General features: G+C 45.1%; 1 long non-coding RNA gene across 1 annotated transcript; it reads left to right on the top strand.

Annotated features, from left to right (window-relative positions):
- The first annotated feature begins 10,583 nt into the window (after positions 1-10,583).
- Positions 10,584-42,718, top strand: LOC132529718 (uncharacterized). The gene is made up of 5 exons (XR_009543555.1): positions 10,584-10,821; positions 11,331-11,509; positions 28,693-28,966; positions 36,776-36,846; positions 42,601-42,718. It is a non-coding gene; the product is annotated as an uncharacterized LOC132529718 (long non-coding RNA).
- The last annotated feature ends 24,200 nt before the right edge of the window (positions 42,719-66,918 follow it).

Raw genomic sequence — 66,918 nt, 5'->3', positions numbered from 1 at the left:
TGGATGGAATGTCCTAAAAATATCAGTTAAGTCCATCTTGTTTAATGTGTCATTTAAAGCTTGTGTTTCCTTATTTATTTTCATTTTGGATGATCTGTCCGTTGGTGAAAGTGGGGTGTTATAGTCCAGGTGTTAAAGTCCCCTACTATGAATGTGTTACTGTCGATTTCCCCTTTTATGGCTGTTAGTATTTGCCTTATGTATTGAGGTGCTCCTATGTTGGGTGCATAAATATTTACAATTGTTATATCTTCTTCTTGGATTGATCCCTTGATCATTATGTAGTGTCCTTCTTTGTCTCTTGTAATAGTCTTTATTTTAAAGTCTATTTCATCTGATATGAGAATTGCTACTCCAGCTTTGATTTCTATTTGCATGGAATATCTTTTTCCATCCCCTCACTTTCAGTCTGTATGTGTCCCTAGGTGTGAAGTGGGTCTCTTGTAGACAGCATATATATGGGTCTTGCTTTTGTATCCATTCAGCCAATCTGTGTCTTTTGGTGGGAGCATTTAATCGATTTACATTTAAGGTAATTATCGATATGTATGTTCTTATTCCCATTTTCTTAATTGTTTTGGGTTTGTTATTGTAGGTCTTTTCCTTCTCTTGTGTTTCCTGCCTAGAGAAGTTCCTTTAGCATTTGTTTTAAAGCTGGTTTGGTGGTGCTGAACTCTCTCAGCTTTTGCTTATCTGTAAAGGTTTTAATTTCTCCATCAAATCTGAATGAGATCCTTGCTGGGTAGAGTAATCTTGGTTGTAGGTTTTTCTCCTTCATCACTTTAAATATGTCATGCCACTCTCTTCTGGTTTGCAGAGTTTCTGCTGAAAGATCAGCTGTTAACCTTATGGGGATTCCCTTGTGTGTTATTTGTTGTTTTTCCCTTGCTGCTTTTAATATGTTTTCTTTGTATTTAATTTTTGATAGTTTGATTAATATGTGTCTTGGCATGTTTCTCCTTGGATTTATCCTGTATGGGACTCTCTGTGCTTCCTGGACTTGATTAACTATTTCCTTTCCCATATTAAGGAAGTTTTCAACTATAATCTCTTCAAATATTTTCTCAGCCCCTTTCTTTTTCTCTTCTTCTTCTGGGACCCCTATAATTCGAATGTTGGTGCGTTGAATGTTGGCCCAGAGGTCTCTGAGACTGTCCTCAGTTCTTTTCATTCTTTTTTCTTTATTCTGCTCTGCAGTAGTTATTTCCACTATTTTATCTTGCAGGTCACTTATCCGTTCTTCTGCCTCAGCTATTCTGCTATTGATCCCTTCTAGAGTATTTTTAATTTCATTTATTGTGTTGTTCATCGTTGCTTGTTTCATCTTTAGTTCTTCTAGGTCCTTGTTAAATGTTTCTTGCATTTTGTCTATTCTATTTCCAAGATTTTGGATCATCTTTACTATCATTATTCTGAATTCTTTTTCAGGTAGACTGCCTATTTCCTCTTCATTTGTTAGGTCTGGTGGGTTTTTATCTTGCTCCTTCATCTACTGTGTGTTTTTCTGTCTTCTCACTTTGCGTATCTTACTGTATTTGGGGTCTCCTTTTTGCAGGCTGCAGGTTCGTAGTTCCTGTTGTTTTTGATGTCTGTCCCCAGTGGCTAAGGTTGGTTCAGTGGGTTGTGTAGGCTTCCTGGTGGAGGGGACTAGTGCCTGTGTTCTGGTGGATGAGGCTGGATCTTGTCTTTCTGGTGGGCAGGTCCACGTCTGGTGGTGTGTTTTGGGGTGTCTGTGGCCTTATAATGATTTTAGGCAGCCTCTCTGCTAATGGGTGGGGTTGTGTTCCTGTCTTGGTAGTTGTTTGGCAACTACCAAACAACTGTAGCTTGCTGGTCGTTGTCCAGCACTGTAGCTTGCTGGTCGTTGAGTGAAGCTGGGTGTTGGTGATGAGATGGAGATCTCTCTGAGATTTTCGCCATTTGATATTACGTGGAGCTGGGAGGTCTCTTGTGGACCAGTGTCCTGAAGTTGGCTCTCCCACGTCAGAGGCACAGCACTGACTCCTGGCTGCAGCACCAAGAGCCTTTCATCCACACGGCTCTGAATAAAAGGGAGGAAAAGAAGAAAGAAAGAAAGAAAGAGAGAGAGGGAGGGAGGGAGGGAGGGAGGGAGGAAGGAAGGAAGGAAGGAAGGAAGGAGGAAAGAAAGAAAGAAGATAAAATAAAACAAGGTAAGATAAAATAAAATAAAGTTATTAAAATAAAAAATAATTATTAAGAAAAAAAGGGGGCTTCCCTGGTGGCGCAGTGGTTGAGAGTCCGCCTGCCGATGCAGGAGACACGGTTTCGTGCCCCGGTCCGGGAAGATCCCACATGCCGCGGAGCGGCTGGGCCCGTGAGCCATGGCCGCTGAGCCTGCGCGTCCGGAGCCTGTGCTCCGCAACGGGAGAGGGCCACAACAGTGAGAGGCCCGCGTACCGCAAAAAAAAAAAAAAAGAAAAAAGAAAAAAAGGGCTTCCCTGGTGGCGCAGTGGGTGAGAGTCCGCCTGCCGATGCAGGGGACACGGGTTCGTGCCCCCAGTCCAGGAGGATCCCACATGCCGCGGAGTGGCTGGGCCCGTGAGCCATGGCCGCTGAGTCTGCGTGTCCGGAGCCTGTGCTCCGCAACGGGAGAGGCCACAACAGTGAGAGGCCCGCATACCACAAAAAAAAAAAAAAAAAAAATTTAAGTCAAAACAAAACAAACAAACAAAAACGGACGGACAGAACCCTAGGACAAATGGTGAAAGCAAAGCTATACAGACAAAATCTCACACAGAAGCATACACATACACACTCACAAAAAGAGGAAAAGGGGGAAAAATCATAAATCTTGCTCTCAAAGTCCACCTCCTCAATTTGGGATGATTCGTTGTCTATTCAGGTATTCCACAGATGCAGGGTACATCAAGTTGATCGTGGAGATTTAATCTGCTGCTCCTGAGGCTGCTGGGAGAGATTTCCCTTTCTCTTCTTTGTTCGCACAGCTCTGGGGGCTCAGCTTTGGATTTGGCCCCGCCTCTGCGTGTAGGTCACCTGAGGGCATCTGTTCTTCTCTCAGACAGGACGGGGTTAAAGGAGCCGCTGACTCGGGGGCTCTGGCTCACTCAGGCCGTGGGGAGGGAGGGGCACGGAGTGCGGGGCGAGCCTGCGGCGGCAGAGGCCAGCATGACGTTGCACCAGCCTGAGGCGCGCCATGCGTTCTCCCGGGGAAGTTGTCCCTGGATCCCGGGACCCTGGCAGTGGCGGGCTGCACAGGCTCCCGGGAAGGGAGGTGTGGATAGTGACTTGTGCTTGCACACGGGCTTCTTGGTGGCGGCAGCAGCAGCCTTAGCTTCTCACGCCCATATCTGGGGTCCGCACTGATAGCCGCGGCTCGGGCCCGTCTCTGGAGCTCCTTTAAGCGGCGCTCTTTATCCCCTCTCCTCGCGCACCAGGAAACAAAGAAGCAAGAAAAAGTGTCTTGCCTCTTCGGCACTTCCAGACTTTTCCCCAGACTACCTCCCAGCTAACCGTGGTGCACTAACCCCTTCAGGCTGTGTTCACGCCGCCAGTCCTGTTCACTTGTTTGAGACTCTGAAACCAGTGTTAACGATTTGCCAGGTACTGACTAGCACCTCTGACTAGCAAGTTAGCACCAGGGGGGAGGAGTGGAGTGTGGGAGTTACTTGTAATAATTACTGTTGAATCTATCATTTGGTTGAGTTCCAGAGTGGAGTCACAATCAACTGTGCAAGCAAAGTCATTCCAAAATCCTCATGACTTTACTTACATTTTTCTAACCCAATGACAAGGACTGTAGTCCCCAGCTCCTGTGCTCTCTCTTCAGAGACCTTGGAAAAACTCCTAACTACCTTCCTAATTCTATTCTCTTTCCCCTTCCTTCTATCAGACTTTTATGAGGTATATTGACACACTTTCCCAATAAAGTCTACCTTGCTTCTCCCATCTAATTCACTCCTCTTTGCCCATTATAGAATAATTTTCTTTGCCCAAGAAAATCATTTTGTCTGCGCAGACTCTTTCTTTGGAGGGCTGGAGCCAGGAGCAGGGGAGGAAGTGAAAATTCACTGGCAGAACTAGAGTCCACTGGAGTGCACAGGGGTTTTGTGTACAGCCTGGGAACATTCACATCCCACTGCATTACAAAATGCAAACTTGACATGTGACAGGGAAATCTGCCCAAAGTCAGCTGCTGCATGCTGTGGCAGGCAGTTGGCAGCCAATCCAATATCCATTCCTTCACCCCTTTTCCTTGCAAATGCAGCCCTGATTTGATTTAACAAAGACACCAGATTCAGATGATGAAACGTGATTAGTCTAAACCAGTCGTGATCTCCTACTCCCTTTCACAGGCTAATTGATTTACCAATCTCGTTTGCAATTGGTGGTAGCCACCGGATCTGGTTTGACCAAGGACGCTATGGTAGGCGGAATAACGACCTCAGAAAGATGCCCTCATCCTTATCCTTGGAAACTGAGACTATGTTACACAGTAAAGGGGACTTAAGGTTGTAGAGGGAATTAAGTTTACTAATCAGCTGACCTTTACATAGGGAGAATATCCTGGATTATCCAGGTGGGCCCAATATAACCACAAGTGTCCTTTAACATGGAAGGAGGAAGCAGAAGAGTCAGTGTCAGTGTGATGCAGCATGAGAAAGGCTCAGCCAGGCATTGCTGGATTTGGAGATGGAAGGGGGCCATGAGCCAAGGAATGTGGGCAGCTTTTAGAAGCTGGAAAAGTCAAGCTTCTCCCCTAGAGCCTGCAGAAGGAATGCAGTCCTGCTGACACCTTGATTTTAGCCCAGTGAAACCCATTTCAAACTTCTGGTCTCCAGAACTGGAAGATAAATAAATATATGTTGTTTTAAGCCACTAAATTTGTGGTAATTTATTACAGCAGTGTTACGAAACTAATACAGACACGTAAGAGAAACTCTACTGGGGGGTTACTGCAGAAACTTTTGCTTTTCTGATTAAAAAACCAAAAAACGTGGCTGGTTCCATCCTTTCCTCTACTCTTTCTGCCTTGAAAATAGACATGATAGCAAGGGCTGTGGCAGCCCTCTTGTGACTATTAGGTCACAGCAAGAGAATGAAAAGCCACGTGTCAATGATAGCTGAGAGATAAGAAAAAACAAACCTGGTTTGTTGATTACATTGTTGAATTACCAAAATAATCCAAGAACATAACTCCTTGTTATGTGAGAATGATATATCATTTAAGCCCTGTTAGTTGGGTCTTCTGTTACTTACACAGTCCATCAAAATTTTTATTGTAGCAGAAAATGGGCATGAATCAAAAAGAAAAAAGGAAGTGCCATTTCCTGAGCACCTACTGTCTGTTAGGCATTATGGAAAGCACTTATTTGATCTCATGTGACTTAAGTGGAGGGGAGACAAGGATATGGAGCCCATTCCCAGCCCCAAGGCTTTAGGAAAAGCTAATCAGGCCCCAGATCTCAGCCCCTCCTTGGACAGCCTGATCCCTACCTTTGGAGTTTGGAGAGGAAGTGCGGGCTTCCAGCAACTCTCACACCTGAGGAAGCAGCCAGACTTCCCCGGGCAGGTGCTGAAATGTGGACTCCTGCCACCTGACCTCAGCTTGAGCTGTAGACTGATTTCTGAGGGACTCCCTGAACCCCCTGAAAATTTAGAGGAGTGGAGCTAGCATGTCTCCCTGACCTTCTCCAAAGCCTGGGGAGCAGGGAGGGAGAGTCTTGCTCCCTCCAGGCTGGGCAGAGAGCTGCGGTTCAGGACAGGGTTATGATGATGGTGACATAGGGCTGGCTGCAGCTCCTAAGGCTGCTTCCTCAGATGTCGAGGGGAGCCCGTTCCCACCTGTGTCGCTTCCTGGAGGGGGCAGGCAGCTGCCCGCAGTGAGACTGCCCCAGCATTAATGCCGGCCAGCAGCGCCCTTGATGATAACAAAGCAGTCGCTCTCCCTGGAGCCCCTGGCAGCTGTGGGTCACAGCAAAGTAAGTAAATAGAGCCCCAGTGCCCCTTCCTGCCAGGCGGGGTGGGAGCGGGACAGAGATCAGACAACAAACCCGACATCCATTTATTTAATACTGTGCTGCTGTGCTTTATAAGAAATGTATATTTGTTGTTCGTCCCCATTTCTGGCACAAAGCTCCTAAAACCCTTGGAATTTCCTGTGAAGAGAGAGATATGGGGTGACTTTGAACCCACACCCGTGGATGGCACTGGTTGCCAGAACTAATCACTTTCAGTCCTATCCCCCGACCTTGGGGGGAGGGAGAGGGGCTGGAGGCTGAATCAGTTGACCTTGGCCAATGATTTCATCAATCATGCCTATGTAATGAAGCTTCCAAAGAAACCCAGAAGGATGGGGTTTGGGGAGCTCCCTGCTTAGTGAACACATGGACATACAGGGAGACTGTCCAGCTTGGAGGGCGTGGAAGCTCTGTACCCTCCCCCATACCCTGCCCTATGCATCGCTTCCGTCTGACTGTTCCTGAGTTGTATCCTTTTATAACAAACAGGTTATATAGTGAGTAAAATCTTCTCTGAGTTCTGTGAGCTGCTCTAGCAAATTAATTGAACCCAAAGAGGGGGTCATTGAAACCTGCAATCTATAGCCAGTCAGTCAGAAACACGGGTGACAACCTGGACTTGTGAAATGGCATCTGAAGTGTGTGTGTGGTGAGGTGGGGGGGACAGTCTTATAGGACCGAGCCCTTAACCTGTGGAATCTGATGCTATCGCTGGGTAGACGGTGTCAGAATTGAATTCGACCGTAGGACGCCCAGCTGGTGTGGGAGATTTGCTTGGATGTGTGGGGACACCCCCCTCCCCCCACCAACACACACATTGAAAATTGGTGGCTAGAACCTTTAATTGGTGATCAGAAGTGGGATCAGAGTCAGACCACTTTAAATGCTCTTGTTGAGGCCCTGCTGTGTGCCAAGTATTGAATTACAAAGAAGGATGAAAAAAGTCCTGGCCTTGAGACCCACACAACCTTGTGGAGAAATCGTGGATGAGAACGACTCCAGCTGGGCTGAAGGTGCACAGTGCCACGAGGGAGGCACAAAGATCATAAGATGGCTTCAACTGAGAGGCCCTGGAGGGCTTCCTGGAGGAGGTGCTATGAAGAGGAGGCCACAGGAAAGCCACTCCAGGTGGAAAGGATTGGCATAAGGAGAGGAAACATGAAGTGTGGGAACCGAAGTGCAGCCTGACTGAGGCACAAGGCCCAGGTAGGGTGGTAGCCGATTGTTAGGCTGAGGAGATGGCTTGGGGCCGGCTGAGTGCCTGGAACCCTGTGTGACAAGCCATGGAGGGCCGTTAACAGGGAAATAACCTGAGTGTGTTTGGGGGAATTGAACCTGGCTGAAGGAATTGAAGAGGGGGAGAGATCTGAGAGCCATTCCACGAGATAGGAACCCCTAGCAATATTCCAGGCAGGTAAGGAGAGTGCAAACAACAGTAGGGCAAAGGGCAGGGTGGAAGATGAGGGCCGATGCCAGCCCTAAGGTGCCCACCCTGCCCATCAGATTCTCTGGTCCCAAGTACAACCGAAAGAGCTCATTTTGCTGCACAGAAAAGCATACCTTTGTTCATCACCAAGCAGCGCTTTCTTTGATAAAGCAAACCGAAGTTTAACGTTCTTGAAAGTTAAAGCTAAAGCTACATAAAATATAAACGAAAGAATTCTGTCATTTAAAAAATAGATAATTTTGTTTTAAACAAACCTAGAATGATCTTCACTAGGATTGAGCATTGAATGCGGGGGCAGGGGAGACATAGGGTCGTGTTCCCCCACCCCTCTCTGCTTCAAGCCCAGGGGTTCCTGAGCCCTCTCTTCAGAGAGAGACACCCCACACCAAGCTGGGGAGGTGTCCTTACCCCTGCCCACGTGGGCATGGGCTCAGCTCTGACACAACCCCCCTCACAGGGCCATCAGTGGAAACACATCCTCTGATGAGGGGGCAGTGCTCTAGGGACCCTGGGCAGCACCGGGTTGGTGTCATCACCTCTGAGACGCCTCCAGCAGGTGCTGTGGTGCATTCACACAGCCTTTGTGCCCTTGGACGGTGAAGCTGAGCTTCTGCAGACATCTCTTGTTGAGCTAAATGTCCCAGGGTTACCCAGCCCAAGCTCCCACTGCTTGCCACACAACAGCCCAATAAATCGAGAGATGAGCTGTTGGGTCCTCAGAATAGCAACTTACTTGGAAAGCCAGCAGACTGAGAAGCTGGTGGACTAGGGTCCCAAAGAACCATCTCCCCAAGTTAGAATTCAGGCTTCTTTTATACTAAAAGGGGAAAGGGGAAAGTCCTGGTTCTGGCCAGACTCGGAGGGGATGTGTTAATTTCTTCCTTCCTGCATCCATTCACAGGTGAGCCTGGTCAGGATGTTTCCCTGTGAGCTAAACAAAGGTATTTTAACTTAATGCTCATTACCTGGGAGGCAGGGTTCCCAGAGATGAGCCATTATGTATAATTTAAGCTTATAGGCAACATCCCTTTAGTGATGAACTTGTACTAGAGTACAAAGTTTCTTCCCTATTACACTCCCATTTAAAATGTACAACTAAATGGTTTTCAGTATATTCACAGATTTGCACAACCACTACCTCAATCAGCTTTAGAACATTTCATCACCCAGATTGAAACTCTGTACCCACTCTGTACCCATTCCTCCCTCCCTCCAACTATAGGCAACCAATCTACTCTCTGTCTCCGTAGATCTATTCTGAACATTTCATATAAATGAAATGGCACAACATCTGGACTTTTGTGACTGGCTTCTTTCAGGTAACAATGTTCTAAAGGTGCATCCGCGTTGTAGCACGTGTTGGTACCCCAGGCCCTCTATGCCTAATGATATTCCACTGTGTGGACTCATCACGTCTTCTTTGTCCGCTCACCTGTTGATGGACACTTGGGTTGCTTCCACTTTTCAGCAATTGCGAACAGTGCTGCTGTGAACATTTGTGTACAAGTTTTTTAAGCAAAGATGTAAAGGAGATGAAGGAATTAACCTCACACAACTGGTAAAGGCCCTAAGTCGGGAGCCTGCGTGGTGTGTGTGAGGAAAAGCGAGGAGGCCTCTGTGAGGAAGAGACAGAGGGAGACGAGAGCGGAGAGGAATGGGTGGTGAGTCACGCGAGGCGTTGGGAGCCATTGTAAGGGCATGAGTAATGTGAGGACCATTGGATAGTGTTGAACAGGGAAACACATGAGCTGACGTCTGACACTCTGTTTTAGGTCAGCGTGTTCTCTGAGGTCATGGGGAGGATGAGAAGACGTGGGATAGGGCTTCCCTGGTGGCGCAGTGGTTGAGAGTCCGCCTGCCAATGCCGGGGACGCGAGTTCGTGCCCCGGTCCGGGAAGATCCCACATGCCGCGGAGCGGCTGGGCCCGTGAGCCACGGCCGCTGAGCCTGTGCGTCCGGAGCCTGTGCTCCGCAACGGGAGAGGCCACAGCAGTGAGAGGCCCGCGTACCGCAAAAAAAAAAAAGAAGACGTGGGATAGGGTGGAAGAGAGAGGGGAGGAAAGTGTGGAAAGTCCCTAAGGAGCCAGGAACACCCAGTGAGCAGAGGGGACAGGCCATGATGCCCCAGGCCCAGGAGGTGCAGCCTGGTTGATGCTGGGAGGCGCTCAAGGCAAGACTGGGCAGGACTGAGTGGGCCAGGCTTCCACACTCCCGTCGTCCCCCGATGAACGCTGATGCATCTTTATCCAGAGCGTTCCTCTGAGAAGCACATCCTCTGACATCCTGAGGAGGGCAGGTGACGGGAGGTGGGCAGCTACTGTCACTTGATCAGGAGTCCCACACCCTGTGACATCTGCTCTCCCTCCCCCAGCTGCCACCCCCATCCTCAGCTCTCAGTAACTTGGCTTTCACCCCAGGGACTCTACGGAAGTTCTTTTGATCACCAGAGCTCTTTGAAACGGCCCAAACGTTTCCTCTTTCAGTCCACCCTGTAGAGCTTTTCTCCCAAAGGATGCAAGTACTCAGGCACCAGCAGCATCGACCTCGACCAGGAGCAGGTTGGAAATGCAGAATTCCAGGCCCAGCCCCACGGAAGCAATCCGCCCCTTAGCAAGATGCCTGGGTTTGAGAAGGACAGTTTTATCTGCCCATGTTGAGGGGGACAGCTCTTTCCTCCACTTTGCCAAATTAAGGAGTGAGGGCTGCTGTCCTTTTCCAGGACTTCGTCCCCCAGGGCTCAGTGACTGTCGAGCAATGGGCGCAGTTAAAGTCAAAACCCTGGGTTCTCCCTCTCTGGTCAGCTTTTGCATCCCCAAGCTGCAGAGAGTAGAGCCTGGGTCTCTCTGTGCCTAAATGATTGGGTAGAATAAGTGCTGCCGTCCAAGGGAGAGAAATTGAAGTGCTGTTGCTGGATACTCAGCGGACACTGAATCAGGGCACTGTGCCTTTAAGAAAGATGAAAGCACATCTCGCGGGTGGAGCCTGGCCCAATTATCCAGGTCCTGGGAAGTTGTTAGGGCCTGCCTTTGCTGAGACCAGGCCTTGGCGGTTCTGGTTTGCAGTTCTCGCAGCCCCGGCCCTGCGTCCCTACTTCCCTGCTGCCACACGACTGAGCTTTGGCACCGGTGAGCCTCCATCCCACCGCCCACCCACGAGCTCGCTGTGCCGCCGTCTTTCCAAGCCTTGTGTTGACAGCTATCATTTTCAAACTCCTCTTCAGGCCTTTCTTCCTCCTTTCAAGTTCAGGCTCTTCCGTGGTTAAAATCATCTTCTCTACATTTTCCCTTTCCTTCCTCTCAGCCTGTGCTGGGGGCGGGGAGCAGGCAAAAGTAAGGAAGAAGGCTGATTTTCCAGGCTGAACTTCAGAGGGTGAAGGTGAGGCCACCCAGTCTGCTGGCTGAGCAGGTGTTTCGAATCGTGTGTGTGTGCGTGTGCGTGTGCGTGTGTGCGCGTGTGCGTGTGTGTGTGTCCTCTGAGCTGGAATCAGTGACTCTGGAGAGAGGCTCCAGGTGTCCCATGCCTCCAGCCCTTACCTGGTATTCCAGGTACACACAGTAGGTACTCGACAATAATGGGCAAAGATTAAGAAATGCAGAGTAATGGCAGGAGAACTGGTCTGGGAAATTAAGACACTTGGATTCTATCTCCAATTCCACCTGTAGCTTTTTCAAAGCTCCTTGACCTCCCCAGGCATGCACTTTCTATAAAAGAGGCCAATAATTCCATCCTCACCTCCTCTGGCTACTGTGAGACCAATTAGATGACTGAGGAGATATTTTCTTCCAAGGACCAGAGAACAGAACCAGGTGGGTGGAAGTCACAAGGGGGCAGATTTTAGGTCAAAATCAAGAAGAAATTTCCATTAACCAAAGTCCCTTCTATAGGCCACGTAATCAAGCAGAGAGCCTTCTGTTCTGGGAACCACGCAAGACAGACAGGTGGACCAGCTGACTGAAGTCCTGCCTGAGGGGGGCTGAACCCTGGGCTGTAAGGTCCCTTTGAAATGCGAGCGGCTACATTTTGGTGGATATCAAAGGACTTTGGGAAGCATCTACGTGAGGCTGTAAGTACGTTGGCTGTTCTGCGCATTTCCCAGAAGCCAGGCCGGGTTCAGGGACGGGAGATGGGCCCCAAAAGCCAGGGGAGAGCCAACTGACCACCTGGGCTCTGGCGTCACAGAGTGACTTTGCCATTGCGGGCAGCACCTGGAGTCCAGAGCTTCTGCGTCTGGCAGGTGCACCGACAGAGAGCACAGGCACTTTCTGCTCAGGTCCCCGCAGTGGGCGGACTCTAGTGGGAACCGGCTCTCAGGACCTCTAGAGCCCAGGCTTCTCTGGCTGGGCCGCACGCTTCCAAGGGAGGAGGCCGATGGTGAGACTGGCCCCTCAAGGAGATGCGAGCGCTCAGACAGGGAGGCCAGGTGTCCTCCACCGTGAAATCAGACCCTGCAAATCTGGTGCAAGCGGGGCCTCCCCGGGAGACAAGCCCACCCTTCTTTCCTGGTGGTTCTTAGCTATAAACTCTGATCAAAGGAAAAGTTATCTTTCACATCTTTCAAAGCCTACCCCTCTGCTCCAAGACTGAGAATCAGACCCTCTCCTTCCACTCCGTAAAGGTCCTTTTGGGAGGATTCTCTCCCATTCCACAAGAATTGACTCAGGGTGGCTGGACAGACAGCTCCTGCCATCAGCGCCCCTGCAGGAGCCTGGTCCTCTTCTCCCCAGCATACACTTCTCCCCACCGTACGCACCCTCCGGTCTCTGCTGCCCACCCTTCATGCAAGGGAGATTTTCTTCTGTAACTTGGGGAGGGTAAAATATTTTTGGTAGGGGAAAGGCCGGAGGAGATAAAGGGGTTATTTGACATCCCTCCTTTTGGCTGGTCCTGTGTGAGCTGTTGTATCGCCCAATTTGGCAGTGGGGGTTAGGTAGGGAGGACAAAGTTGGAGCTGAAGGAGACCGTTGAGGAACCCTTGCACACAAGTACAGCTGCTCTGGGGCTCAAGAGAAGATGTGCAGCTGGGGGTCAGAGGGCCCTCCCCTACTCCCCTGCTTGAAACCCAGCCTGCTCTGGCGCCCCGGGGACTAGACGTGTTGGGAACATCTGAGACAGCCCCAGGTGTCGATGTGCCCATGGTGGATGCCAGCCACTGGGGGGGACTGAGCAGGGGAGGAAGCAGAGATGCCAGGCAGCACAGAGAGAAATTTGGACCCCTTGGGTGGTAAGAGAGGAGAGAGAAAAAGTGCTGCTCTGAGAAGAAGCTTTGCAGTTAGGGAAGGAGAGTAACCAGAGTGGAACACGTGTTTGGTTAACTGTGTTTATGTAGGAGAGACAGAAACGTGATTATAGACTGAAGAGGAGAAGCTCACAGAAAAGCCGAAGTTGAATCATTAGGAGAAAGATAATTAATGGATCAAAGACACAGTGAGGGCGGGGAAGGGATCTTGGAGGCAGAAGGGATTTTCCTTAAACAGGACAAGGGAGGACGAAGGTAGGAAGGAGGTAGAGACCCAGTGGGTAACCTTCACCCCACCCCTGAAATGGAAGGGGAAGGTCCCTCACAGCACCCTCTGCAGGCGAGGGGCTCGAGGAAGCGGAAGGCCTGAAGTGGCCGCAGGGGGGCTGGGGAGGTGCTGCACAGGACCTGGGGGCCTCAGGGCTGGAAGATGTGCCGAAGCCACCACAGCCAGCTGTGAGCCTCGGCGGGGAACCCCTAGAGGGGACAACTAGCGAAATGGCCCAAGAGTCACCAGGAGGGACTGCTGAGTGTAGACATTCACCGCCCCGCCCCCCACCCATGGGGGGGCTGGCCTGAAAACCCCAGGGGCCCACTTCTGGCTCTGTTCCCATGATGCCATAATGATGGGATATTGGGCGAACCTGGAGACTCTTGGGGTTTCCTCTGTCTGGTTGGTGGAGCCAGTGGAAACTCATCGCCTGGCTTAGGAGTTGATGAAGGAGGGGAAAGCTGGCTAAAGACTTGCTGTAGCTCTTGGGAAGAGCAGAGTACGCTATTAATGGTACCACCCGATGCCCCAGAGAGCAGATATTGAAGGCAAAGCAAATCTCACAAGGCCCATCGAATTATTTCCCTGGGATGCAGTGTCTAGTGGCAAATGATGAAGGATCGGTGCTCGGGATATCGGGAGCCCAGCCTGACTGCCTCAGAAAACTGGGGGACTTCGCTTAGGTCATTGGCCTCCGTTTCCTCGTCTCCTTGGGGGTGTATTTGTGGTCACATCATCGGGTGAGGGAGCAACTTCATAGGAGTTGGGTCTTAGCAAATCTGAGAGCAGAAAGAGAGTCAAGAATCGGTCAGGTTCGCATCTCTTCTCCCCCCAACCCCCCCGAATCGGCGCAGACATCCCACAGATTTAGGAACAGGATCCGAGTGAACTGGTCCATCCAGGGCCCTCTGTCCCCCACCCCACCCCCACTCCCCAACCCTGCTGCCGTCATCAGACACAGGCAGCAGAGGTGGGGAGTCTGTCCACCCCTTGTCACATGCTGTAGTCGCTGCACCAGCTTCTTTGCTGCTGATCCCAACCTGGCTCTCCAACCGGCTCCGTGACCAGCACAGCTCGGGCTGTGCTCACCAGTTTGGCGTCTGAACCCAGAACACCACCAGAGCAGCCCCAGCTCCCTGGCGGCAGGTGGCTTGTTTTCTGCCCCTGCAGGGATCTGAGATTGATTTAGCCTGTTTCCGTGGCAGCGCTGGTTGCAGTTGCAGCATCTGCTTCCCCACGAGGCTGGGTGAGTCACGGCCGCCCACGCCAACCCGTGGCACAGCACAGTCCTGCCGGGAGCATGGATAAATCAGCAGGAGGTTGCCGGAGCGCTTTGCAGTGCCTGGTGGCTTCCTGCCCTGGGTCTCAGGCCCAGTACAAATAGCGTACTGGGCATAGGGCCATGGACTGGGCTTACCCACCCAGAAAACTGGCAGTCTCTGCCCACGAGAGCTGTTAGATCAGCTTTGACTGAATTCAGAGTGGTTTTATCTTGGCTCCAGTAGCTGCAAGGCCTTATGGGAGAGAAATGCAGGTTTTCAGACTCCAAATCCAGTGCTCTTTTTCACTACCCAACGATCAGCTCTCAAACTTGTCTTTCTCTGGCTACCTCAGCACCCAGGTTCCTTCTGGCTCTCATCCCAGGACCTTCCTTTGTGACACCCATCAGCCCTCCCCTCTGGACAACAGTCCTCAAATTGGATTCTTTCCCAGGCCTTCTCCTCCCTGAAACGTATCTTTTCTTCATCCTTTCCTTTCTACTGAACTGGGTAATCTGGAAGAAAAAAAAAAAAAAGAGTTCCTTCTGTATCATTAAGGCTAATAGCAGGTTATAGGGCTAATCTCAAAGGTATTGCTTTTATCCTTGACTTTGAGAGGCAGGACGTCCACCTAAGACAATGGTTTCTCAAAATATATTCCCTGGACCAGCATCAGCATCACTGGGGAGCTGGTTAGAAATGCAAATTCCCAGGCCCCACCCCAGAGTACTGCATCACAAGCTCTGGGAATGAGGGTTGACAGTCTGTGTTTGAACAAGCGCTCCAGGTGATTCGAATACACTCCAGAGTTTGAGAACCCCTGGTCTAAGGAAGTGGGTCTGCGGCAGTGGGGATGGAGCGTTTTGGTCCTTACCTCTGGCTGTGGTCGCCACACAGCTGCAAGTGTCTCTGTTTTGTGTGAGCCCCACTGGGGGGCTTGGGTAGGCAAAGACCCCAACTGCTCCAATTCTGGGGGCCTGGAGTTTTCCTCAATTACGTCCTTCCTCCAGATTGTTTCCATCAATGGAAAGAAACTGGTGTGCTTTTTTCTATGTGGAAAAGGCAGCATTACCTTACCTACCACAGAGAGGGCCTTGGGGGTAGAAGGAAACCCACCTATTGAAAATGAACAATCCAGCCATTGTGTCCGGGGCCTAGGTCCCACAGAGCACACTTCCTAAGAGCTGAGGAATTCCAGCAGAGGGAAAAGGCACTGATAATACGTATTAATCAATGTCCATTCCTCTTCCACCTCTCAGTTCTTTTTTTTTTTTAACATTTACCGATCACCTCTGTGCTTGGTCCAGTAAACGGCCCCATGACCCAACTCACAAGAGAGTGAGAGCATCAGTCAGAATAGATCAGTCTATGCCAGGGTATCAAACAGCCCCACTGTCTCAGTGGTTTAACATAACAGGCTTCTTTTATAAATGCTTCTTAGCCAATGAGGGACTGCTCTGCTCTGCTCCACAGAATCTCTCAGGGGCTCAGGGTGATAGAACCCATCATCTTATAGCTGCCTTGGTCACCGCAGCAGGAAAAGAAACAGCTGGAGGGGGTCAGGCACTGCCCACGCACCCCGCCTCGCCAGCCCAGAAGGTGAATCCTGGCGCTTCTGCTGGCATTACACTGGGCAGATTCAGTCACAGGGGCCAGGACGTGTGTGCAGAAAGACAAACGGATACAGTCACACGTTAAAAGCCGTCACCACATTGGGGAAGACCCCTCATTTAATCCTCTTTTGCTCTCTAACAAACCTTTACAGCATCAGGCATCAGGCCAGACCCTGGGAATGTGGTGACACCAGGGCTGCTGCCCTGCACAGCCTGAGGGACATCACTCCTACTGTGTTCTGTATGAATCTGCCCCCTGCAGTTGTGTGATGCAGGAGCTCTGCCTCTGTTTTTCTGGGTCTGTTCTATTTTATCATGAATATCCATTTTCCCCAGCAGAAGAAACACTCTCAAAGGGCAGGGATGGTACCTGAGTAGCTCAGCACTATCATCTTAGAGTTTAGCACGGTGCCTGGTGGACTCAGTCAATGCTGGTTAAGTGGGTGCTTGAAAATGAATAATTCTTGACTGCGTTTCCCACGGATCCCAGCCTTCAGGGAGCTTATAATCGGCCGAGTCAAGAGCTATACAAACAATTAACTGAAATATCAAAAAAAAAATCTCATGCCAGAGAGAGCAAAATACATGTCACATAAAAATCTGGGCTACGTGGCTTGGAGCACAGAAAAGCACAGGGTCACTTTGACCCAGGTGGGCTCAAGGAAGCTATCCTTGTTCTGTCGGTGAAGCACTCAGGTCCAAAGAGGTTGATGGCCCTGTCTGACACGGGGTGAGCTGCAAAGCTGTGGAAGGACCCTGTTGTATCCCTTGGTCTGGTGTTATTTTCTTCTCCCCACACTATTAACTAACAAATCGCTATATTTGCAGAGCAGTTCACAGTTTTCTGACAGCTTTCCTGTGCAGCTAAGACCTAAAATACCCCCAGGCGCCCAGCCTGAGAATTTGGTTAGTTTTTGGTGCTGCGTTCACTTCCCGTAGGGGATGTGGGATGTGTCTTTTGTTGTGAGGCTGGAACGTCTAGTTCTCCCTGCCTGGTTCTACCTCACAGCACTTTCCCCCCCACCTGCCCCACTCCCCAGCTGCCCAGGACAGCCTCGCAGAGCAGGTAGCATTTCCAAAAGGCATCTGCAGAAAGGATGCCTACCTTCCCCCGCAGGCAGGAACGCGACCCATTATTTTGAGCTCGCAAGGGAACACAATGACATAAGCTTCCCATCTGCCTCCCCAAACACTTTTGAAACGATTCCATCTCAAGTCCGTTAATTTTATGGGGACTCTAAAGACAGGGCAAAGTTAGCATTTATCATCTGGAATCTCCATCATTCAGGCTTTGTCACTCTGTGTCCTTTTCTCTCTCACCTGCCTTCCTTCCCCTCCTACAAACCTCTCCCTGACTCGGGCCCAGCCAGGGCTCCATTCAGTCTAACAAACATTTCTTGAGTGCCAACTCTGTACAAGGCCCATGCTGGGTGTTGGAGATTCAAGGACGAGTAGGACAAAGTCAGAAGCTCAGGGAGCTTTGCTGTCAGTGGGTTTGGCCCAATCGCGACACCTTCCTAAGATACCTGCTTTCATCCTGTCCCCCCTTCTACCCTCTCCCTTTCACAGAACATGTGTCCTCCTTAGATTCTTCTGTGTGCCAAGCAGTGAGCTAAGGGTTTGCATGCCTTCTTTCATTTAAGTTTTCAAATCAGGCAGATTCTATTATGTCCATTTTCCAGATAAGGACATTAAAGCTTAAGAGGTTATATAAATTGTCCAAGCTCACACAGCTAAGAAAGGGCCCAGCTGGGATCCCTCCCAGAGGGACTGCCTTCAAGACCCACCTTCTTCCTTCTTCCATTGTAGCCACCAAAACTCGGCAGTTGGCTATCTACACTCAGAACAAAAAGAACAAAGAAATATCTAGGGCTTTAGCACTCTCTCTACCACCCCTTCCTTTTGACATTTAGGGTTTTCTTGTTGTTGTTTCTAAGTCTAGTGATTCTTTCTAAGACCAGGAACTTGGAGCTCATTGTCTCAGATTCCTGGAGTTTTAAAAACTGGATGTTTTAAACATTTCTTCACCCTCTAGAGGGTAGGAGAAACCTTTTCTGACACCACCACGTGAGCACTGGTTTGGTCTCTGTCTCAGAAGTCATCTCCAGGAGTCCTGGAAACAGCCTGGATGCTGGGCTGTCTTTTCACATCCTCGGAGAGGGGGTTTCAATGGTCCAAGAAGGGGTTCACACTGTCAGTCTACTGAAAAGCTTCATTCACCACCCTCTTTCATCCTTTGATCCCCTTGGAAGAGCAGGAGATGACACAGACCCCCATGGAGGTTTCTGAAGGGTCCCATCAGGAAAATGGACAGCACTGGAGGGCCGTCTGTTGGTTGTCGTGTGATTTGCATGTTGCGTGTAGTTTTCAAGCATTCCCCCAAACTAGCCAAATGTCTATGGCAGGATCCACAGTATGATTTTGTTATTCTTATTCCGGTGTTTGAAGCTGTCAAGTCTTGATTTTTGTTTTTAATTGGGGTATAGTTGTTTTACAATGTTGTGTTAGTTTCTACTGCACAGCAAAGTGAATCAGTCATATGTATACATATATCCCCTCTTTTTTGAATTTCCTTCCCATTTAGGTCACTACAGAGCACTAAGTAATGTTCCCTGTGCTATACAGCAGGTTCTCATTAGTTATCTATTTTATACATATTAGTGTATATATGTCGATCCCAGTCTCCCAGTTCATCCCGCCCTCCCTTTCCCCGCTTGGTGTCCATACGTTTGTTCTCTATGTCTGTGTCTCTATTTCTGCTTTGAACCACTTTTTTTTTTTTTTTTTTTTTTTGGCGGTACACGGGCCTCTCACTGTTGTGGCCTCTCCCGTTGCGGATCACAGGCTCCGGATGCACAGGCTCAGCGGCCATGGCTCACGGGCCCAGCCGCTCTGCGGCATGTGGGATCCTCCTGGACTGGGGCACGCATCCGCCCCCGGCATTGGCAGGCGGACTCTCAACCACTGCGCCACCAGGGAAGCCCTCTATTTCTATTTTGGAAACAGGTTCATCTGTACCATTTTTCTAGATTCCACATATATGCATTAATATAAGATATTTGTTTTTCTCTTTCCGACTTACTGCACTCTGTGTAAGAGCCTCTGGGTCCATCCACGTCTCTACAAATGACCCAATAGCGTTCCTTTTTATGGCTGAGTAATATTCCATTGTGTATATGTACCACATTTTCTTTATCCATTCATCTGTTGATGGACATTGAGGTTGCTTCCATGACCTGGCTATTGTAAACAGTGCTACAATGAACATCAGGGTGCATGTGTCTTTTTGAATTATGGTTTTCTCAGGGTATATGCCCAGTAGTGGAATTGCTGGGTCATATGGTAGTTCTATTTGTAGTTTTTTAAGGAACCTTCATACTGTTCTCTGTAGTAGCTGTATGCATTTACATTCCCACCAACAGTACAAGAGGGTTCCCTTTTTTCCACACCCTCCCCAGCATTTATTGTTTGTAGATTTTTTTATTATTATTAATTTATTTTATTTTTGGCTGCGTTGGGTCTTTGTTGCTGCGCTTGGGCTCTTCTCTAGTTGCGGAGAGCAGGGGCTACTCTTCATTGTAGTGTGTGGGCTTCTCATTGCAGTGGCTCTCTTGTTGTGGAGCACAGGCTCTAGGCTTGCAGGATTCAGTAGTTGTGGCATGCAGGATCAGTAGTTGTGGCTCACAGGCTCTAGAGTGCAGGCTCAGTAGTTGTGGCACACGGACTTAGTTGCTCTGCGGCATGTGGGATCTTCCCGGACCAGGGCTCGAATCTGTGTCCCCTGCATTGGCAGGCGGATTCTTAACCACTTTGCCACCAGGGAGGCCCTGTTTGTAGATTTTTTGATGATGGCCATTCTGACTGTTGTGAAGTGATACGTCATTTGCATTTCTCTAGCAATTAGCGATGTTGAGCATCTTTTCATGTGCCCCTTGGCCATCTGTATGTCTTCTTTGGAGAAATGTCTATTTAGGTCTTCTGCCCATTTTTTGATTGGGTTGCTTGTTTTTTTTTGATATCAAGCTACAAGAGCTGTTTGTATATTTTGGAGATTAATCCCTTGTCCATTGCTTCATTTGCAAATATTTTCTCCCATTCTGAAGGCTGTCTTTTCATCTTGTTTATGGTTTCCTTTGCTGTGCAGAAGCTTTTAAGTTTCATTAGGTCCCATTTGTTTCCATTACTCTAGGAGATGGATCAAAAAAGATTTCTTTTTTGTACTCCCCCTCACCCAGCCACTCCAGCCTATACAAATTCCCTATGCCTCTGTGTGGAGAGGCAAGGAAAGCAGGAAAAATGTAAGAACTCCCTGGATGGTCTTTCGGGGCCACCTGCCCTCCCCGACAGTTTTGGCGCCAAATGCCTCCAGGAACACTGACTCAGTCTCATATCGCATCACCCCCACCAAAGCCTGCAAAACCCTCACACTGAGCTCGGTCTTGAAAGCAGCCTTGGATAGGTAGTGATCAAGACTCAGTTAACTGCAGCGGGAAGGGGGCAGATGTGGAGCTGAAAGTATGGCCGCTGGGGATCCAGGAAAAGGCAAGAGGTCATGTGTTGACATAAGGAAAGTCTCTCAGCAGATAGTGAAGCTGGGGACATACATCCAGGTTCAGAATAAGGACCTCTGCCCCAAGAAGTCCAGTCCTAGAAAGACTGAGTCACTGGGGCAGGTTACAAAAGTGGGGACTCACATGGTGCAGAGGGAAGAACCATAATTAGTTTCAACAATCTGGGTGGGGATTTGTTTTCTCATCCTCACTCACTTTTATAACTGGGGCTTAATATCCGAGTCACAGAAGCAACAAGAGTAACTCAGTGCTGAGTGGCGGGACGTTGAAGTTGAGCTACTGAAATCTCTCCAGCTAAAGGCAGGCATACTGAACACATGTTTTTGCCTGTCCTGCTCCTCCCCAGCCCCCCCCACCCTCTGATAGCACATGATCCACATCGTTACCTTCCCTGCACGGCTACTACAGAATCATCAGCTCTTTTATGTGACATACCCCTCCCCCTATGGCCCCAGTTGACTGGTCCAAGGGCAACATCTGACCAGGGTGACTAACCAGGGCCCTTCCCAGAGATGTTTAAACTTGGGATCCAACTCATTGAGACACCTTCTCCGTGTGACTCTCGCCCACCCTGCCAGTGCTCAGCATGTGTCCCCTCTTTCTTACTCTCTGGTTCTGACTTCATATGACATATCTCCTGTAATGGATTCTCTATCCATGGACCAGCGCGTTCTCCAAATGGTTAACGTGCCATTGGAAGTCTGACGTTCCTGCTTCTTTTCCATGTATGCCTTGCTCTAAAGCCAGAAATCAAGAATGATTTAGTCATTTTCTTCCTTGGGTTTCACACAGCTTCTTTCAGGGCAGTCAAAAGATTCTGACTTCATTTTGAAGTCAGAGGATTCCTTTCAACACTACAGCTCTCTGGGCAACCTCCGGAATCTTTCCTGGTATTCAGAGCTTCTGAGTGGCCCTTTTTATACCGGATACCTGAGTCAAACCTTAGCTAATTTCAGTTAAACTCCTCAAGCTGAGAGTTAGGTGAACTTAGTAAGCTGTCTTTTTAAAGAAACAGACTGATTCTGATATAGAATCATATTTAGTTATTTTTGTGCTATCCACTTATTTCATCTAGTAGATTGTAAACTTTTGGAGGAGACTTAAGTGTTAAATACCTTTGTATCCCTTGGCTCACAACCATACACTTATTAAATATTCAATAAATACAAGTTTAATACCTAACTGAATTATTCAATCACATTCTTATGTTAAATATAAAATTAATGCTTTAAGTATCATTAATCAAATAGATAATCCCACTAGGATACATTTTAAGGTATACTGTTATATATTAGAATGGTTTTATTTATTTTTTTATTAAAGTATAGTTGATTTACAAGTTGTGTTAGTTTCTGGTGTACAGCAAAGTCATTCAGTTACACATACATATATACATATTCTTTTTCATATTCTTTTCCATTATGGCTTATTACAGTATTGAATATAGTTCCCTGTGCTATACAATAGGACCTTGTTGTTTATCTGTTTTATATATAGTAGTTTGTATCTGCTAATCCTAAACTCCTAATTTATCCCACTCTTACGCCCTTTCCCCTTTAGTAACCATAAGTTTGTTTTCTATGTCTGTGAGTCTTTCTGTTTCGTAAATAAGATCATTTGTGTCATATTTTAGATTCAACATGTGATATATGGTATTTGTCTTTTTCTTTCTGACTTATTTCACTTAGTAGGATAATCTCTAGGTCCATCCGTGTTGCTGCAAATGGCATTATTTCATTATTTTTTATGGCTGAGTAATATTCCTTTGTATATGTTTACCACATCTTCTTTACCCATTTATCTGTCGATGGACACTTAGGTTGTCTCCATGTCTTGGCTATTGTAAATAGTGCTGCTATGAACATTGGGGTGCATGTATCTTTTTGAATTAGAGTTTTCTCTGGATATATGCCCAGGAGTGGGATTGCCGGATCATATGGTTAACTAAACTAAAACCATTTTTAGTTTTTTGAGGAACCTCCGTACTTTTTTCCACAGTGGGTGCACCAATTTATATTCTTACCAACAGTGTAGTAGAGTTTCCTTTTCTCCACACCCTCACCAGCATTTGTTATTTGTAGACTTTTTAATTATGGCCATTCGGACTGGTGTGAGATAGTACCTCATTGTAGTTTTGATGTGCATTTTAGAGTGGTTTTATAATAGACCCCGATATTAATTAAATTGGGCTAAACTAACTGACACTTTCCTTTTGCGTACGGTACACCCAGCTGCTAAGAGACCAGTTTCCAAATATGTGTCCTATATAAGGAAGATCTCCTGCTTTCCCCATCAAAAACTGTTTAACCCTTTGATGGAAGAGGAAAATCTCACTGGCAGAGCACAAATGGAAACTGTTCAAGGGAGTTGGTGGCGGGGGGGTCACCTTGAACTGTCAGTGAGTATTTGTTCTGTCTGCCATGGGCCAGAGCTCAGTTAGAAGGAACTTATGAGAGCCTTCTCCCTGCCCCAATCCAGAAAGCAGGGGTCATGGCACCCCTGACAGATGCACAAGGAGAACCCATTAGAAATGGGCACAGAAAGGTCCTACCAGGTGGCGGTCTGATAGGTCATGAGTGGGGACAGAGCAACCCCGTGGAGAGAAGCAGTAGCTCCAGGGGCCCCCGAAAGCCTGGGACACAGGCTTACCCCAGCTTCCCGTTTTCTTGCTGCACCCAGACTCCCACACATGGCAGGCCAGGTCTCTGGTGTGAAGTCCTCACGTGGCCCCAGATTTTCTGTGTATTGAGGGAAGGCAGTCCACTCTCAGAGGAGTACAGGTATAAGAGCACCTTGTAGCCAGGAGAGGAAATTAGAAGGCCCAGGGCAGAGCAGAAATGTGTTATAAATTTACACCTTGACTCTGCTCCTCAGCTGATGACCTGGGTGAAACGCACACACACATACAGATGAACATATAGGATTCCGGTGGCTCAGTGGAAGCACAGAGGTGGAGAGAGAACCCCTGCTCCCAATTGCCTCTCCAGGTCCCAGCTGTTCCCAAATATCCTGCATTAGGATAGGTCAGACGGCTGAGGACATCAGTTGTTCTGGCCTGCCCAGTGTCCATGCCACCCTGTCTGACAGTGGCATCCTGATTTTCCTTTGGACATCCACCCTTCCCCTCCCCCGCCCCAGTCCTTGTGGCCTCATAACTCCTGCTCTAGAAGTGGACACCTGCTCCCATCCTGGCCAAACAGTGGGTTCCATCCGCCTGGCCATGGTGATGATTTAGGAGAAGGGCATGAGACCCAAGCCCAACCAGCCAGCCCAGGGTAGATGGCTGGAATAGGAGAAAGAGGCACCCTTTTCCCATGGGGCAAGCCCAGGGATTCTGGGTGGGGTGGGGAGGAGAGGGGTGCTCTGTGGGGTGTTGGTGCCTGAGAATAGAACCAACATGGGGAGGTCAAAGGGAGCAGCACAACCCTTATTCAACAGATTCCCAAGCCAAGAAATTCCCAGCCAGATTGAGTCAGCTCTTAATGCAACCAAGAGTCCGTTTGGTGAATACAACTGCCAATGGTCCCGGCAATTAGAAAAGGGAACAAAGGGAGGGACCATCACTGAGGTGCCAACCTGGAAGGGCTCCACTTCTGGGCCTTTTCCATTTTCACCCCTGAGAGGGGTTCACACAGAGGCAATACTCCTTGAGAGGCCGCCTGCAAATCCCAACAGCCGGAGGGCCCTCGGCTCCCTCCCCACTTCCCGCCCTCTGTGTCATTGTTGAGGGAGGGGTGGGTTTCTTGTGTGTGCACTTTACCTGCAGAGCCATTTTTGGACCTTGTTTTCTATAGACCAGAAAATGGCTGAAATTAGGAAACATTTGAAGTGGCTCTTCATCAAGCCCAGAAGAGATTTCTGCAGTTGCTATATTTAAAAGCCCAGCAGCAGGTTGTTTGGGCTTATGTCGTGCTGTTATGTAATAAACATAATGTTAAGCTTTGGAAGACTTGAACACTGGTTGGGGGGGAGGAGAACAGTAGCCTCACAATGATGTGTGCCCTGCAGATGCTTTGTAGAGGTTGGGGAGAAGCTAATATAGTTTCTGCATTAAATAGTGTTAAAATAACCATGTGTACACAGCAGATTTGAATTACTGTGTAAATTCCCAAAGGAAACAGTAGGGGGGAAAAAAAGAAAGAAGAAGAAAGAAAGGAGGTTGTGTATTAATATAAGGGAAAAGGTAATCAACAACCAAACAGAAGCTGGTTTTAGTAAGATAAAGGGACTCAAGAGATGTGGGCTGATCTCCTGTAGAAAGGAGATTGTATTGCTTTTCTAGGCTGTGTAACAAATTGCCGTAAACTTAGTGGCTGAAAACATCATGAATTTATTATAACAGCGTTCTGTAGATCAGAGGTCTAGTCATGGTGTGGCTAGGTTCTCTGCTCACGGTTTCATGACATGAAATCAAGGTGTCAGCCAGGCTGGGGCCTCATCTGAAGTATGGGGTCCTCTTCCAAGCTCACACGGCTGTAGGCAGAATTTAGTTACTTTTGGTTGTAGGACTGAGGGTCCCCTTTACTTTTGGCTGTCGCTGGGAATTGCTCTCAGCTCTTAGAAGCCTCCTACGTTTCCTTACCATGTGATCCCCTCCATAGGCCCTCTTACGACATAACTCTTAGCTCCTTCAAGGCCAGGAAAATCCCTCTCACATTTCCAATCTCTCTGACTTCTTCCATCTCTGACCGCTAGACCCTCTTTAAAGAGCTCACCTGTTTAAGTCAGGCTCACTCACCTCAAGGAAGGAGATTACATGAGTATGCACACTAGGGGGTGAGAATCTTGGGAGCCATCTTAGAATTCAGTCTACCTCAGTGATCAAACTTTCGTACAGAAGCAGGGATCCAAAATACGTAATCTTAATATGCTACTGACATGGGCTAAAATGTTTATGTCCCACCAAAATTGATATGTTGAAGCCTTAACCCCCAATGTGATGATGTTCACAGAGAGGAAGCCTTTGGGAGGTGATTACGTTTATTTGAGGTCATGAGGGTGGGGGTCTCACAATGGGATTGGTGTCCTTATAAGAAGAGGAAGAGAGACCAAAGCCCTCTGTCTCTGCCATGTGAGGGTATAGTGAGAAGGCAGCTGTCTACAAGCCAGGACAAGGCCCTCACTGAGACCTGAACTAGCTGGCACCTTCATCTTGACTTCCAGCCTCCAGGACTGTGAGAAATAGATGTCAGTCTGTGGTATTTTGTTATAGCAGCCCAAGCTGACTAAGATGACTACAGCACCAAAGGTCCCATTCATCTACCTTCACACGAGCCTTCTGGAAAACAGGGTGTTCAAAGGCTGTGAAAACATTCAGTATCTAGAGTTTTCCAATAACTGTCCTTCTTCTCTACCTCATTTGTTTGTGCCTTTATTCATTCAATGACTGAGCTCCTATTCTCCCCTTGGCACTGTGCTTGACCCCAGGGCCATGTCTAGAGTGAGATTAGTGAGACACCTGGGGACAGGTAAGATGTAAGGGGTGCCCATTTGCACAACCCTGAGAATGACTGCCCCCTGAGATTTTGCACACTAGCTTCAGAAGGGCACAAAATTTCTCCTAAAAAAGCATAGTTGAGTACAACTAAAAACTGACCCCTTCTGACCTTTGATGAGTCCATAAATAAAGGTGTAGAGTCATTTATAATACTATAAAGATAAAATCTGACCCTAGTATAAACTCGGTGCTCCATTTCATTGAATCATAACTCTGATGAAACCTCCGCCACCAGGTGCTCCACCAAAATGTTTGTGCAGTTTTCTCACATCCCGGAGAGAAACCCATGTGTCCCAGGAGCATCCTCATATCCTCCTCACCTCTTGCTCAAGTTCTCCCTCTTATCGGCCATTTCAGTGCCAGCTGGGTTGCCTGTTGGGAGATTTACATGAATTTCTTTCTTTCTCCTTACTTCCGTCCACAATACGGAGCTGAGCCACTCATCAAAATCTGACTTGCCATCCTGTACGTTGCCCAGAATTTCTCTCATCTGACTGAGAAGCCCCTGGCTCTGTTCTGAGTGCCCTGGGGGCCTTGCCGGTCCTCGGGTGCAAAGGCAGCTGAACCCTGTGATCTCAGCCCTGAAGCACAGCCTGGGAAAGGAGACCACCCCCAACGCCTCTTGCTCGGGAGCTTTCAGGCTCTTTGGTGAACCGTCCTCTACTCACTGTTCTCTGCTCCCCCGTTGGGTGGGAAGATGAGTCCCACATGGTTACAGTCCCGGGGCTGAGAGCCCTGCCACCTCCTTGTTTAGGTTAAATTTCCTTAAGAAACCAAGAACAGCTCTGAGTTAGATCTCCTAGGGTATTTCTCTGTGCTGAGTGCTTCACCAGGAAGAAAGTTAAACAGAGTACTGAGCTGATAGCAAATACATGGGACTGATTCCCCAGCCTCAGCCATGGAAGGGACTTGAGGGGTTGCACCTTGGGGCCTCTCGTGCTGCCACAACTCAGATCTGCATCTTCTAGAATTCTTTGCACAACAGCAAAGGACTGTTGCTGTTGTGAGGACTTTCTTTACTCCCACCCTCATGCCCTGAGCAAGGCAGATGTTTACTTCCAGCACTAGAAGAAGGAGGGGGTGAGGGCAGAGATGGGGGGAATGCTAACCATAGCTAACCTAAGTCAGATCACCAGGCTGGCCGCTAGCCAGGCTCTGAATCGCCCTCTGCAGATAGCATAGACAAAAAGCTGGGTCTCTGCGCCCTGCTCTCTAGGTTAAAGTTCTGATTCAAGGCTCAGTCACTCCCGCTTTGATGCTATTATCAATCATCCCTTTGCAGAGGAGGTGACTTGTTTAGACAACAAAAGGAACTTGAGATGGATCCTTACCTAGGGGTTCTCAGAACTGAAGGAGGTTCATTAATTTCTCTCCACCTCAGTTTCTTCATTCAAAAAAGTAGGCATAATTATGCAGGATTTTTTTTTTTAATTAGAAATAATATATACCTGGCACAATGCTTGGAAACTGCTACCCCCTTAAGAAAGGGTTGCTACTGCTATTACTGTTATCCCTGCCTCAGGGTATGTGTTATTGATCTGAGCTGTGAGTTTGAGAGCTAAGATTGTGTGCATGGCTGACGGCAATGACAGTGCCTGACACAGGAGGTGTGCAATCAATGACTAAGTCTGGAATTTTAGCATGGGACATCAGCCCCATCAGGAAATAAGAGTCTACATGCAATTACCTGCTCTATTTCCTGGGTTGGTAGTTCTCAAATTCTTTGTGTTCTGGACACATCTGATGGGACTGATACATTCAGACAGCTGTGAGTCAGCGGTAATTGCCACTCAATCCCTGCTATGGAAGAACGATGTTTCCCAATATCTATGAAAGCAACCACTGTGGTCCCACCATGTATTTGGATGCCCTTTGTCATTGTGGTTGGGGGGTAGAATGTTTACTGCCCTGACTTCCCCAACTAATGTACACAAGAAGAATTCTCACATATCCACTTAACCACTGTATTTCTTGGCCACTGGTTTGATAAAACACACCTTCTACTTTTTCCCAGCATTTCAGGTTGTAGCCATGGTATGTTGGCCTGCAGGTCTCAGTCAGGCACTTCAATTGCCCTTGGAATTCCAGGATTTAGCTTTGCAGTCTCTATTTGTCAACAATCTCAAAGGTCCTTGACATATAGTCATTTGTAATTTTGCAAAGATGTCAATTTTTAGAAATTAGTTTATTATGGACTTCCCCGGTGGCACAGTGGTTAAGAGTCCACCTGCCAATGCAGGGGACACAGGTTCGAGCCCTGCTCTGGGCAGATCCCACATGCTGTGGAGCAACTAATTCTGTGCGCCACAACTACAGAGCCTGTGTTCTAGAGCCTGCGAGCCACAACTACTGAGCCCGCGTGCCACAACTACTGAAGCCCACATGCCTAGAGCCCATGCTCCACCACAAGAGAAGCCACTGCAATGAGAAACCTGCGCACCACAACGAAGAGTAGCCCCCGCTCACTACAACTAGACAAAGCCCGCTCACAGCAACGAAAACCCAACGCAGCCAAAAATGAATAAATAAATAATGTTAAAATAATTAAACTATTAAAAAAATTAGTTTATTATACAAGTAATATATGAGTGTATATATATATTGCAAAATGCTTATATAGTTGAGAAGTACACAAAACGTGTAGAAGTCTTCCTTTATTTGTATCAGTCAGAGTAGGCCATGTAACAAACACCCCCCCAAATCTCAGTGGCTTATAGCAACAAATGTTTATTTCTTGTTCACACTACATGTTTATCACGAGTTGGCTACAAGCTCTGCTTATTGCCTTTTTCACACCAGAACCAAAGCTGATGGAAAAACCTAGCCTCTATCTGGAACACTGTCAATCTGGCAGAAAGAAAAAGACAAGACAAATGAGGCCCTGACTTCTACAACTTAGCACAAAAGTGATCAACATCTCTTTGGCCAAAGCAAGTCACATGGCCATTCCCAAGGTCAACAGTGTGGCGATATATCCTACAGAGAGGAGCGCAGCTGGGAAAGAAACTGGAAAGTTTGGTGAACAAGAAGACATCTCCCACTACCTCCTCCTAGGACAACTTCCCTCCCAGAGGTAACTGCTCTCAGCACCTCAGTCCCCTTTCTTATGTATTTGCCTAAGAGTGTGTGTGTGTGTGTGTGTGTGTGTGTGTGTGTATGTGTGAATATATATGTATGCACATAAATGTAGAATATTCACATGTTGTTCTGCAGCTTGCTCTGTTCATTTAATCTACCTCAGAGACCTTTTCATATCAGTACATATAAGCCTACCCCACTCCTTCTAACAACTATATGGCATTTCATGCCATAATATATTTAAATTCTTGGTGTACTTTTGGATCTTTTCAAAATTTTTTTCTATTACAAATAATGTGATATTTATCCTTATGCATATGTCTGTGCACATGTGTATTTCTGAATAATAGGTTTCTAGAAATTAATTGTTAAAATAGAGCATTTCTAATAGATACCACCAATTTGCCTGGAAAAATGCCTCATCAGTGTACACAGACATCAGCAATATGCCTGATTTCCCAAATCCTCAACAACTCTTAATATTATTAAACCTTTTCTTTTTGTTGATCTGATAAATTTTTAAAATGGTTCTTCATTGTTTTAATGCATAGAGTGCATTTTCTTGTTTGTTGGTGAGGTCGAGTGTCGTTTGTATTTGTTGGCTAATTTCACAGTTTTTTTCTTCTGTGAGTTGTCTGTTTCCCTTCTCCACCCATTCTCTAGTGGTTGTTTATTCTTTCACATTTGAATATGTAGAATTATAGTTTTTCTCAATATTAATCCTTTGTACTACTGCTTGTGAATATGAGTATCTTTCATTTACCATCAGGAACCTTCCTAAAAGCCAGACACAGAGTGAAAATATTAACCAGTAGCCCCTTTTTTGCTAATCCATCACTACCAACCAGTTTCCTAAAACAAAGAGAAAGTCAGTAAACGTAACAAATGACTTAGTATGTCAGATGTAGAAAACATTGCTTCCTGTTGACCACACAGTGACTCTGACTTTTAACAGACATTTGCATGTGTGCAGTCACACAGCCTCTCAGCACCGTCAACATCTGACTCACATCCCTTTGTTGACATTCCGCCCTCTTCAAAACATCTGCATATGATTCTGAAATTCCTCCAGTTATATTTGGAAAGTAACTAAAGAATTCCTGCCCCCTCCACCATAAATATATTACTTTGTTTAAAATGTTATCTTGAGTTTGGGAGATGTACAAATAAAGTTTTCTATATAAATCTAGTCCCTAAACATGTTACATTGGAGAGGTATGTATGCTTTATGAAATCTGAGTGTTGATAAAGAGGGATTCTACTGAGAAAAGATTGCTAGGGAGGCAGCTTGTGAGGTGTATCTTTATTTGCGTCCAGTTTGGCCATTTAGTTTTTAATTTTGTTTTTGGCTTTTTTTCCCCAACTTTACTGAGATATAATTGGCATATAACGTTGTGTAGGTTTATGATGTACAATGTGATGACTCAATATGTAATATATTGAAAAATGTTCATCACAATCCGTCACCTCATGAAAATATCTTACATGTGTATGTGTGTGGTAAGAACATTTAAGATCTACTCTCTTAGCAGCTTTCAAGTGTACAATACAGTATTGTTACCTATAGTCACCATGCTGTACGTGAGGTCCACAGAGCTTATTCATCTTGTAACTGGAGTTTGCAGCCTTTGATCAACATCTCCCCACATCCACATTTGCCCCGGCCATCACCGTCCCACTGTTTCTATGAGTTTGGCTTTTTAAGATCCTACATATAAGTGAGATCATCCAGTATTTGTCTTTCTCTGTCTGACTTATTTCACTTAGCATAATGCCCTCAAGGTCCACCCATGTTTTTGCAAATGGCAGGATTTCCTTCTTGTTTTTATGGCAGAAGAATATATATATATCATATTTTCTTTATGCATTCATCCCTCAAACAAACTTAGGTTATTTCCAACTCTTAGCTCTTGTGAGTAATGCTGCAGTGACCATGGGAGTGTGGATATCTCTTGGAGATAGTAATTTCATTTCACTTAAATATATACCCAGAAGTGGAATTGCTGGATTATAGGATAGTTCTAGTTTTAATGTTTTGAGGAAACTTCATACTCTTTTCCACTGTTGCTGTGCCATTGTTTTTCATTTTGTTCATGGCATTTTTTTGACTGCACAGTTCGCCATTTTCATGTAATCAAATCTCAGTTATTTTTATTTAATATTTCTGGATTTGAAGTCTTGCTTTAAGAAGGCTTTTCCTAACTCAGGATTTCTTTTTGAAATTATCCTATATATACAGATATTTTTAAGTTGTTAGTTTTGTTTTTTGTTTAGCTCTTTAATCATAAGGAATTAATTATTGGATAAGATGTGAGGTGGGGTAGAGAAGGCTAGGCTACCTTTTCTCTGCCCTGAAGCAGGTAGCGTATCAACCCAATACCATTTATTGGGTATTTCCTTCTTTCTCCAACTGGTTTGAAATGTACCATGAATTAAATTCTCAGCATTAAAAAAAAAGTATTCTGTATCTTAAGGCATCAGATTTTATGGTGGAGCTGGTATACAGGTGTGCAAATCTCAGGGAGCATGAGGTTAATTACAGCATCCATGGATCAACACAGGCATTCCCTGCACATTGTAATTATTCTCACAAACGTAAAAACTTTCTTATGTGTGACGAGCGATCCTGATAGCCAGACAACTGCTAATGATGCACGTCAAGGTGTTACTGACTTGGGTCCTTGGACTCTTTTTTTTTTTGCGGTACGCGGGCCTCTCACTGTTGTGGCCTCTCCCGTTGCAGAGCACAGGCTCCGGACGTGCAGGCTCAGCGGCCATGGCTCACGGGCCCAGCCGCTCCATGGCATGTGGGATCTTCTCAGACCCGGGCACGAACCCGTGTCCCCTGCATCGGCAGGCGGACTGTCAACCACTGCGCCACCAGGGAACACCGGGTCCTGGGACTCTTTAATCAATAGAAATTGATAACAGGCCAGACTAGGAATTCAGGCAAGGCTTTATTGGGAGTGAAAACAAGTAACAGGTTCCCTTGCTTGCTCTCCGAGGACGGCGGGCTGGTTCCTTAAATGGGGTGAGGGTAGGGGTGGATCTGTGGGTCAAGCTGGAGGGGTGGCTTAAGTGATCTGCCCACCCCCTTGGTGCTGCTGTGTGCAGGGATCATGGGCAGTGCCCTGCTTTTGCTCCCCACACCTAAGAAATGGCATTTGGTTTGTGGCTTTTTTGTATCTTATTGCTCATCATTTGTCCCAACTGCGCATGCATGCAGTTATTTTTAGTCCCTTATAGTTTCTTTGTATTCTGTTGCTGCAGGAGACATTAGTCCAGGTGTAAGCACTCCAGTAAAGGGTCCCAGGTGCCAGGTCCCAGCCTATCTCAAAGGGATCTAAGAAAGTGAAAGGCCATTACAAATAACTAGAGTCCTGTAGTAATAGAATTATTAAAGTTTTTAAAGGGTTGTTTTAATTTCTCAGTTATCCTTTAGTATGTTTTACGCAGGGCCTGTTTGGGTCTGACGGTGTTCAAGAATTCAAGGATTCAGTAGTTCTGGGCTGAGTCCCTGGACACATTCAGGTCCTACTGTGCCGTGAGCTTTCCTGGTTCTGGAGATTCTCCTGCAACTGGTACCACCTTGGGGGCGGGAGCAGGTGAGACTTTTCCAAGCGTTTCCATCCCACACGTTGTGTGAGAGAGAAGGCTGCCTTCTGTGAGTCCATTTCTCACCACCAGTGGCTTATCGTCCCATGGCAATCTGAGTGGCCCTTCTCCACACCTCAGAAATGCCTCATGCTGGTCTAATCAGAGGAGTTTAAAGGTGCTGGTGGGGGGAGTACAGGAGTGCAGGTAGTATTCAGAGGATGGTTGACATCATACGGCAGATGCTTTGAGCCTACTGTGTCCCAGGGGGTGGACTTAGATAATTAGCAGATGAGTTGACAATTGCCTAAAGAAAGAGAACAGAGTGCGGTAGGAAAGGGGAGTGAGTCAGAGGTCCGTCTCCTCTCTTTCTCTCCTCTCCCACCACCGCATGCCCCACTTGCTCCTTCCTGTCCCAAGACAAACAGTTTCATCTACACCCTGATGGAAGATTAGATGATAACTTAAAACAAGAGGGGCTTCCTGGGCTGAGGAGACAACACTGAAAGCTTCGTGATGAATTTGGAGAATGCCACAGCAGGTAAAGGAGTTGCTGGCTGCCAATCTGGGCCAGGGATCACCTGGCCCTGGGCTGCCCCCCACCAGCCAGAAGGTGTTTTCTCATGTCTTTAGATGGCTTCACCCCTGGAGCCCAAGCCCACTGTGCCCCAGCCAGGGTTTCTCAAACTCTTCCTACTCAGCCACCCCTTGAGGCTGGAAGCCTCAACACAGAACTCAGGAGAGGATGAGACATAGCCAGTCCCACTCCAGGCAAATGCGATTTCTCTGCCGTCTCCACCTTTACCTCTAACACTGAAGCAAGTTTGTGTTCTACGTCATGTATCTATGCTCGTTTTGATATAAAAGTTGTGTTTGCAATTTCATGCCTAACCTCCCCTCTCCCCTTTCCATTAAGTCCCAGTATAAAATCCAGTGCTTCTCTGTATATCGTGGGGTTCATTACAGTTGTAATTATGTTTGCCCATCATGTATTTGCTGTCTTTCCCACTAGAGTGTAAGCTCCAGGAGGGTAGTGGCCATGCCTGTCTGGCTCAGTGCATCCTCAGTGGCTGGCCAGTGCCTGTCTGTGGCCTTTAGCCTTGGTAGTTAGAGCCTTCTTACAATTAGGCACCTGTAGGTCAAGTGTCTGTTCTTCCTTTCACCAGAAGAAAGGCCTGATAACTCACAAAAGGGTCATTGTTCTCAAAGGGTCCAGGTGAGAGGAGCCAGCCGTCATTGCTGGGCCCCAGCCCTATCACAATTCCTGGCCCCCTCCCAATGAAAGTGAGACAGTGACATCATCTCAGAATATATACAAAGAACAGCCTTTCTGTAAATCTCTCTATGGAGAATTACTTTAAGCTCATTGCTACTATTAGGTGCATAATATCATAACCCAGAGTTTCCCAGATTTAGTTCAAGGGCATAGATGATTTGGTTAGGTATAAGATTTTTAGAAATTTTCTTGTCCAAGAAGAATTTGAAGCATGTCTTGCTGATGGTAGGAAATCAACTCAATTTGGGAGAGGAGCTGATTTTTCAAATAAGTAATTATAGATCATACCAACCTCCCTCATCTATGGGTCTAGTTCTCCCATCTCTTACATGGATTTTCTGTAACAACCCTTATCATTATCATTCTTGATATTCACAGAGCACTGTTCAAAAGATTTATTGGTTAAAAAATGCAAATTCCATAAAACAGCAAAGTGCTGACTCCAAGTTTCACGTAAAGGTGTGCTTAAACAAATGAGTCCACATTTGAAGACAATGCTAAAGAAAAGTAGTAAGAAATCTGAATTGTGGGATAGTTATTTTTACCATAATTCCGTACATTTATTGAATATATATTGTGTCAGATACTAAACTGAGTTCTTTGCATGAATTGACTTGTTTAATTATCACAGAAACCATTTGATACAGGGAGAATTTTATTCCTATTTCATAGATGAGGAAACTGTTACTTGGGAGGGAGTACGTAACTTTCCCAAGATCAGGCCTGGGGGGGAACTGGGCCAGAGCTCTGGTGCTGCTTTATACCGTGCTGTGGCCCATTCTCTCACCACTGGACGTGAATAAGTGTTACCGAATCAGGTCTGGCTGCTCGCCGCTCGAAAATCAATACCCGAGAAAGAGATGTTGGTAGAAAGGAAAGTTGCTTTTAATCAGAATGCTCGCAATCTGGGGAGATGGTGGACTCAGTGTCCTAGAAAAGCATCTCCGAAGATTCTGCTCAGCCACGAAAGTTTTTAAAGGGAAAAAGGGAAGTAATATCGGTTCATCGTTGAGATAGGGGATCAGAGTCGTTGCCATCCCCACTGCCTGCAGGCGATCAGAGTCGTTGCCATCCCCCACTGCCTGCAGGCTTGTCGACTTCTTGTGCTTTTTCTTTCTGTGCTATCTTGTTCACACAGTTTGTTCCGCAGGATTACTGAAGGGGAAACTAGGGAAGAGATCTGGTCATCTGACAATTACTTATTCTTCATTTCTATTTCTTTGATCTACAGAAAGAACCAACAAATTAGGCAAGGTATTGGGTGATCAAAAGATTTGAAAGGGGTGCTAGGGCCGGAGATGAGTGGAGCATGGGGGTGCCTGGTTTAAGGTTCGTGACAAGACAAAAGGATGCCTCCTGCAGAGAGCTCTTTCCTGTCAAAAGCTGCTCACACAAGCAGTAGACATCTGTGAAAAAGAAAAAGAAAGAAACTTTCACCACTTTAAGTGCTGGTTAGCTGTGTTGCTCAATCCAGGGCCTTACAGGTTTGTTTCAGTGAACAAATTCATAATGATCCTTTGTAATGGCTCATTGGTTCACTCATTTTTTTAGGTGATGGAGAATCTGTTAAACGTTGCCTCTTCCCCCAAACCTCATTACAATCTCAAAAAAACAATTTTCCTAAGTGAGTTTGGCCCATTTCTAAATTGCTTCAAGATCCAAATTTCCGTTTGACCCGCCATCAAACAGGAAGTCCTGACTAGTGGTGCACTTTTGAACAATATGTTGACATTTAAAGTCCCTGTTTGAGTTCCTGCTCCAGGCATTATCTCATTGCATGCACTATCTCATTTTATTCTTACAGTCACCCTCTTGGTCCCATTTTTCAGACAAGGAAACTGAGGCTCAGAGCGGATGAGCCCCAGGTCACACAGCTAGTGGACTGAGGATCTAGGTTGATCGCAGGGCTGACATCACAGTCTGAGCTTTTAACCCCTATTCTTTAGTACCTTTTCAGTGAGTGCCAGGGAGTCTGGAGATAGAGGCTGTTGTAGTTCAGGAAGATTCCACGGAGGAAGTGGAAGATGAGTTGGATTTTGAGGATTGCATTGGAAATATGAGAATTGCATTGGGGAGGGAGTAAGGCAGAAAAACAAACAGAGCAGGCTCCCTTGCTTCTGTAGAGAAGGTGAGTTAGACCATTTTGTGGTTGACATTGCCAGTTAATTTTCAATTCAACACCTGCCTTGCCATTTGAACTTAATCTTATTATAGCAGATCTCTTTGCATGCCTTTTGTTTGTGCAGGTTTTACACACTGGGGGTTTTTAAGTCAATCAATGAGCATCTGTGCTGAAAGGAATTATTTTTGTGTGCATAAAAATAATTGGTCCAATTCCTCTGTGAACCAACAAGTAAAACCTATCTAATTCCTGTCTTAGAGGTAAAGAGTGATGCAGTATAGGAAGAAAAGCCTTTACCTACCTACCTCTCTTCTGTTTCTAGTCCTTTCCATGATTTCCAGGAAAATGAATTTATACTGTTTGGAGGAAAGGCTGAGGTCAGCATAACTAGCCTGAATATAGCATACAGACAGTGTCCTTGACAGTCACGCTCAATGTGCATAAATGTGCAAGGTATTCCAATAGCAGAGAGAGAACCAGCCGAGAAAGAGATTTGAGCTTTAATTTCCCACACATGACATCCAGATATACCACTGTCCTTTCCTTAAATTCTGTTTTGTACCATCCCACCATGAGAGTGTCTCATATAAAATATTCTTTCTCAAATATCCGGACTTCATTTCCAAGTCATTTAATTTTCCCCAGGTTGTTGACTCTGTGTCCTTGTCTTTAAATCATCTACTTCTTTCACCATTTCCATCTTTCTTATCTTTTTTGCAGAAAGTAATTTTTCCAAAGACATATTTCAATGCATAGAAGGGGGAAATTACTTCACTTTTATTTAGCATCTCCCGAAACTTTCTTTGTTTCAGGGAAAGCTGGAATCAAGTGACTTTCTCCTTTGTATATCTGAGCAACGCAGTTTCTCCATCTCTGCATAAAGGTAAGCACCACTGGTGGCAGCCATCTAGCCATTGCTGGGTGGGACCAAACCTACTCTCAGCTCCAGAAGATAGCCCTGATTGGTCTCCGCTACTGGAAATCCAGTTGTCATGGTCACAAGGTTTGGTTCAGGGATGAGCCAGTCAGTGCAAAGCTTTGAGCTGCTGTTGGTTGATTGTGAGAGACAAACTCTCCTGTCACGTGAGAACAAGAGAGCGTGAAATCCTTCTACAATCATCAGGAAGTTAGAACGAACATTGGGTATAAAAAAGAAGAGAGGTAGGGCTTCCCTGGTGGCACAGTGGTTGAGAGTCCGACTGCCGATGCAGGGGACATGGGTTCGTGCCCCGGTCCGGGAAGATCCCACATGCCGCGGAGCGGCCGGGCCCGTGAGCCATGGCTACTGAGCCTGCGCGTCCGGAGCCTGTGCTCCGCAACGGGAGAGGCCACAGCAGTGAGAGGCCCGCGTACCGCAAAAAAAAAAAAAAAAAAAAAAAAAAAGAAGAAGAGAGGTAGAAAGAAACTGAGTCTTCACATCATTGTAGCCATCAGTACAGTCCATTTACCTCTATGCTCCCAGTTAGCCGATAAATCCCTTCTTGTTTGTGAATTCCAATTAGGTTTTCTGTTACTTGTAGCCAAAACCCTTTTATCTGATACACCCGACTACTGGGCAGTGGAACTAAAACACAATATTACACCTCAAAATGCAGTTTATCCAGTCTAGCCATCTAACAATAGAGTACTGTATAATTAAATTGCATTCGATGATGATATATCAGCCAGGACAGACTAGGCTGTTATAAATAGAAATGACAGTCACATAACAATGGGAAACAAGTGTTCCTGGTCAGCAGCTGGCTTTCTTCTGCATGGTTTCATTGGTTTTTCAGGAACCTAGGTTCCTTCCATCTTTTGGCTCCCCCGTCGCTTAGGGCCTTGTCATCACCCTTATCAAGCTGGCGGAAGGGAAAGGAGGATGAGGTGGGCACCACTGCTTTTTAAAAGCCTTGGCCTAGGGCTTCCCTGGTGGCACAGTGGTTGAGAGTCCACCTGCCGATGCAGGGGACACGGGTTCATGCCCCGGTCCGGGAGGATCCCACATGCCGCAGAGCGGCTGGGCCCGTGAGCCATGGCCGCTGAGCCTGTGCGTCCGGAGCCTGTGCTCCTCAACGGGAGAGGCCACAGCAGTGAGAGGCCCGTGTACCACAGACACACAAAAAAAAGCCTTGGCCTAGAAATGGGACAAACTCTTTACACCTCCCTTGGCAAAAACTAGTCACATGGGCACATCTAACTGCAAAGGAACCCAGGAAGAGGAAGTGGATTTTTGGTAACTAGTTCCTAGTCTTGGCCTAGATAGAATACTTTAGGAGACTCTTAAATACATGGGAAAATGCCAACAGAGCATTGTGCATAGTATGAACCCAGGTTTTCTAAGGTCCCAATCTCTAAGGTTCTAAGGTCCCACATAGCGTAAGCTATGTTTCTTTCTGTTCCAGCCCTGTGGCAAGGCTCTGCGTTTGTTCTTTTCCAGCCATGTTGGTACGTTCATGATGTTCTCTATAGCAAACCCACCCCACCATCCCCTGATGAGCAATATGGATGTCACTGAAGTTCTTGGAGGAAGACAGAAATGTAATCAAATTCCTCCATGGATATCTGTTCTTTGCTCCAAAATTCTCTTCCCTTGTAGCACACTCACCTCACTTGTTCCTCTTCTCGGCCACATGCTTCCCTTTTGCCATCTCCAGCCCCTAAAAGTGTCCTCATTGAGCAGTTGGCTCTTGCCATTTGTTACATGTCCACTCAGCAAAGCAAAAACCTGATATTAAGCCTAAAACCAAACAAGATATTTTTACCTCCAGCATACCCCTCAGGGAACTTAGCAGATCATTCCCTGAACAAAAAAGGTCTCTTCTTGGGGCAGGGCTAGGTGGGGAGTTGCTAAATAAGGAAATGAATTTTTGCCATAAAAATTCATTTACATAGAAAGAAAGACTGGAAGGATGTTAACAGTGTTTATCTCTAGGTAACTGGATTGCAAGTGGTTTTTTCCTCTTGCGTGTTCCTGTACTTTAATTTCTGTTTTCCGATCTTTCAAATTTTCTAAAGTACATGATGTAGTTCTTTAATCTGAAAGAAAATAGTAAAGGAAATTGTCTTTTGCTCAATTTTACTTATCAGTAGGGAAATGCCAATCAAAACCACAATGAGATACCACTTCATACCCATTAGGAGGGCAATTACGGAAAAAAAAACACAACAGAAAATAACAAGTGTTGGCAAGGATGCAGAGAAATTAGAACCCTTGTGCATGTTGGTGGCAATGTAAAATGGTGCTGCCACTCTGGAAAACAGTATGGCGGTTTCTCAAAAAATTAAATATAGGATTATCATATGATCCAGCAATTCCACTTCTGGGTTTATACCCCAAAGAACTGAAAGCAGGGTCTTGAAGAGATAATTGTACAGCCATGTTCATAGCAGCATTATTCACAATATCCAAGAGATGAAAGCAACCCACGTGTCCATCAACGAATGAATAAATGAAATGTGGCATATACGTATGATGAAATATTATTCAGCTTTAAAAGGAAGGAACTTCTGACACATGCACACGGATGAACCTTGAGGAATTATGCCAAGAGAAATAAGGAGTCACAAAAAGACAAATATTGTATAATTCCACTTATATGAGTACGTATAGTGGTCAAATTCACAGAGACAGAAAGTAATATGGTGGTTGCCAGGGCTAGGGGAAGCAGGGATGGGGTGTTAGTGTTTAATGGGTAGAGAGTTTTAGATGGGAAAGGTGAAAATGTTCTAGAGATGGGTAGTGGTGACGGTTGCACAACAATGTAAATGTACTTAATGCCACTGAACTGTACACTTAAAAATGGTTAACATGGTAAATTTTATGTTATGTTATATTTTTCATAATTTTTTTAAAAAAAGAATTTATCTTTCCATAGACAATTTTACAAGAATTTTTGACTTGGATAGCTTGTGATCTCTTTTGAAAACCAGATATTTCCCTAGTTTGGGCTTTCCACCTACACAGTATGCCTTTTTATATGAATTTGTAAAAAAGAAGAAATACTCGTTTTACCAGTATTACATAAGGCTCAGGGGTTTAATAAGATATGGCTTCTCTTCTCCAAGGATTTGCCATCTAATAAGTGGGAAAGACAGGTAAACAATTAACTACAATCCGCAGGGAAATGCAATAGTGGCCAAGTGTAAGGATACAAGCAGTGAATTCTGCCTGGGTAGTTAAAGAGGCTTTTCAGAGAAAGAGGTGTTTAAACTGGACTTGGAAAAACCCTTGCGAATTTACTAATGAAAAAGATGGGATGAACATGGAGGGCACACTGGAAAGTGACATAGAGATGGGGGACAGCCCTGGGACAGGAGGAAATCAGTGACCCCAGTCTTAGGGCATCACGGGACCCTGAACACACCTGGCTGAATGCCAGCAGGGGGGCAAGCTCAGGCCTGGACGTGGCAGCGTTGTCTTTCCTGGGGAGATGACCCAGGATGTGGGCTGAACTCAGAAAGCAAAATCCAAGCCAGCCATGTGTCAGGACCAGAGCTGAGACCTTGGCTGGCTCGGTGGTGTGATTCTGGAGGGACATGGAGCATGCTGGAGCTTCCTGTGTAAACAGGGAAATGGCTCCCTGCATGTTGGTGCCTGATTGCGTGCAGCTGTTGGTTTTGCAGTCTGACAAGGAATGGAGTAGAAGTGCTTTTCATTAACTGCAAAAGCTTATGTAACGTTTCTTGTCGGCATCTTGGACTTGGCCGTTCTGCAACACGTCTCCCCCCAGTACCCACACACATGGACTTGCGTGGGGCAGTGGAGTGCAAATGGCGCACAGCTGTACAACCAGTGCCTTGGCCCCGGCAGGGGGAGAACAGAGCGTGCTGGTGTGCTGGAAATCCGTGGGTGCTGTGTCAGTCATTCTGAGTCGTGGGATTGGTGGGGGGGAATCAGCTTGCGAGGAAGAGACAGAGGGCGTGTAGAATTACATGTCTTGGACCTGGAAGATCATCAAGGTCAACTCATTCACCGGTTTATTGTCAATCGGTGTGGGTCACTCTTGTCACTGCAGCTGTCTCTGCTGTTTGAATCCTCTGCCACGTGCTGGTCCCTGCCTTCTGTTGGGCACTTCTATTTCCGGCAACCACAAAGATGGCCTTTACGGCTCTTCTCTGCATCCCCAGGCTTCCCTAAGAGGAACTTTAACCCTGCTCCCAAGGCCACAGAAGTGTCCAGGATCCATGAGCGCCCACAGCCAAGTCTCATCTGGCCACGGCAGGAGCACAAAGTATAGGGGACGGGCCATGTGGAGAATCCTACAAAGGTACCCCATCTCATTTTCCAAATTCCCAGGATTCTATCACCTACCTGGGGTCAGACCTTGACTCTCTTACCCAAACAGCACCTAAACCTCTACCCTCTTCCCTTCTTGGAAGCCTCCTTAATTCCCCAGGTGGGCCTGACTCACAAAGAGCTGGAAATTCCCTGCCTGGGGTCAGGATACCCAGGTCTGGGAACACAAAGCCCTGGCTGCCTTTCCTGGAAAGGAAAGGGGGAAATTATCTTTCCATCGTGTTCGCTGATAGGTCAGAATGGCACAAAAGATAAGCTATGATTAATTTCTCAGTATCTCACCTTGTTGCACATGGATGGTCTCATTCACCTGAACACCTGGAGACAGGTGAGCTGGGCTCACTCATCTGATACCATAATGTCAAGTGGAGCCGTTGGCCCTACCACCTGGTAGTCTAGTCTGTTCATGGGTCTCTCTTGACTCCCCAAGATGTAACTCCTGGACACTTCCGGGTGGGCCTCTGATTGCTCCTTCATTTCCTTTAATTTACACTCACAGCTGCTCCTAGGTGACACCTCCCATCTCATCCCAGCTCTGCCTCCTGTTCACTCCTAGACATTCTCCTGCATCCTTAGGCACAAAGCCCCAGGGAACCTGATCTGATTTTAGGGCAGAGCCCCACTGATATAGCAGGACCTAACCCTAGCAAAGCAGTGACTGAGGGTTGGGAATCTAAGGTATGAACCCTCCTTACTTTCATACAATTCTAAAACTACTTTTGAACTAGGAATCCTGGCACTGCTGACCCAGAGGAGTACTGCCATTTGTGACAAGCCAGCTGTCCCCAGGCCCAGGTCAAGAAGCCCTGGGATCGAATGGCCTGAACTCCGCTAAATGGACAAGGCCCTTCTTTTCCGGAATTTGAAATGATTAAGTGGCTCAATGAAGGCACTTTATTCACTGAAGGAAGGGCCTTGTTGGTTGGCTTTCTCTAGAGTGTTCTTTAAGGACGTTTCCCACCTTCCAGATTCTATATATTTGATTTTCCATCTTGTCTGGGTTCCTCGGAAAGCTGGAGCCTTCCCTCTGATGTCCAAATGCAGGGCATCGACAAGCCCTTTACGCTGGAAGATGTGCTAACATCGGGGCCACTCCTTAGGCATCCTTTTCCAGCCCCTCCCAACAATCTCTGAGCCTGAGCTCCACTTCACGTCTGGTGTCTGGGATGCATGTCCGCATGTTTAAAGCGTCTTCTGCATGTCAGCTGCTGCCCTCCTTTCCCAGGTCTGGAAACTACGTCCTTTTACCTCCTCCTGGCTGTAGCCCCCAAAGCTGGAGGGCATGTCACCGTGGCCTGCTGCAGCAGCCTATGTGTACGAGCAGATATAGCATCCAACGATCTGATTTATGTTTTCCAGATTTACCACATCGCTCGCATACCCAGGCCGGCTGATATTTTAGGAACGTGAATCAGAGTGTCTGGCATGGCTCCCTCTGCAGCCGAGCTCCGGCTGCAGGCATAATGAAGTTGGGAGGGGGGAAGAACTCTACTTATCGGGGAGGAAATGTGTGTCAGTAACAAGTCTGCCTGGCAACAGCACTAGGAGAGATCCCAGGCCCCAAGATCAGAGCCAGCATCTCCACACTGGTGGAGAAGCGTCACGCTGCACAATTTTCCTCCTTGGAAAATTGACTACCCTCTTTTAAAAAAAAAAAAGGCAAATAAGTGTTTTGTACGTGCATTCTCCAAAAGATATCCCCCTAACTTGCCATCAAACAGGGAGACTGTAGTAAACTGAAATGTCACCGGGCTGGGTCTGTCCACGGAGATGTTATACGTGAATAATAAGAGACGAGTTTCTGCAATGCAGTAAGAGGCAGGAAGATGAAGCCGAAAGAAACAGAGCTAACTGACTCTCTGCAACTCAGTGTAGGACTCTGCTTAGGGAGTAGGGCTCAAGACTAGGGAGACAGGGAAATATTCCTCTATTTTTTCCTAAGCTTCTTGGCATGTGCTGCTAAATATAGAGTTTCCTATTTCTCAAGGAGTCTATTCAGAATGCGGGAGAAAGTGGAACAAGGACTGATCTAGACATCTGCACATGTGGGGCTACGACAAGAGCAGTGGTTCTTTTTCACCTCTGGATGCCAATGCCTAGAGCAACAATAGACACCAGGTAGCAGCCTCATACAGGTGTGTTGAGCCAAACCTGGACCTGGCTCTCTTTGTACTTTGAGTGCCCCTGAGTGTATCTCTTTACCCTTCCAGGCATCCTTTTTACCATCTGGAGAATGAACCGATGATCTCTTAGGGATTGTCCCAGGTCCCACATTCTAGGGTCTCATGGTCAAAAGTGGTCTTACGGGCTTCTCTGGTGGCGCAGTGGTTGAGAGTCCGCCTGCTGATGCAGGGGACGTGGGTTCGTGCCCTGGTCCAGGAAGATCCCGCATGCCGCGGAGCGGCTGGGCCTGTGGACCGTGGCCACTGGGCCTGCATGTCCGGAGCCTGTGCTTTGCGACAGGAGAGGCCACAGAAGTGAGACCGCGTACCGCCAAAAAAAAAAAAAGTGGTCTTACAATTTTTAAAAAGCAGGGAATTAAAAATGTTCCCATAAGTGTTTATATCTCAAATGCCTGATCTTCAGGTTCTGCTTTATTATCACAGTGTGTGCACACAACTCTTCAGACTTGAATGTTCCCATGAATACATCATTCAGTGGTATCTGGGATACATTTACATTTTTAGCATCAGTGTAATTCTATTTGGTTTTATGCCACGGGAAGTTCAAGCCTGATTCAATTACGGGGTTTCACAAAATGAGTTTTTAAAAAGGGAAGACAATGCGTTGCACATGTTATAACATTGTACTTTGCATTGTTATCCAATCAGGCATGTTGGGGGTGGCTCGTGCTTTGGTCCAAGAATTTAGCAATCTGTAAAGTTGAATATTTTACTATCTTATTTGGAAACATGGAATTTAAGAGCTGGAACGGACCTTCGAGGTGGGCAGGCATCACCTACTAAAATAAGGGCAGGGAACTTTGTGTACACTTTTGCATACCTCTCACCTCCTAATGTAGCTTTCATATTGTTGGCTTGAAAAACTGAACAGAAAAAGCCTTGATTGCTAAACCTGGGAATGAGGAGGGGTTTGGGAGCATCAAACAGCACAGCATGCAATCTGAGAGCGCTTCCCTTTCTATCAAAAACAGCCATAGTAAGATTGCAATTCCTGTCTGTCAGAGAAGGGGCAGAGGTAACCATGCAGAACTGCACAGAGGGAGAATTCTTCCCAGGTAACAGCTGCAGCTGGCTTTTTCCATAAAGTGCACACTGAAAAGAAGCAACCCTCCGTGGAAATAGAGTTGAAGTCAACTCAGACTTAACAGGGGGAACATTGAGTCAGTTCAGCATGAATGAGGAGTTATAGCAGTTGGTTAAAACCTCTGGTCTGAGTAAGCAGACATGGTAACTGTAGAACCCAGAAGGGAAATTCAAACCAAAAAGGATGAGAAGCAAAAGTCCTGAGATCACCCAAGTGAGATATGAGATGAGAGGGGAAATCACGGGGACATTTTCCTAAGTCCTACTGAGGCCATGTAGGTGCAGGGAGACCCCTAGTCTTAACCAGTGAGAAGTGTAAGCTGTAATGGAGAAGGCAGGACTCACGGTCAAGCCTGAAGACGAGGGGAAGTTGAATACTGGAGACTGAAAAAAGAAGTCAAAGGCAAGCTGGAAGAATTGAGGGAAGGGAAGGGTCAAAGCAGCAAACTCAGAGCAAAGACAGTGAGTCTTGGGCTTCCCTGGTGGCGCAGTGGTTGAGAGTCTGCCTGCTGATGCAGGGGACACAGGTTCCTGCCCCGGTCTGGGAAGATCCCACATGCCGCGGAGCGGCTGGGCCCGTGAGCCACGGCCGCTGAGCCTGCGCGTCTGGAGCCTGTGCTCCGCAACGGGAGAGGCCACAACAGTGAGAGGCCCACGTAAGGCAAAAAACAAACAAACAAAAAAACAAAAAAAAAAGACAGTGAGTCTTAAATTTCTGGAGTTCTTTAATATGATGCTTGATCCATGGCTAGGGTGACCATTTAGAGGAACTACATAGAGGTTTGGACAAATAAGAGGACCCAAACTGGCTCATGACAAAATTACTTCCTTTAGACAATGTCCTTAAATATTAGAAGTTAATACCAGAACCACAATCTATATGTATCTATCTTCATTTTATTTTGGCTAGAAGCAATGTTACCCCCAAACTGGGTTCATTTTTTGGTGGGTGTCAAGCCAAGAGATAAAACGGAGCAAAAGCTCAGGAGAAGACAGTATTACTTGCAGCAAGTAAGGAAAACACCGGGGAAATTTTAAGCTAAGGGTACATGCATATTCAGGAAGGGGCTTGAGCAGAGGAGAATTCAGCATTGAATTGGGGCAGAGGTTGACAGAGTCCAAGCTTTAGCTGATTGAAGTCATAAGGGTCAGAAAAGGTCAATGTCATCATTCCTTAGGTCCTGACCAGACTGGGGTCTTATTAAGCAGTTACCATCCTCCACCTAGGTAGGGACCTTAGTTCCTGCAGAACTCAAAGATGTGTATCAGATGGTGATGTATATCCTGTGAGGAGGAACTAGGATTCTGTTTCATTGCTGAACTATTGTTTCTGGACTGCTTTTCATTCCTTTGTTCCCTAAAGGTCATTAATTACTGAGACCTCCTCAAGGACAAGCATTGTGGCCAGGCTCAGATCACAAAACGGCTTCTCTTATGTCAAGAAAGCCATGACTGGTTCTCTTTCTCTGGGCACCCCCCAACCCCCATCTACTAACAGTAACAGAAAACCCGGCAGAAAGGAGTTTGAACCATAAGGAACATTTATTGATTGATTGATTGATTGATGTTGGGGATAGGAGTTTTTATTAATTAATTTATTTTTGCTGTGTTGGGTCTTCGTTTCTGTGCGAGGGCTTTCTCTAGTTGTGGCAAGCAGGGGCCACTCTTCATCGCGGTGTGTGGGCCTCTCACTGTCGTGGCCTCTCTTGTTGCGGAGCACAGGCTCCAGACGCGCAGGCTCAGTAGTTGTGGCTCACGGGCCTAGTTGCTCCGTGGCATGTGGGATCCTCCCAGGCCAGGGCTCGAACCCATGTCCCTTGCATTAGCAGGCAGATTCTTAACCACTGCACCACCAGGGAAGCCCAAGGAACATTTATTGTCTCATAAAACAGGAAGTTAGGTGAGATAGGACAATTCCAGAGTTCTTCCAATCAGGGTCCCCATGCCTCCTGCAAGAACCCAATTCTTTCCACCTTTCGCCTCCCCCATCCTCAAAGTGGTGTCCTCTTAGGATGGCTCTCCTCATGGCTTCTGCAGTTTTAGGCATCCATGTAGATAACAATGTTCAAGACAGGAAAAACAGAAAGTCCCTCCCTTGTGTAACTTCTTAACAGCAAAGAATCACTTCCCAGAAGTGCTTCTCATAATTTTTCTTCACATCTTTTCAATCATAATTGCATTACACTCCCATGCAATTGCCGAAAGCAATCTTTTGGCAAGGGAAGCTAGATAAACAGACCAGCTGAGACTGATAAAAGTTCATTCTGTGGGGCCTTTCCCTGTTGCTACTTCGGTCAGATTCTTTTTTTTTTTTTTTTTTTTTGGTGGTACGTGGGCCTCACTGTTGTGGCCTCTCCTGTTGCGGAGCACAGGCTCCGGACGCGCAGGCTCAGCGGCCATGGCTCATGGGCCCAGCCGCTCCGTGGCATGTGGGATCTTCCCGGACCGTGGCACGAACCCGTGTCCCCTGCATCGGCAGGGGGACTCTCAACCACTGCGCCACCAGGGAAGCCCCCTGTTGCCACTTTGAATGGGATTGTTTTCTTCTCTTTCAGATATTTCATTGTTAATGTATAGAAATGCAACTGATTTTTGTATGTTGATTTTGTATCCTGTAGGTTTATTGAATTCATTTATTCTAAGAGTTTTTTGGTGGAGTCTTTGGGGTTTTCTATATACAAGATCATGTCATCTGCAGATAGAGATAACTTTATGCTATTCTTTCCAGTTTGGATGCCTTTTATTTCTTTTTCTTGTCTGATTGCTTTTGGCTAGGACTTCCAGTACTATGTTGAAAAACAATGGTGAGAGTGGTTGCCCTTGTCTTGTTCCTGATTTTAGAGGAAAAGCTTTCAGCTTTTCACAGTTGAGTATGATGTTAGCTGTGGATTTTTTCATATATGACCTTTATGTTGAGGGATGTTGTTTCTATACCTCATTTGTTGAGAGCTTTTATCATGAAAGGGTGTTGAATTTTGTCAAGTGCTTTTTCTGCATCTATCGAGAGGATCATATGATTTTTATTCTATTAAAGTAGTGTATAATGTTTATTGATTTGTGTATATTGAAACATCCTTGCATCCCATGGATAAATCCCACTTGATCATGATACAGGATCCTTTTAATGTGCTGTTGAATTCAGTTTACTAAAATTTTGTTGAGAACTTTTGCATCTATATTTATCGAGGATATTGACCTGTAGTTTTCTTTTCTTATAGTGTCCTTATCTGGTTTTGGTATCAGGGTAATGCTGGCCTCATAAAACGAATTTAGCAGTGTTCCCTCCTCTTCAGTTTTTTGGAAGAATTTGAGAAGATTGACATTAATCCTTCTGTAAATGTTTGGTAGAATTTACCAATGATCATCTGGTACTGGGCTTTTCTTTGTTGGGAGGTTTTGATTACTGATTCAATATCATTAGTCATTATTGGTCTATTCAGATTTTCTGTCTCTTCATGATTCCATCTTGGTAGGTTGTGTTTTTCTAGGAGTTTATCCATTTCTTCTAGTTATCCAGTTCGTTGATGTATAATTGTTCATAGTGACCTCTATGATCCTTTATATTTTTATGGTCTCGGTTGCAATGCTTCCTCTTTCATTTATAATTTTATTTGAAACCTCTCTCTCTCTCTCTCTCCCTCCCTCTCCCTCTCTCTGTTAGTCTAGCTAAAGGTTTGTCAACTTTGTTTAACTTTTCAAAAAATCAACTCAGTTTCATTGATTTTTTTTTAGTTGTCTTTGTACTTTCTATTTTATTTGTGTCTGCTCTAATCTTTATTATTTCCTTCCTTATGTTAATTTTGGACTTAGTTTGTTCTCCTGTTTCTAATTCCTTGAGATGTAAAGCTAGGTTGTTTATTTAGATCTTTCTTTTTTTTAATGTAGGCATTTATTGCTAAATACTTCCCTCTTAGAACTTCTTTTGCTGAAACCCATAAGTTTTTGTATGTTGTGTTTTCATTTTTGTTTTTTTTTCTTCTTCCATAGTCTATGATTAAAAAATTATTTTAATGTTATTGACAGATAGAGAAGTGCTGAAATCACACATGAATTATCGCAAAGTGAGCACACCAGTGTAACCAGCACCAGGTCAAGAAATAGGACTACATCAGGACCCTCAGAAGCTCCTAGTGTGCCCTCCCAATCAGACGCCCTCCCTTCTCCCCAAGATCTCCATTCATCTCATTTCTAACACCACATATTGTTTTTGAAGCTTACATAAATGGAACCCTACAGGATGTGTTCTTTTATGTCAAGCTTCTTCACTCAAAATTATATCTGCCAGATTTAGTCGTGCTGGTGACTGTAGCAATAGTTTGTTCATGTTCATCAGCGTATAGAGTTCATTGCAATTATTTGCCCATTCGCTGTTGATGGGCGTTTAGGGTTTTCCAATTTGGGACTGTTACGAACAATGTTGTAATATTGCTGTGTCTTTTGGTACATATGCACTCATATATCTAGGAGTGGAATTGCTTGGTAATAGGATATACACAGATCCAATTTTAATGGATAATACCACACTTTTCCAAAGCACCTATTTACATTTCTACCAGAAGTGTTTGAGGGCTCCAACAATTCTGCAACAACACTTGTATGATCTGTCTTTTTTATTTTAGCTTTTCTGGTAGAGTCTGTAGTGGGACCCCCTTGTTTTCATTGCATTTCTCTCATGACAAGTGAGATTCAGCATTTTTCCATGTTTATTTGGATATCCCCTTCTGTGAAATGTCTGGTGATCAATCTTGCCCACTTTTCTATTAGATTGTCTCTTGTTTGCTTATAGAGTTCCAGATATGAGCGCTTTGTCAGTTATATGTGCTGTAATAGCTTCTCCCATCCTGTGGCTTGTGCTTTCACTCCGTCATGATGTCTTCTGATGACCATGAGGATGAATGCCATCCAGACTCTGCCATGATGTCTTCTGATGACCATGAGGATGAATGCCATCCAGCTCAGGCTCCTTCCTGGTTTTAGTCTTATCTTCTGTTCTGTTTCTAGTCTTCCTGCTTTTGCTGGAGCAAACTTCATCATAAGACAGAGAACTCACCTCTTCCAATCCTGCAAGGTATAGTTTTACCTGGCTGTCAGCTATGAAAGGCAGAAAAGACCTTTTATGAGACATATTTTTCTTCTTTTTCTACTTGTAGAGGACGAACTTTGAGAGAAGCTTATCTCTTTCTCACAAAAACTCACTGAGAGCTTTAAGAAGCAGCAGACACATTCTACAGCCTGAAAAGTTCTGCTAAATAATGATTCAGTCTCAAACGGCATGTGCTCTGAGTCCCAAGAGAGAATGGGCGACAATTTAACCAGCTGCTTTGTTAAAGCCTAACAAGAACAGCTAACTTAGCCAGGGACAGACAAATCCTCACTGACCTTCAATCCTACCTTGGATGGTACCTTTTAAAGTCTATCATTTGTAACACTTCACTGCTAGTTACTGATACCTATCAGGAATCATTCACAATTCAAACTAGCTTATATGAATAAAAGGGGGGTGAAGATTTATTAGGTCATGTAACTGAATAGTCCTAGTATAAAGCTGTCATAGCTGCATACAGGGGCTCAAGCAATTTCATTTGGACCAAGTTTCTCACTACCTTTCCATTTTACTTTCTGCTGTGTTAGCATTGTGTGTCATTCATGGGAATTTCTGGTGGTCCACTGGTTAGGACTCCATGCTTTCACTGCCAGGGGTGCTGGTTTGATCCCTGGTCAGGGAACTTAAGATCCCACAAGCCACGCACTGCAGCTGCCACTGGAAGTGAGTGAGGAGGGCAGTATAGGCGTTTCCCGTGACGTGAGAGCCTGGACTCCATTAGGCAGCAGGTGGGGAATAATCAACACACCAGGGATCAGAGCGAAGCGGACCCAAGGACAGAGGCGGCAGCTGCCTCTGCTGCCCCCACCACCACCGCCCCACCGCCGGGGCTCAGCCCAGTGACAGGCCCTGTGCCCCCACAGCCGCCCCGCGGTGCCCGCCCTGTGTTTTCATTTTTGTTTGTCTCAAGATACTTTCTGATTTCCCTTTAGATTTCTTTATTGATCCATTTGTTGTTCAGGAGTGTGTTGTTTAATTTCCATGTATTTGTGAAATTTTCAGTTTTCTTCCTGTTATTGATTACTGGTTTCATACCATTGTGATTGGAAAAGATACTAGATATGATTTCAGTCTTCTTAAATTTGTTAAGACTTGCTTGGTGGCCCGACATATAATCTATTCTGCAGAATTTCCCATGTGCACTTAAGAAGGATGTGTGTTCTGTTGGATGGAATGTTCTGTATGTGTCTGTTAGTGCCATTCGTTGTACAATATTATTCAGGTCAGGGAAAAGTGATGTTGCCATGAAATTGGAAGACATATCCAACATAGCAGTAATGAGATGTAGCCATTTCAGTGAAGAATCAGACAGACTTGGTTTTATTCTTGACTCCATTTTCTAGCTGACAGTCCTTGGGCAGTTACTTACTTTCTCTAGACCCATTTCCATTGCCGCTATTCCTTTGGCATATGAGTTCTTTCATGGGAGGCAATGTTGTGAGGGATACCACAGCAATGAATGAGGCATTTTATAAGTCCCCAAAAAAGAGTGCTTGCCTAGAGGCTGTGGACAAGGAAGCAGGGGAAACAAATGTCCCCGTTTTCCTCTCCTCTCACCTTCTGATTTCTGTTACTGTCCCCCCACCTTGGCCAAACCCAACAAGAAGCCAAAGAGACAAGGGTGGAGAATGGATGGGGGAGGGGCAAAGGAGAATAGCCAGCAAAGTTGTTGTATGCACCTGATATGTACTACCAGATGTATGCAGGTAAATGAATATTATTTTTATTTTCATAATCTTGAAGTCAAGTTTTGGAAAAGAGAAAAGTCAAATTTCCTATGTATAAGAAACAAGCTTGGGGCTTCCCTGGTTGCGCAGTGGTTGAGAGTCCGCCTGCCGATGCAGGGGACACGGGTTCGTGCCCGGGTCTGGGAAGATCCCACATGCCGCGGAGGGGCTGGGCCCGTGAGCCATGGCCGCTGAGCCTGCGCGTCCGGAGCCTGTGCTCCGCAACGGGAGAGGCCACAACAGTGAGAGGCCTGCGTACTGCAAAAAAAAAAAAAAAAAGAAAGAAACAAGCTTGGTGCCCTAGACTGTATGTTAGGGATATCATGGTTCCCAAACTTCCTGCTCCTGGCTTCTCTCATCCACAGATCAAGGCATGTTAAAAGAAAGTTAGTATCTACTGAGATTCAGCTCTTTGAGGAGAGTTGTGAAAAGTGTGTTTAGAATAGCTTTGTGATCTTCCTGCCCCTGTAAATGCACTGTAGCCCCCACTCTGCACAGATTGTCTCTTTGTGCCAAATGAGTTCCTCCCCTCTAACTAAACTGACCTGGCAGTATAGCCAGACACTCGATAAACACGTCTGACAGAAGCTGTGGTAATAACAACAAGGAAGGCCATCTGTCTTCAGCTGTGATGACAGCCTCAATAGTGCATGCATCTTGAATAGTTTTCTCTGAAGTGATGGTGATTCCAGCCAACCATTCAGTACAGCCACTCTCTCTTCTCTCTACCCTTCAGTGACCAGTGAGTGATGACAGGTCACTGTTCCATTCTAAACTCAAGAGCCAAACTTCTGCAGCCCATGCAGGTTTCTCCTAGCTCAGAGATGATTCAGTGTCAATGAGGGTCAATGAATTACAAGTGGGATCTGATGAGTATGGACATTTAAAGGTACACCCTTCTCACACCTCCCGTTCTCACCCACTTCACCTTTCTTCACTTCTCCCCACTGCCTCAGATTTTTGCTTCCTTATCTCCTCTTTACTCTGTGCCCCCCACCTACGGATTTAGGTAGGATGAACCACACAGTCAACCAGACTTCCCTGCCTTTGAGGGGTGGAGCACATTTCCCAGCCACAGGAGAAAACCAGCATAGTTTCCAAAGTAGATCAGTTTTCCTCACTAATTTACCTTGAGACAGTAACTGATATGGCCTCCAGTTTTGATTACTTACGAACTTGGGTGCCATTCCTGGTTGTTTATTCCACAAATTACACTCTTCTGATGGCTTGACTCATCGCACAAGGATGCCAGATACTCACCAGTTCTCTTCCAAGGGAACTAATGTGTGAATCCCTTCCCTGCCTACCCCTTACTCAACTGCCGAGGGAGCCAGAGAGAAAGTATTTTTAACTGGGTCCTGTTTTGATAAGATTTTAGGTGTTACCTTTAAAAGAAACAGATAAAAACCTTCCTCTTCTTCCGCTCTTCCAACTGTAGCAAAAGAAATAAAAGAAAAGCACACCTGGGGGAGGGAAGAAGATGTTCTCTCAACAGTAAGAAATGTGTCAGCAGCTACAAGTTAATTTAGAAATTTATAGATAGTTCCAAAGAGGGGAAGATTTAGTACAAATTACATTTCTTGTAAAAGCAACAGTTACCTTTATTTAATGGATATGTGGAAGAACTTTTTGTCATCTGTGCCTGGAGTTATTTGCTTCAATTATCTTGGTAGATGTCAATTTCACCTTTTCCTCTTCTCTTGAAAGAGAGAACATTGTTTGTTAGAAAGGAAATCCCGTTCCCTTCTAAAGTATCAGGCGCCTGTCATGTCACTAAAGAAAAATGTCTATAAGCAGCCTCCTCTGCACGGATGGGCGTAGGATCCTTGCTCAGATAAGATGATTAGATCATTTTTTTCCAAACAACAGTCATTTATTTCTCACAGTTCTGGATTCTGGGAAGTCCAAGGTCAAAACTTTGGCAGATTCTGTATCTAGTACAGGACTTCCTCCTGGTTCATAAATGGCTGTCTTCTCTCTGAGTTCTCACACAGTGGAACAGGTTAGGGGGCAAGATGATTAGATCTTAGCATAGCATCTGAAAGGGTACAAGCTTGAGCATCATACCCTGAGAGCAGTACTTCTTAACCGAATTTGCACATTAGAACCACGTGTGTGTGTGCGTGTGTGCATGCGTGCACGCACATACATACACATACACACTGATTTCCTGGGCATCACCCTGGAGCATCTGATTCAATTGTTCTGAGGTAGGGCCAGGCACTGGCAGGTTTTTAAAGCTCCTTAATGATTCTAATGTGCATCCAGGTTGAGAATCACTGGCTCATAACTTCAAGAAGAAACCTGACCATTCCCATACCTGGCTTTGTTGCCTTATGAATTAGATAACTGTCTTCTGAAATTCAAAAGGAGATTCTTAAAACTGGTTGCCTGTCTGCAGCCAATGACAACCAGCAACGAAAGAGAAAGGAAGTGTAACACCTAAAGATAATAAGGGCCAAAGTTCTGAAAAGTCAAATATTAGAATCTGAATGCTGGGCGAACTGTGTTGATGCTTCCTTCCCTCCTTCCCTGCTCCTCCCCCATGTGCATGCATGCTTGCATGCATGTGCAACACACATGCGTGTGGGTGCACCCACATACACACAGTGACATACTGTAGCTCTACGCACAAACTCCAGCTTTGGCCAACCTGGCACAAAGCAGTGAAGTGGCTGATGTCTCTTTGTCAAAGTGGTCTTCCTGCCCTTACTGGGCTGCAGGTGGCCTCAACTTAGTGACAAGTTGTATTCCACCTTAAGTTACTTGTTTGGAATTCCAATACATGTTCTCATAGAAATGGTGTGATCGTGGTGATAAAGTTCCTAAGTCAGCTCAGTGCAGCCTGTTAACCCGTAATACATCTGGACCTAAGCGCACAAAAAATTCTAAGGCAATCGTGGGTTTAGAGCACTAACAGCATGTGTCCACCCTGCTGGATTCCTGATATAGTGAGGTGTTCCCTGAAAGAATAATGGCAGAAGCAGGTAGACTGACATGAAATGGCAATGGTGTAGGGAAAGGGGTAGATCAAAAGCAGAACCTTGAGATCTAAGGGATAGGCTGAGGCAGCTGTGAGTGAGGTGGTATGAGATGGGGGCTGCCTGTTTAGTAGACCATTGACATTCACAAGGAGGTATTTGGAGATCTTAAAAATTCCCAAATACTTGAACAGGGAGCTGTTTATGGAGGGTCTGGCTTTCCTACAAATGACATGCCCATGGAGACTGTTCTCTGATTTTTGTGAAGATCTTGGTATACCTTGACCATGTTTTCAATTTAAACAGAAATTTTAATCCTCTCTTGATTGCCATTTTTCACAAAGGAGCAAAGTGTTGTGACCATGAATGGTGGGGACCACAGTAAACTAGAAGCAGATACTCCATCTCAACTCCAGCCAACTTTTTCCAAGATAGGCTGTTTGCCCAGTTCTCTATTTTTTTCAAGAGAAGCCAGAAATATAGATATTTATATTAAATATCCTAATTTTAGACTAGAAATACTAGTTAATGCAATAAAACAGGGAAAGGGAATACAAGATATATAGATTTAGGAAAGAAGAAATAAAACCATCTGTTCACAGATGACATGATTTTCTGTGTAGAAAATCCCAAAGAATTGGAACTAATAAGCAATTATAGCAAGTTTGCAGGATACAAAATTAACATACAAAAGTCAGTTGCTTTCTTATATACTAGAAATGAACAATGGGAATTTGAAATTAGAAAAAACACCACCATTTCCATTAGCACAAAAAATTTAAATACCTAGGTACAAATATAATAAAATATGTATAAGATCTATATGAGGAAAACTGCAAAACTCTGATGAAAGAAATCGAAGTTGTAAATAAAACAGAGAGGTGTTTCATGTTTATGGCTACAAAGACTTGACATTGTTGAGATGTATGTTCTTCCCAACCTGACCTGCAGATTCAACACAATCCCAGTCAAAATTCCAGTAAGTTATTTTGTGGGCATCAATAAGCTGATTCTCAAGTTTATATGGAAAGGCAAAAGACTAGGAATAGCCAATACAATACTAAAGAAGAACAAAGTCAGAGGACTGACACAACCCAACTTCAAGACTTACTACAAAGCTACAGTAATCAAGGCAGAGTGGTATAGGTAAAAGAATAGACAAATAGTTCAATGAGACAAATTAGAGAGCACAGAAATAGACCCACATAAATATAGCCAACTGATCTCTGACAAAGGACCAAAGGCAATTCAATGGAGAAAGGATGTCTTTTCAATAAATTATGCTAGAACAACAGCACATTCACGGACAAAAAAAATTAACATAGATCCGGACCTGAGACCTTCCACAAAATTAACTCAAAATGGATCATCATAGTCCTAAGTTTAAAATATAATACTTCTAGAAGGTACCATAGGAGAAAATCCAGGTGAGCTTGGATTTGGTGATGACTTTTTTGATAAGACACCAAAAAAATACAATCCCTGAATGAAAAAGCTAATAAGTTGGGCTTCATTAAAATTTAAAACTTCTGCTCTGTGAAAGACATTGTTAGGAGAATGAAAAGACAAACCACAGACTTGGAGAAAATCTTTACGAAACACATATTTTGTGGGATTGTATCCAAAATACACAAAGAACGCTTAAAACTCAACAATAAAGCAAATGACACAATTAAAATAGACAAAGGAACTGAACAAACACTTCACCAAAGAAGAAGTGCAGATGGCAAATAACATGTGAAAAGATGCTCTACATCATGTGTCATTAGGGAACTGCAAATTAAAACAATGAGATACCACTACACATCTATTAGAATGGCTAAAATACAAAGCGCTAACAGCTCCAAATGCTGGTGAGGCGGCAGAGCCACAGAAAATCTCATTCATTACTGCTTTAGAAGACAGGTTAGCAGTTTCTTACAAAGCTAAACACAGTCTTACCATACAATCCATTAGTCGTGCTCCTTGTTATTTACACAAATTAGTTGAAAACTTGTGTCCACGCAAAAACCTGCACACAAATGTTTATAGCAGAGGAGATTGGTTCAAGATGGCTGAGTAGAAGGATGTGCTCTCACTCCCTCTTGTGAGAGCACCTGAATCACAACTAACTGCTGAACAATCATTGACAGGAAGACACTGGAACTCACCAAAAAAGATACCCCATATCCAAAGACAAAGGAAAAGCCACAATGAGACGGTAGGAGGGGCGCAATCACAATAAAATCAAATCCCGTAACTGCTGGGTGGGTGACTCACAAACTGGAGAACACTTATACCACAAGTCCACCCACTGAAGTGAAGGTTCTGAGCCCCATGTCAGGCTTCCCAACCTGGGGGTCTGGCAACGGGAGGAGGAATTCCTAGACAATCAGACTTTGAAGGCTAGCGGGATTTGATTGCAGGATTTCGACAGGACTGGGGGAAATAGAGACTCCACTCTCAGAGGGCGCACACAAAGTAGTGTGTGCATTGGGACCCAGGGGAAGGAGCATTGACCCCATAGGACAGTGGACCAGACCTACCTGCTAGTGTTGGTGGGTCTCCTGCAGAGGCTGGGGGTGGCGGTGTCTCACCATGAGGACAAGGACACTGGCAGCAGAAGTTCTGGGAAGTACTCCTTGGCATGAGCCCTCCCAGAGTCCACCATTAACCCCACCAAAGAGCTCGGGCAGGCTCCAGTGTTGGGTCGCCGCAGTCCAAACAACCAACAGGGAGGGAACCTAACCCAACCTATCATCAGACAAGCAGATTAAAGTTTTACTGAGCTCTGTCCACCAGAGCAACAGTCAGCTCTACCCACCACCAGTCCCTCCCATCAGGAAACTTGCACAAGCCTCTTAGATAGCCTCATCCACCAGAGGGTAGGCAGCAGAAGCAAGAAGAACTAGAATCCTATAGTCTGTGGAACAAAAACCACATTCACAGAAAGATAGACAAGATGAAAAGGCAGAGGGCTATGTACCAGATGAAGGAACAAGAAAAAACCCCAGAAAAATAACTAAATGAAGCGGAGATAGGCAACCTTCCAGAAAAAGAATTCAGAATAATGATAGTGAAGATGATCCAGGACCTCGGAAAAACAATGGAGGCAAAGATCGAGAAGATGCATGAAATGTTTAACAAAGACCTAGAAGAATTAAAGAGCAAACAAACAGGGATAATCAATATAATAACTGAAATGAAAAATACACTAGAAGGAATCAATAGCAGAATAACTGAGATAGAAGAACGGATAAGTGACCTGGAAGACAGAATAGTGGAATTCACTGCTGCGGAACAAAATAAAGAAAAAAGAATGAAAAGAAATGAGGACAGCCTAAGAGACCTCTCGGACAATGTTAAACACACCAACATTCACATTATAGGGGTCCCAGAAGGAGAAGAAAGAGAGAAAGGACCCGAGAAAATATTTGAAGAGATTATAGTCGAAAACATCCCTAACATGGGAAAGGAAATGGCCACCCAAGTCCAGGAAGCACAGAGAGTCCCATACAGGATAAACCCACGGAGAAACATGCCAAGACACATAGTAATCCAATTGGCAAAAATTAAAGACAAAGAAAAATTATTGAAAGAAACAAGGGAAAAATGACAAGTAATGTACAAGGGAATTCCCATAAGGGTAACAGCTGATTTCTCAGCAGGAACTTTACAAACCAGAAGAGAGTGGCATGACATATTTAAAGTGATGAAAGGGAAGAACCTACAACCAAGATTACTCTACCCAGCAAGGATCTCATTCAGATTCAATGGAGAAATCAAAAGCTTTACAGACAAGCACAAGCTAAGAGAATTCAGCACCACCAAACCAGCTCTTCAACAAATGCTAAAGGAACTTATCTAAGTGGGAAACACAAGAGAAGAAAAGGACCTACAAAAGCAAAACCAAAACAATTAAGAAAATGGTAATAGGAACATACATATCAATAATTACCTTAAATGTGAATGGATTAAATGCTCCAACCAAAAGACACAGGCTTGCTGAATGAATACAAAAACAAGACCCATGGGGACTTCCGGGAAGATGGCGGAAGAGTAAGACGCGGAGATCACCTTCCTCTCCACAGATACACCAGAAGTACATCTACGCGTGGAACAACTCCTACGGAGCACCTACTGAACGCTGGCAGAAGACCTCAGACTTCCCAAAAGGCAAGGAACCCCCCACGTACCTGGTTAGGGCAAAAGAAAAAACTAAACAGAGACAAAAGGATAGGGACGGGTCCTGCACCAGCGGGAGAGAGCTGTGAAGGAGGAAAAGTGTCCACACACTAGGAAGCCCCTTCGCGGGTGGAGACTTCGGGAGGCGGAGTGGGGGAGCTTGGGAGCCGCGGAGGAGAACACAGCAACAGGGGTGCGGAGGGCAAAGCGGACAGATTCCAGCGCAGAGGATCGGGCCGACTGGCACTCACCAGCCGAGAGGCTTGTCTGCTCGCCCGCCGGGGCGGGCGGGACTGGGAGCTGAGGCTCCGGCTTTTGTCGGAGCGCCGGGAGAGGACTGAGGTTGGCGGCGTGAACACAGCCTGCAGGGCGTTGGTGCGCCGCGGCTGGCCGGGAGAGAGTCCGGGGAGGGGTCTGGACCTGCCGAAGAGGCAAGAGACTTTTACGTCCCTCTTTGTTTCCTGGTGCGCGAGGAGAGGGGATTAGGAGCGCTGCTTGAGAGGGCTCCAGGGACGGGCGCGAGCCGCGGCTAAGAGTGCGGAGCCCAGAGACGGACATGGGACGCTGAGGCCGCTGCTCCTGCCGCCAGGAGGCCTGTGTGCGAGCACAGGTCACTAGCCACACGCCCTTCCGGGGAGCCTGTGCAGCCCGCCACTGCCAGGGTCCCGGGATCCAGGGACGGCTCCCCCGGGAGAGCACACGGCGCCCTCAGGCTGCAGCGTCACGCCGGCCTCTGCCGCTGCAGGCCCGCCCCGCACTCCGTGACCCTCCCTACCCCCCGGCCTGGGTGAGCCAGAGCCTCCGAATCAGCGGCTCCTTTAACCCCGTCCTGTCTGAGCAAAGAACAGACGCCCTCCGGCGACCTACACGCACAGGCGGGGCCAAATCCAAAGCTGAGCCCCTGGGAACTGTCAGAACAAAGAAGAGAAAGGGAAATCTCTCCCAGCAGCCTCAGAAGCAGCGGATTAAAGCTCCACAATCAACTTGATATACCCTGCATCTGTGGAATACCTGAATAGACAACGAATCATCCCAAATTAAGGAGCCCTGTGGATGAAAGGCTCTTGGTACTGCAGCCAGGAGTCAGTGCTGTGCCTCTGAGGTGGGAGAGCCAACTTCAGGACACTGGTCCACAAGAGGCCTCCCAGCTTCACATAATATCAAACAGCAAAAATCTCCGAGAGATCTCCATCTCAACGCCAGCACCCAGCTTCACTCAACGACCAGCAAGCTACAGGGCTGGACATCCTATGCCAAACAACTAGCAAGACAGGAACACAACCCCACCCATTAGCAGAGAGGCTGCCCAAAATCATAGTAAGTCTACAGACACCCCAAAACACACCACCAGACGTGGACCTGCCCACCAGAAAGACAAGATCCAGCCTCATACACCAGAGCACAGGCACTAGTACCCTCCACCAGGAACCCTACACAACCCACTGAACCAACCTTAGCCACTGGGGACAGACACAAAAAACAACAGGAACTACGAACCTTCAGCCTGCAAAAAAGGAGACCCCAAACACAGTAAGATAAGCAAAATGAAAAGACAGAAATACACACAGCAGATGAAGGAGCAAGATAAAAACCCACCAGACCTAACAAATGAAGAGGAAATAGGCAGTCTACCTGAAAAAGAATTCAGAATAATGATAGTAAGGTTGATCCGAAATCTTGGAGATAGAATGGACAATAGAATGGACAAATTGCAAGAATCAGTTAACAAGGACCTAGAAGAACTAAAGATGAAACAAGCAACGATGAACAACACAATAAATGAAATTAAAAGTACTCTAGATGGGATCAATAGCAGAATAACTGAGGCAGAAGAACGGATAAGTGACCTGGAAGATAAAATAGTGGAAATAACTACTGCAGAGCAGAAAAAAGAAAAAAGAATGAAAAGAACTGAGGACAGTCTCAGAGACCTCTGGGACAACATTAAACGCACCAACATTCGAATTATAGGGGTTCCAGAAGAAGAAGAGAAAAAGAAAGGGACTGAGAAAATATTTGAAGAGATTATAGTTGAAAACTTCCCTAATATGGGAAAAGAAATAGTTAATCAAGTCCAGGAAGCACAGAGAGTCCCATACAGGATAAATCCAAGGAGAAATACGCCAAGACACATATTAATCAAACTGTCAAAAATTAAATACAAAGAAAACATATTAAAAGCAGCAAGGGAAAAACAACAAATAACACACAAGGGAATCCCCATAAGGTTAACAGCTGATCTTTCAGCAGAAACTCTGCAAGCCAGAAGGGAGTGGCAGGACATATTGAAAGTGTTGAAGGAGAAAAACCTGCAACCAAGATTACTTTACCCAGCAAGGATCTCATTCAGATTTGATGGAGAAATTAAAACCTTTACAGACAAGCAAAAGCTGAGAGAGTTCAGCACCACCAAACCAGCTCTACAACAACTGCTAAAGGAACTTCTCTAGGCAAGAAACACAAAAGAAGGAAAGGACCTACAATAATGAACCCAAAACAGTTAAGAAAATGGGAATAGGAACACACATATCGATAATTACCTTAAATGTAAATGGACTAAATGCTCCCACCAAAAGACACAGATTGGCTGAATGGATACAAAAACAAGACCCATATATTTGCTGTCTACAAGAGACCCACTTCAGACCTAGAGACACATACAGACTGAAAGTAAGGGGATGGAAAAAGGTATTTCATGCAAATGGAAACCAAAAGAAAGCTGGAGTAGCAATTCTCATATCAGACAAAATAGACTTTAAAACAAAGACTATTAGAAGAGACAAAGAAGGACACTACATAATGATCAAGGGATCGATCCAAGAGGAAGATATAACAATTGTAAATATTTATGCACCCAACTTAGGTGCACCTCAATACATAAGGCAAATACTGACAACCATAAAAGGGGAAATCGACAGTAACACATTCATAGTAGGGGACTTTAACACCCCACTTTCACCAATGGACAGATCATCCAAAATGAAAATAAATAAGGAAACACAAGCTTTAAATGATACATTAAACGAGATGGAGTTAATTGATATTTATAGGACATTCCATCCAAAAACAACAGAATACACATTTTTCTCAAGTGCTCATGGAACATTCTCCAGGATAGATCATATCTTGGGTCACAAATCAAGCCTTGGTAAATTTAAGAAAATTGAAATTGTATCAAGTATCTTTTCTGACCACAATGCCATGAGACTAGATATCAATTACAGGAAAAGATCTGTAAAAAATACAAACACATGGAGGCTAAACAATACACTACTTAATAATGAAGTGACCACTGAAGAAATCAAAGAGGAAATCAAAAAATACCTAGAAACAAATGACAATGGAGACACAACGACCCAAAACCTGTGGGATGCAGCAAAAGCAGTTCTAAGGGGGAAGTTTATAGCAATACAAGCCCACCTTAAGAAGCAGGAAACATCTCGAATAAACAACCTAACCTTGCACCTCAAGCAATTAGAGAAAGAAGAACAAAAAAACCCCAAAGCTAGCAGAAGGAAAGAAATCATAAAAATCAGATCAGAAATAAATGAAAAAGAAATGAAGGAAACAATAGCAAAGATCAATAAAACTAAAAGCTGGTTCTTTGAGAAGATAAACAAAATAGATAAACCACTAGCCAGACTCATCAAGAAAAAAAGGGAGAAGACTCAAATCAATAGAATTAGAAATGAAAAAGGAGAGGTAACAACTGACACTGCAGAAATAAAAGAGATCATGAGAGATTACTACAAGCAACTCTATGCCAATAAAATGGACAATCTGGAAGAAATGGACAAATTCTTGGAAATGCACAACCTGCCAAGACTGAATCAGGAAGAAATAGAAAATATGAACAGACCAATCACAAGCACTGAAATTGAAACTGTGATTAAAAATCTTCCAACAAAGAAAAGCCCAGGACCAGATGGCTTCACAGGCAAATTCTATCAAACATTTAGAGAAGAGCTAACACCTATCCTTCTCAAACTCTTCCAAAATATAGCAGAGGGAGGAACACTCCCAAACTCCTTCTACGAGGCCACCATCACCTTGATACCAAAACCAGACAAGGATGTCACAAAGAAAGAAAACTACAGGCCAATATCACTGATGAACATAGATGCAAAAATCCTCAACAAAATACTAGCAAACAGAATCCAACAGCACATTAAAAGGATCATACACCATGATCAAGTGGGGTTTATTCCAGGAATGCAAGGATTCTTCAATATACGCAAATCTATCAATGTGATAAACCATATTAACAAACTGAAGGAGAAAAACCATATGATCATCTCAATAGATGCAGAGAAAGCTTTTGACAAAATTCAACACCCATTTATGATAAAAACCCTCCAGAAAGTAGGCATAGAGGGAACTTTCCTCAACATAATAAAGGCCATATATGACAAGCCCACAGCAAACATCATCCTCAATGGTGAAAAACTGAAAGCATTTCCACTAAGATCAGGAACAAGACAAGGTTGCCCACTCTCACCACTCTTATTCAACATAGTTTTGGAAGTTTTAGCCACAGCAATCAGAGAAGAAAAGGAAATAAAAGGAATCCAAATCGGAAAAGAAGAAGTAAAGCTGTCACTGTTTGCAGATGACATGATCCTATACATAGAGAACCCTAAAGATGCTACCAGAAAACTACTAGAGCTAATCAATGAATTTGGTAAAGTGGCAGGATACAAAATTAATGCACAGAAATCTCTGGCATTCCTATATACTAATGATGAAAAGTCTGAAAGTGAAATCAAGAAAACACTCCCATTTACCATTGCAACAAAAAGAATAAAATATCTAGGAATAAACCTACCTAAGGAGACAAAAGATCTGTATGCAGAAAATTATAAGACACTGATGAAAGAAATTAAAGATGATACAAATAGATGGAGAGATATACCATGTTCTTGGATTGGAAGAATCAACATTGTGAAAATGACTCTACTACCGAAAGCAATCTATAGATTCAATGCAATCCCTATCAAACTACCACTGGCATTTTTCACAGAACTAGAACAAAAAATTTTGCAATTTGTATGGAAACACAAAAGACCCCGAATAGCCAAAGCAATTTTGAGAACGAAAGAAGGAACTGGAGGAATCAGGCTCCCAGACTTCAGACTATACTACAAAGCTACAGTTATCAAGATGGTATGGTACTGGCACAAAAACAGAAAGATAGATCAATGGAACAGGATAGAAAGCCCAGAGATAAACCCACGCACATATGGTCACCTTATCTTTGACAAAGGAGGCAGAAATGTACAGTGGAGAAAGGACAGCCTATTCAATAAGTGGTGCTGGGAAAACTGGACAGCTACATGTAAAGGTATGAAATTAGATCACTCCCTAACACCATACACAAAAATAAGCTCAAAATGGATTAAAGACCTAAATGTAAGGCCAGAAACTATCAAACTCTTAGAGGAAAACATAGGCAGAACACTCTATGACATAAATCACAGCAAGGTCCTTTTTGACCCACCTCCTAGAGAAATGGAAATAAAAACAAGAGTAAACAAATGGGACCTAATGAAACTTAAAAGCTTTTGCGCAGCAAAGGAAACCATAAAGAAGACCAAAAGACAACCCTCAGAATGGGAGAAAATATTTGCAAATGAAGCAACTGACAAAGGATTGATCTCCAAAATTTATAAGCAGCTCATGCAGCTTAATAACAAAAAAACAAACAACCCAATCCAAAAATGGGCAGAAGACCTAAATAGACATTTCTCCAAAGAAGATATACAGAGTGCCAACAAACACATGAAAGAATGCTCAACATCACTAATCATGAGAGAAATGCAAATCAAAACTACAATGAGATATCATCTCACACCAGTCAGAATGGCCATCATCAAAAAATCTAGAAACAATAAATGCTGGAGAGGGTGTGGAGAAAAGGGAACCCTCTTGCACTGTTGGTGGGAATGTAAATTGATACAGCCACTGTGGAGAACAGTATGGAGGTTCCTTAAAAAGCTACAAATAGAACTACCATATGACCCAGCAATCCCACTACTGGGCATATACCCTGAGAAAACCATAATTCAAAAAGAGTCATGTACCAAAATGTTCATTGCAGCTCTATTTACAATAGCCCGGAGATGGAAACAACCTAAGTGCCCATCATCAGATGAATGGATAAAGAAGATGTGGCACATATATACAATGGAATATTACTCAGCCATAAAAAGAGACGAAATTGAGCTATTTGTAATGAGGTGGATAGACCTAGAGTCTGTCATACAGAGTGAAGTAAGTCAGAAAGAGAGAGACAAATACCGTATGCTAACACATATATATGGAATTTAAAAAAAAAAAAATGTCATGAAAAACCTAGGGGTGAAACAGGAATAAAGACACAGACTTACTAGAGAATGGACTTGAGGTTATGGGGAGGGGGAAGGGTAAACGGTGACAAAGCGATAAAGAGGCATGGACATATATACACTACCAAACGTAAGGTAAATAGCTAGTGGGAAGCAGCCGCATAGCACAGGGAGATCAGCTCGGTGCTTTGTGACCGCCTGGAGGGGTGGGATAGGGAGGGTGGGAGGGAGGGAGACGCAAGCGGGAAGAGATATGGGAATATATGTATGTATATAACTGATTCATTTTGTTGTGAAGCTGAAGCTAACATACCATTGTAAAGCAATTATACTCCAATAAAGATGTTAAAAAAAAAAAAAAAAAAAAAAAAAAAAAAAAACAAGACCCATATATATGCTGTCTACGATAGACCCACTTCAGACCTCGGGACACATACAGACTGAAAGTGAGGGGATGGAAAAACATATTCCATGCAAATGGAAATCAAAAGAAAGCTGGAGTAGCAATACTCATATCAGATAAAATAGACTTTAAAATAAAGAATGTTACAAGAGACAAGGAAGGACACTACATAATGATCAAGGGATCAATCCAAGAAGAAGATATAACAATTATAAATATATATGCACCCAACATAGGAGCTCCTCAATACATAAGGCAACTGCTAACAGTTATAAAAGAGGAAATCGTCAGTAACACAATGATAGTGGGGGACTTTAACACCTCACTTACGCCAATGGACAGACCATCCAAACAGAAAATTCATGAGGAAAACAAGCTTTAAATGACACAATAGAACAGATAGATTTAATTGATATTTATAGGATGTTCCATCCAAAAACAGCAGATTACACTTTCTTCTCAAGTGTGCATGGAACACTCTCCAGGATAGATCACATCTTGGGTCACAAATCAAGCCTCAGTAAATTTAAGAAAATTGAAATCATATCAAGCATCTTTTCTGACCACAACACTATGAGATTAGAAATCAATTACAGGGAAAGAAACATAAAAAACACAAACACATGGAGGTTAAACAATATGTTACCTGATAACAAAGAGATCACTGAAGAAATCAAAGAGGAAATCAAAAAATACCTAGAAACAAATGACAATGAAAACACGATGATCCAAAACCTATGGGATGCAGCAAAAGCAGTTCTAAGAGGGAAGTTTATAGGAATACAATCCTACATCAAGAAACAACAAACATCGCAAATAAACAATCTAACCTTACACCTAAAGGAACTAGAGAAAGAAGAACAAACAAAACCCAAAGTTAGTACAAGGAAAGAAATCATAAAAATCTGAGCAGAAATAAATGAAATAGAAAAAAAGAAAACACTAGCAAGGATCACTAAAACTAAAAGCTGGTTCTTTGAGAAGATAAACAAAATTGATAAACCCTTAGCCAGACTTACCAAGAAAAAGAGGGAGAGGACTCAAATCAATAAAATTAGAAATGAAAAGGAGAAGTGACAATGGGCACTGCAGATATACAAAGCATCGTAAGAGACTACTACAAGCAACTCTGTACCAATAAAATGGACAACCTGGAAGAAATGGACAGATTTTTAGAAAGGTATAACCTTCTAAAACTGGACCAAGAAGAAGCAGAAAATATGAACAGACCAATCGCAAGTAATGAAATTGCAACTGTGATTAAAAATCTTCCAACAAACAAAAGCCCAGGACCAGATGGCTTCACAGGCGATTCTATCAAACATTTAGAGAAGAGCTAACACCCATGCTTCTCAAATTCTTCCAAAACATTGCAGAGCAAGGAACACTCCCACACTCATTCTATGAGGCCACCATCACCCTGATACCAAAACCAGACAAAGATACTACAAAAAAGAAAATAACAGACCAATATCACTGATGAATATAGATGTAAAAATCCTCAACAAAATACTAGCAAACAGAATCCAACAACACATTAAAAGGATCATACACCATGATCAAGTGAGATTTATCTCAGGGATGCAAGGATTCTTCAATATACCCAAATCAATCAATGTGATACACCATATTAACAAATTGAAAAAGAAAAACCATATGATCATCTCAATAGATGCAGAAAAAGCTTT

Source organism: Lagenorhynchus albirostris, chromosome 1 (genome assembly GCF_949774975.1).
Source record: "Lagenorhynchus albirostris chromosome 1, mLagAlb1.1, whole genome shotgun sequence".
Classification (NCBI taxonomy): Eukaryota; Metazoa; Chordata; class Mammalia; order Artiodactyla; family Delphinidae; genus Lagenorhynchus; species Lagenorhynchus albirostris.
The sequence above is the reverse complement of the archived record's forward strand: the minus strand, read 5'-3'. Positions and strand labels throughout refer to the sequence as shown.